General features: G+C 50.9%; 1 protein-coding gene across 1 annotated transcript; it reads right to left on the bottom strand.

Moving 5' to 3' along the window:
• Nucleotides 1–11,241: 11,241 nt before the first annotated feature.
• On the bottom strand, nucleotides 11,242–46,665 carry LOC134342212 (NACHT, LRR and PYD domains-containing protein 3-like). The gene is made up of 9 exons (XM_063040184.1): nucleotides 46,483–46,665; nucleotides 37,655–37,747; nucleotides 36,660–36,826; nucleotides 35,571–35,742; nucleotides 35,421–35,471; nucleotides 13,617–15,384; nucleotides 13,013–13,099; nucleotides 12,690–12,857; nucleotides 11,242–12,525 (listed from the first exon to the last, which is right to left on the bottom strand). The coding sequence occupies exons 1-9, from the start codon at nucleotides 46,529–46,531 to the stop codon at nucleotides 12,438–12,440; spliced, it is 2,643 nt and encodes an 880-aa protein (XP_062896254.1). The 5' UTR covers nucleotides 46,532–46,665; the 3' UTR covers nucleotides 11,242–12,437.
• Nucleotides 46,666–67,964: the final 21,299 nt, after the last annotated feature.

The following is a 67,964-nucleotide window of genomic DNA, read 5'->3' on the forward strand; positions in this document are numbered from 1 at the left end:
CTCCTGTCCTTCGACAGTCCCCACCGTTCACGGTGTGCGTCCGACCCTCGTACGCCGAGGTCCCCCTGTCCCTCGACACTCCCCACGGTTCACGGTACGTGTCCCACCCTCGTACCCCGAGTCCCCCTGTCCCTCGACACACCTCACCGTTCATGGTGCGTGTCCCACACTCGTACCCCGAGTCCCCCTGTCCCTCTACACTCCCCTCCTTTCATGGTGCGTGTCCGACCCTCGTACGCCGAGTTCCGCGGTCCCTCGAAACTCCCCACCGTTCTCGGTGCGTGTCCCACCCTCGTACCCCAAGGTCCCCCCGTCCCTCGACACTCTCCACCGTTCACGGTGCGTGTCCTACCCTCGTAACCCGAGTCCCCCGTCCCTCGACAATCCCCACCGTTCACGGTGCGTGTCCTACCCTCGTACCCCGAGTCCCCCTGTCCCTCGACACTTCCCGCCGTTCATGGTGCGTGTCCTACCCTCGTACCCCGAGTCCCCCGTCCCTCGACAATCCCCACCGTTCACGGTGCGTGTCCTACCCTCGTAACCCGAGTCCCCTATCCCTCGACACTCCCCACCGTTCACGGTGCGTGTGCCCCCCTCGTACCCCGAGTTCCCCCGTCCCTCTCACACGCCCCACCGTTCACAGTGCGTGTCCCACCCTCGTACCCCGAGGACCCCCTGTCCCTCGACACTCCCCACCGTTCACGGTGCGTGTCCCACCCTCGTACGCCGAGTCCCCCTGTCCCTCTACACTCCCCTCCTTTCATGGTGCGTGTCCGACCCTCGTACGCCGAGTTCCCCGGTCCCTCGAAACTCCCCACCGTTCTCGGTGCGTGTCCCACCCTCGTACCCCAAGGTCCCCCCGTCCCTCGACACTCTCCACCGTTCACGGTGCGTGTCCTACCCTCGTAACCCGAGTCCCCCGTCCCTCGACAATCCCCACCGTTCACGGTGCGTGTCCTACCCTCGTACCCCGAGTCCCCCTGTCCCTCGACACTTCCCGCCGTTCATGGTGCGTGTCCTACCCTCGTACCCCGAGTCCCCCGTCCCTCGACAATCCCCACCGTTCACGGTGCGTGTCCTACCCTCGTAACCCGAGTCCCCTATCCCTCGACACTCCCCACCGTTCACGGTGCGTGTGCCCCCCTCGTACCCCGAGTTCCCCCGTCCCTCTCACACGCCCCACCGTTCACAGTGCGTGTCCCACCCTCGTACCCCGAGGACCCCCTGTCCCTCGACACTCCCCACCGTTCACGGTGCGTGTCCCACCCTCGTACGCCGAGTACCCCCTGTCCATCGACACTCCCCACCGTTCACAGTTAGTGTCCCACCCTAGTACCCCGAGATTCCCCCGTCTCTCGACACTCCCCGCCGTTCACGGTGCGTGTACCACTTTCGTACCCCGAGGTTCCCCTGTCCCTCTACACTCCCCACCGTTCACGGTGCGTGTCCCAGCCTCGTACCCCAAGTCCCCACTGTCCCTCGACACTCCCCACCGTTCACGGTGCGTGTACCACTTTCGTACCCCGACGTCCCCCTGTCCCTCGACACTCCCCACCGTTCTCGGTGCGTGTCCCACCCTCGTACCCCGAGTCCCCTGTCCCTCGACACTCCCCACCGTTCACGGTGCGTGTCCTACCCTCGTACCCCGAGTCCCCCGTCCCTCGACAATCCCCACCGTTCACGGTGCGTGTCCTACCCTCGTAACCCGAGTTCCCCCGTCCCTCGACACTCTCCACCGCTCACGGTGCGTGTCCGACCCTCGTACCCGGAGGTTCCCCTGTCCCTCTACACTCCCCTCCGTTCACGGTGCGTGTACCACTTTCGTACCCCGAGGTCCCCCTGTCCCTCGACACTCCCCACCGTTCTCGGTGCGTGTCCCACCCTCGTACCCCGAGGTCCCCCCGTCCCTCGACACTCCCCACCGTTCACGGTGCGTGTACCACCCTCGTACCCCGAGGTCCCCCTGTCCCTTGACACTCCCCACCGTTCTCGGTGCGTGTCCCAGCCTCGTACCCCGAGTCCCCCCTGTCCCTCAACACTCCCCACCGTTCACGGTGCGTGTCCCACCCTCGTACCCCGAGTCCCCCCGTCCCTCGACACTCCCCACCGTTCACGTTGCGTGTACCACTTTCGTACCCCGAGGTCCCCCTGTCCCTCGACACTCCCCACCGTTCTCGGTGCGTGTCCCACCCTCGTACCCCGAGGTCCCCCCGTCCCTTGACACTCTCCACCGTTCACGGTGCGTGTACTACCCTCGTACCCCGAGTCCCCTGTCCCTCGACACTCCCCACCGTTCACGGTGCGTGTCCCACCCTCGTACCCCGAGTTCCCCCGTCCCTCTCACACGCCCCACCGTTCACAGTGCGTGTCCCACCCTCGTACCCCGAGGACCCCCCTGTCCCTCGACACTCCCCACCGTTCACGGTGCGTGTCCCACCCTCGTACGCCGAGTCCCCCCTGTCCCTGGACACTCCCCACCGTTCACAGTTAGTGTCCCACCCTCGTACCCCGAGATTCCCCCGTCTCTCGACACTCCCCGCCGTTCACGGTGCGCGTCCCACCCTCGAACCTCGAGTCCCCCCGTCCCTCGACACTCCCCACCGTTCACGGTGCGTGTCCTACCCTCGTACCCCGAGTCCCCTGTCCCTCGACACTCCCCACCGTTCACGGTCCGTGTCCCACCCTCGTACGCCGAGTCCCCACTGTCCCTCGACACTCCCCACCGTTCACAGTTAGTGTCCCACCCTCGTACCCCGAGATTCCCCCGTCTCTCGACACTCCCCGCCGTTCACGGTGCGCGTCCCACCCTCGAACCTCGAGTCCCCCCGTCCCTCGACACTCTCCACCGTTCACGGTGCGTGTCCTACCCTCGTACCCCGAGTCCCCTGTCCCTCGACACTCCCCACCGTTCACGGTCCGTGTCCCACCCTCGTACGCCGAGTCCCCACTGTCCCTCGACACTCCCCACCGTTCACAGTTAGTGTCCCACCCTCGTACCCCGAGATTCCCCCGTCTCTCGACACTCCCCGCCGTTCACGGTGCGCGTCCCACCCTCGTAACCCGAGTCCCCCCGTCCCTCGACACTCCCCACCGTACTCGGTGCGTGTCCCACCCTCGTACCCCGAGGTCCCCCCGTCCCTCGACACTCCCCACCGTTCTCGGTGCGTGTCCCACCCTCGTACCCCGAGGTCCCCCCCGTCCCTCGACACTCTCCACCGTTCACGGTGCGTGTCCTACCCTCGTACCCCGAGGTCCCCTATCCCTCGACAATCCCCACCGTTCACAGTTAGTGTCCCACCCTCGTACCCCGAGGTCCCCCTGTCCCTTGACACTCCCCACCGTTCTCGGTGCGTGTCCCAGCCTCGTACCCCGAGTCCCCCCTGTCCCTCAACACTCCCCACCGTTCACGGTGCGTGTCCCACCCTCGTACCCCGAGTCCCCCCGTCCCTCGACACTCCCCACCGTTCACGGTGCGTGTACCACTTTCGTACCCCGAGGTCCCCCTGTTCCTCGACACTCCCCACCGTTCTCGGTGCGTGTCCCACCCTCGTACCCCGAGGTCCCCCCGTCCCTCGACACTCTCCACCGTTCACGGTGCGTGTCCTACCCTCGTACCCCGAGTCCCCTGTCCCTCGACACTCCCCACCGTTCACGGTCCGTGTCCCACCCTCGTACGCCGAGTCCCCCCTGTCCCTCGACACTCCCCACCGTTCACAGTTAGTGTCCCACCCTCGTACCCCGAGATTCCCCTGTCTCTCGACACTCCCCGCCGTTCACGGTGCGCGTCCCACCCTCGAACCTCGAGTCCCCCCGTCCCTCGACACTCCCCACCGTTCACGGTGCGTGTCCCACCCTCGTAACCCGAGTCCCCCCGTCCCTCGACACTCCCCACCGTACTCGGTGCGTGTCCCACCCTCGTACCCCGAGGTCCCCCCGTCCCTCGACACTCCCCACCGTTCTCGGTGCGTGTCCCACCCTCGTACCCCGAGATCCCCCCCGTCCCTCGACACTCTCCACCGTTCACGGTGCGTGTCCTACCCTCGTACCCTGAGGTCCCCTATCCCTCGACAATCCCCACCGTTCACGGTGCGTGTCCCACCCTCGTAACCCGAGTCCCCTGTCCCTCGACACTCTCCGCCGTTGCTTTGTACCCGAATGACTTGCACTCTTTTAACGCTCTCTCCCGCCCCGCTCTCCCCCTCTAACCCTCTGTCTGTCTCTCTCTGTCCCCGCTCCCCACCCTCTCCCTCTCACCCACAACCCCCTTACCCGCTTCTCGTCACTCCTCTCCTCCCCTCCCTCACCCCTGCCCGCTCTCCCCTTGCGCTCCTCTCAACACACCCCCCACCCTCTCCTCTCCCCTCTCCCTCCGCTCTGTCTGTCTCTCTGCCCCGCAGTTCGGACAGATGGCCTCGGGGGTCTCCAGCGCTCTGCTAGGCCTCCTCATCCTGTTCACCGCCCGCTGGCGGCTGGGCTACGCCATGCTGGTGGGCGCCCCCTGGTGGACCGGAGTCATCGTGAGTGGGGGGTCCCCCCACCCCCTCGGTCAGAGGCGGGTCTGCGAGGAGGAGGGGGGCGGAGGGGGAGGTGGAGAGGCTGAGGGAAAGGGTAGGGAGAGGCGGCGAGGAGGGCAGGAGGGAGGGAGTCGGAGTTGTGAGTCTGATCCCTGTTTATTCAGTCTACAGTGGCTCGGATGCTGATCATGGCCGTTCGCCAGTCGCCGAACAAATCCACGGTGGGTTTACGGTTCCTGGTCTCCGGGTCCTCCCGCTCCTACACACCGGGAGCTTTACCGCACACGGTTCCCTTTCGTGTTCGTTCTCTCTCTCCCGCCATCTCTCCTTCCCCCTCTCTTTATCCCCCATCGCCGTGTCACGCTCCCCCTCTCTCTCTCTCCCGCTCTGGGTCTCCCTGTCTCCCCTCCATTTTCACTTCCCCTGTCTCTCCCCTATCTCTTTCCCACTTCTCTTTCTATCCCTGGGACGACCAACCCGCATCTCCCTTTCCACTCTCTCTCTCTCTCTCTCTCCCCCCCCTCACTCGCTGCCATCCTTTTCAACTTTTTCCCCTTCATCCTCGTCCCCGTCACTCGCCCCCTCCCTTTCCAGTTCTCTCTCCATCCGTCTCTCCTCCGCCCTTTCCCCCTCCCCTCTCTCCCTTTTCACTTTCTTCCCCCCCCCCTCGCTCGCACTCGCCCTTCTGCCTTTCCACTCTCCCTCTCTCTGTTAATCTCCACGCCCTTTCTCTCTCTCTGTCCCCAGCCCCTCTCCCTCTCTAATTTCTTTCTTCCCCTCCCTAGCTGTCCCTTCTCCCATCCCACCTCTCTCGCTCCCCCCTCTCTATCTCTCCCTTTCCTTTCCAACTGCTCTCCCCCCTCTCTTCCTCTCTCTCCCACTCCTCTCTTTCCACACTTCTCTCTGCTTCCACGTTCTCTCTCTCACTCGCCCCTCTACATTCCCACTGTCCCTCTGCCGTCCTCTCGGTCTGTGTCTCCTTGCTCTGTCTCCCTCTACGTCTCCCTTTCCACATTCTCCCTCTCTCTCGCTCTGTCTCCCCTTCTCCTTTTCCGCCCCTCTCTCTCCCTCTCCCTCTCTCTCTCCCCCTCCCTAGCCTCTCTCTCCCTCTCCCGCTCCCCTCTCTCCCTCCACCGTCTCCCGCTCCCCTCTCTCCCTCCCACTCTCTCTCCCACTCTTCCCCTCTCTCCCCTCACCCCTCTCATCCCATCCCCCTCTCGCCTCCCCCTCTCTCGCTCCTCCCTCTCATCCCATCCCCCTCCCTCCCCTCACATCCCATCCGCCTCTCTCCCTCTCCTCTCCCCGCTCTCCCTCCCCTATCTCCCTCCCCCTCCCCTCCCCCCTCTCCCCCCCCTCTCCCTACTCTTCCCCTCTCCCTCCTCCTCTCTCACCCCTCTCATCCCATCCCCCTCTCCCCTCTCTCCCATTCCCCTCCCTCCCCTCTCTCATCCCATCCCCCTCTCATCCCATCCCCCTCTCCCCTCTCTCCCATTCCCCTCCCTCCCCTCTCTCATCCCATCCCCCTCTCATCCCATCCCCCTCTCTCCCTCCCCCTCTCATCCCATCCCCCTCTCTCCCTCCCCTATCTCCCCGCTCTCTCTCCCTCCCCTATCTACTTCCCCCCTCCTCTCCCCCTCTCCCTCCCCCCTCTCTCCCTCTCCCTCTCCCCTCCCCCTCTCTTTCCCCTTTCATCCCATCCCCCCTCGCTCCCTCCCTCCCCTCTCTCATCCCATCCCCCTCTCATCCCATCCCCCTCTCTCCCTCCCCCTCTCTCCCCCTCTCATCCCCCTCTCTCCCTCCCCTCTCTCATCCCATTCCCCTCTCATCCCATCCCCCCTCCCTCCCCCCTTATGGCATCCCCCTCTCATCCCATCCCCCCTCCCTCCCCTCTCTCATCCCTCCACCTCTCTGTCCCCCCTCTCTGGCTTTATCCCTCTCTGTCCCTCCTCCCTTCATTCACACTCTCTCACCCCTCTCCATTTTCATCTTTCTCCCGCTCTCCATTCCAATTTCTCTATATCTCTCTCTCTCCCACCTTGTTCCTATCCGCTCCTCCTTTCGACTTCCTGCCTTCCTCTCGCCGCCCTCCTCCTTTCCAGTCTCTCTCTCTCCGTCCATCGCCCCCCCGCCGTCCGTTATCTCTCATTCCCATCACTGTCCCTCCCCACCCCGCGTCCCTCTGTCTGTTCTCAGTCTATCTCTCTCTCTGTCCCCCCCTCACACTCTCTCTCTCTCTCTCTCTCTTTCTCTCTGCGACAGACCATCGCCTGCCTGGTGGCGAATGTGATCTGCGCTCTCGCCTGCACTCCCGCCGTCATCCTGCACTCGCTGAACGTCCGGGTCTTCTCCTGTATCGGGTACTGCTACACCGGGTGCCGGATGGTGTGTGTTCCGCACGCCCCCCCCCCCCCAGCACACTGGTGAACCAGCCCTCATTCCCCCCTCAACCCCCGGAGATCCCCACTCGGCCTTCCTCCTCTCCCGCGACGCTTCCCTCCATCCCGGTAGCGCTCCCTCCCTCCACGCCAAGCTCCCTCAGAACCCTCCCTCCCCTCGGTTGTAGCGTCCCCTCCCCCAGCAGCTCCTTCCACAGACGGGCCACCCTCTGGGTGAAACAGTTTCCCCTCGGGGTCCCCTATTAAATCTCTAAAGCCTGCGCCCTCTGGTTCTCGATTCCCCGACCCTGGCGGAAACAGTCCGTGCTCATTCACCCCGTCTGTGTCCCTGGTAGTTTTACACATCCCTGTCAGGTCACCCCGACACTCCCGGGAATAAATTCCCAACCCGCCCGACCTCTCTCCGTAGCTCAGTCCCTCCAGTCCCGGCGACATCCCCGTAAATCCCCGGGGTCTCCGGTCTCCTGTTCCCGGTGTCCGGTCCGACGATGGCGGGGATGCCGAACGCCGCCTTCAGCGCCCCGTCTCCCCGTCACCCCACTTTCAGGGAACCGTCACCCAAAACCTGGTGTGTTCCGTGAAGAGAAAGCTACATTCCTGAGACAGGAGTTAACAGAGATTTCTCTCCACTCCCCCCCCCCCAACACTTGTAAACACATCTCCCTCTCCCACACTCCCCCTCTCTCCCCACCCAACGCGCTCCTTCCCTCTCCCCCGACTTTACCCCATTCCCCAAACAACTCTCCCCCTCCACCTTCTTACCGGCCATCTCTCCCTCTTCACTCCCCCCTCACTATCTCTTCCTCTGTCACCCCTCTCTTCCCCTCCCTCGGAACTACCCCCTCTTCTCTCTCACACTCTCAACTCTCCCCTTCTGTCCCGCACTCTATCTCTCCTCTCTGCTCACCTTTGTCTTTCACCCCACTTTCCCCCTCTCCGTCTCTCACCCCTCACTCCCCTCTCCCTCGTTCACCCCTCTCTGTCCCTCATCCCCCTCCGTCTCTCCCTCCTCTGTTCTCCACCTTCCTCTCCCTCCCTGTCCGACCTCTCTCATCTCCTGCCTCTCAAATTTCCCTCCCCCCTCTCTCCACCCTGTCTCTCACTACTCTCTCTCCCTCTCTCTCCCTTGTCTGACTCTCCCTCTATCAACTATTCTCTGCCTCCTCTCCTCTTTCTCCCCATCTCTCTCCCACCCAGCCCCTCTCTTCCTCACCCATCGCCCCCCAGTCTCTTCCTCCCCGTCTGGGTCTCCCACCTCCGCCTACCCCACAGTCCCGCTCCCAACCCTACCCTCTCTCCCCCTCTCCTGTTTCTCTCTTCCCTGACCCGAGCCCTTCTCTCTCTCTCTCTCTCTCTCTCTCACTCCATGTCTACCTCTCTCCCTCTGGCAGAGGTTTGTGAGCGGGGTGACGGTGATTTTGCTGGTGAACTGCCTGGTCTCCCTGGTGATGTCCATCCTCACGGCCATCGTCAACTGCGGGAACCTCCAGTGCTGCGTTACGAGTCGTCCTCTCCCACCCTCGGCATCCGGTCAATCCTGAAACACTCCGCTCTCTGTCCCCTCTATCACCGCCCGTCTCACCCTGCCTGGTGGCCATTTTGTGATGTTTACCATTGACAACCGCTCTCCCAGCATCGTAGAAATAGTCACAACCTTTTCCTCACCTCCCACTCGCTTCCCTCCCTGTTTATTCAATCTCAACTCCTCATCCCTCCTCTCCTCCCCCAACCCCACACCCAGCTCTCCCAACTCTCCATTTAACCTTCTGCAGACAGACACTCAGTGACCGGGTGTGACCCTCCCTCCCCTCCCTCCACCACTCAGTGAGTCAATCCCTCACCCTCACCATCCTGTCACCCTCCTTCCCATCCCATCTCTCGCAAACCCCTCCCCTCGCTTACCTCTCCCTGCCACCTCGATGTTGTTCAATTTACGCTGGATGGTGCCATTTTGCGATGCCAATTTTCGCCTCTCCTCATCGTCCTCTCTCTCTGTTAGCCAGTGAGTCTCTCCACTACTCACCCCGTCACTCCTGACACCCTCCCCTCGCCGTCCCCTTGTCCTTTCTCCCGCCATCCAACACATCCTGGGTGGTGAACATTTTCCGATGGGAAATTTTGCTCCCTCACCCGATCCCTTCCCTCCGTCGTTGAGTGAGTCTCTCCCCTCTCCCTCTGTTCAGACACTCAACTCTCCGTCCCATCAGCCCTGATCGCGTCTCGACCCCTCGCTCCCCCTTTCCCTTGTCCGCGCCCCCTTTCTTGCCATCCGTCTTATTTGCGAAGGATCGTAACCACCCACCCTTCCTCCACACTCCCCATCCTGTTCATGCCCACCCTGTCCTATCAGACCCCTCTCTCCTAGTCCTGCAACTTCCCCTCCCTTCCCATCCCATCAGAACCCCTCCCACCTCGTCCCATCACTTTCCCTCCTTCCTGGTCACATCACTCCCGCTCCCTTCCTGTCGTTTCACTCCTCCTCACCCCGACTCTATCTGATCCACATCACCACCAGTTTGTGACAGGAACTCTTGCCTCCCCTTTTCATCCCCTATTGACTTCGCCATGGTCACCGTCTCATCAGTCCACTCCTCATCCCATCACTCCTCTTCCTCCCAAACCCCTCACCCTCCTCCCCAAAACCCACGTGTATATGTGTATGTGTGAATATCTGAGATGTATACATTAGTTTATTCAATGACAAAATTATTATTAAAACATACATGCAATACCCAAGACTATATAAATCACAAATTAAAATACAGTTATTACAATCAATAACACACTCGATCCCGGGATTGCATCCACGGGCACCACATGTTCCTTCGCCATAGATTCTGTGAGCGACAGTGGCCATTGTAAGTCAGTGTCTCACTCCATCCCCGGCGGCCACATTAACCAAGGAACACACACAAGAATGCTGGTGAACGCAGCAGGCCAGGCAGCATCTATAGGAAGAGGTACAGTCGACGTTTCGGGCCGAGACCCTTCATCAGCACTAACTGAAAGAAGAGATAGTCAGAGATTGGAAAGTGGGAGGGGGAGGGGGAGATCCGAAATGATAGGAGAAGACAGGAGGGGGAGGGATGAGGCCAAGAGCTGGACAGGTGATTGGCAAAATGTATACAGAGATGGAGAAGGGGGAGGGTCATGGGACAGGCAGCCGAGGGAAAAAGAAAGGGGAGGTGAACCCACTATAGTGAGAGGCACAGAGGGAGAAAAAAGGGAGAGAAAAAATGAGGAAAAATAATAATGATAATAAATAATAAATAAGGGATGGGGTACAAAGCAGAGGCGGGGCATTAGCTGAAGTTAGAGAAGTCAATGTTCATGCCATCAGGTTGGAGGCTACCCAGACGGAATATAAGGTGTTGTTCCTCCAACCTGAGTGTGGCTTCATCTTTACAGTAGAGGAGGCCGTGGATAGACATGTCAGAATGAGAATGGGACGTGGAATTAAAATGTGTGGCCACTGGGAGATCCTGCTTTCTCTGGCGGACAGAGTGTAGGTGTTCAGCGAAGCGGTCTCCCAGTCTGCGTTGGGTCTCGCCAATATATAGAAGACCACATCGGGAGCACCGGACGCAGTATATTACCCCAGCCAACTCACAGGTGAAGTGTCGCCTCAGCTGGAAGGACTGTCTGGGGCCCTAAATGGTGGTGAGGGAGGAAGTGTAAGGGCATGTGTAGCACCTGTTCCACTTACAAGGATATGTGCTGGGTGGGAGATCGCTGGGAAGGGATGGGGGGGGACTGGGACGAATGGACAAGGGAGTTGCTGGGATTGTGTGATGGGACTGCATGGAGGGAGCTTCACGCTGTGTCTGACCCCGGGAGTGTGTGATGGGACGGTGTGGTGGGAGATTCACTCTATGTTTGACCCCGGGAGTGTGTGATGGGATGGTGTAGATGGAGCTTCACGCTGTGTCTGACCCCGGGAGTGTGTGATGGGACAGTCAGGGCCCGAGACATATTTATTTATTATTTCCCTTTTTTCTCCTTCTGTCCCTCTGACTATACCCCTTGCCCATCCTCTGGGTTTCCCCCTCCTCACCCTTTTCCTTCTCCCTGGGCCTCCTGTCCCATGATCCTCTCATATCCCTTTTGCCAATCACCAGTCCAGCTCTTGGCTCCATCCCTCCCCCTCCTGTCTTCTCCTATCATTTCGGATCTCTCCCTCCCCCTCCCCCTCCCACTTTCAAATCCCTTACTCACTGTTCCTTCAGTTAGTCCTGACGAAGGGTCTTGACCTGAAACGTCGACTGTACCTCTTCCTAGAGATGCTGCCTGGCCTGCTGCGTTCACCAGCAACTATTATGTGTGTTGCTTGAATTTCCAGCATCTGCAGAACTCCTCTTGTTTGCGTTTACAAAAACGCACCAGAGCCGTGTCCCAGATCGCTGCAGATCCAGGGTCACTGCCGAGGTATTTGTCAATTTTACATCATTATATCGGTCAGACTGCCGAATGCACCGTCCTCAGCAAAGGGAGCAAAACGATTCTCTCCCGGGATAATCCCACCCCGGGACACTGGTGTCCCAGACTCAGCCCCGGACTCCGGACTCTTCCGGTTTGTCTCACGTGGGAGGGTGATTCTCGCAAACGCTCACCTGGCGGAAGTAGGGCCGCTGGACAGGAGGCGAAAATACGTCACTGCGGGAGCCCAGCCAGTCCCGTTATAACCGTTGGGAATTACACCTGGAGCGCGGCCATTAAAGGTTAAGTTAAAGGGGAGGGTCTGAAACGTCGACTGTACCTCTTCCTAGAGATGCTGCCTGGCCTGCTGCATTCATCAGCAACTTTGATGTGTGTTGCTTATTATCAAAGTTCTTATTTGTCACAATATACTACCCCGAGATTCATTTTATTGCAGTCATTTACAGGACAATAAATCAATATAGCAGAATTTATGAAAAACTATACAAAAACAAAGACTAACCAACAAGCAATGTGCAAAGGAAGGGAAATTTGTGCAAATAAAATATTAAATAATAATGACATGAGTTGTAAATTCTTTGAAAGTGAGTCCGTAGGTTGTGGAATCAGTTCAGAGATGATGTGAGTGAAGTTATCCACTCCGGTCAGGAGTCACCCGTGTCTCAGAAAAAAAACCCGCCATCATCGGGCCCTTCCTGTCTGTGTAATTCCCCGGCATGAAACGTAAAAGTTACCGGTGAACGCAGCAGGCCAGCCAGCATTACGTACTCCCGGGATAATCCCAGCCCGGGACGCCGGTGTCCCAGACTGAGCCCCGGCCCCCGGGCTCTTCCTGTCCGTGTAATTCCCCGGGTTCTCGAACTCGCACATCCGGCGGAAGCAGCGCCGCTGGACAGGAGGTGGGAATACGTCACCACGGGAGACCAGCGAACGGCACGCAGCGCGAGCATGAAGCGAGTTCCGTTAAAACCGTTGAAAATTAAACCTGGCGCCTGGCCATTAAAGTTAAGGGCGGGAGTTAAAGGGGAGGGCGGGGAATCGGCCAAAATGTCGGCATCCCGCGGGCGGGGATGTTCACACATTCAGATGTTCACACAGACACTGTCAGTCCGGGTCTGGGTTCCTGCAGAGATCTCAGTTCCTTCTTCCCGGTCTTACTGAACTGATTGTACCCCAGCCTGAAACAGACGGGAGAATAAAGATGAAATAAACAGATTACACAACAGTGTCAGTAACAGGGGACTGGGGTCAATGTTTCAACAACACTCACAGACAAATATCACCAGAAAACCCGCGAATCCGCTGATATTTTATCACATTGAACATTAACACAAACACTCACCCGATCCACTCCAGACTCGGGAGGGTCAGTATGAGGCGGCGGAGAGCGGGGACAGATCGGTCTGTCAGCGAGTTTACTCCCAGGTTCAGCTCCGTCAGTGATGGGTTTGTACTGAGAGCGGAGACGAGATCCTCGGCACCAGAATCTGTGAGACCGACACCCGTCAGCCTGGAGATGAGAGAGAGTGAGGGTGAAGGACACAGAGAGACAGGAGACGGTACAAATCCCCAGTGTTTATCAGTAACACAATTACTGATCACATTAATGTTCAGTGTCAGACACCCAGTGACTGTAAACACAATCTCCCACAGTCTGGTACTTACCCCAGTTTCTGTATTTTACACTCCGGGTTCCTCAGAGCCGCAGACACCAGTTTCACTCCTGAATCTCCCAGTTTATTATAACTCAGCCTAAACACAAACAGACAAATTGATGAGCAAAGTGATTCAAACCGCGGGTCTGAAGGAATTTCTCTCACTCGGATATTTCAGGAAACATTAAACCCTTCAGTAAATCACTGATCGGAGTTCCCATCACTGTCAATGTCCCTCACTGCCCAGCTCCAGGGTATTCCCCGAATGTCAGTAATTTAGTCTGTCCGTGTGACCCTGTAAACTCCACATATTCTGTCCCATTCCCCGATGGTTAGAAAAGTGTTCCTGATGTGAGAGGGTCGGAAGGGGCAGGGGTGAAGGGGAGAAACTCCCACAGTGAGGAAGATTTGCGAATGGGGAAATGTCGGTGGGAGATGGTGGAAGAAAAAGGAGGAAGGGGGATGGGGAACAGAGATCCCACAGGAGGAAGGGGGATGGCATTTGTTACAAATCTTCAGAATCATATTTACTGCAGTTTTACCCAAATCCCTTTATGTTGAAACAACACAATGGGACAGTTTCACAGTTCAGAGTGAGAGATAAATCAAGTTACCCCAACTCCTGGCACTTGTACAGCCCGGGTCCCAGCCGCTGGATTCCTTCACACTGAATGTGGCAGTTCTCCAGGTCGAGGTGTTTTATTGTATCACAGAGTCCGATGACATGAGACAGGACCGCGCAGTCAATCGGGGTCAGTGTCATTCCACTGAATGAAAGTGTTTCCACAGATCCCAGTGCGGCCCGAGCCAGTCCACGATTCTGAGACTCAAACAGGTAGTGCAATGTGTTCAGGAGGCTCCTTTTACCAGCTTCACTCCATGTGTTTCCACTCTGGCGTTTAACCTCCTCCTTCACCCAGTCAATCACCCGGCAGGTTGTTTCATGAGGAAATGGACCCAGAAACTCCTCCAGGCCCCGAGCTGTCATTGGGGAGGAGAGACCAGCAACAAAACGGAGAAACACCTCAAACCGCCCATCCTTCACGCAGTGGGCTTCAGTGAGGAGTTTCATGATATCTCTGCCGTCTGGGATCAGGAATTGTGTGACTGCAGCGACAAACTCTTGGATAGTGAGGTGTGGGAATGTGTACACTACACATCGGGCAGAATCCTCTCTCTCCAAAAGCTCCATCAGGAACCCGGACAGGAACTGGGAAGGCTGCAGACTGTACTTCATCAAATCTCCACCTGTAAATACAATCTTCCTCTCGGACACTCCTCTGAAGGCCATCTGACCAACCCTGAGTAACACATCACGGGGGTTCTCAATCTCACGGCCGTGGTTTTTCAGGATGTTGTAAATATAGTAGGAGTACAGTTGGGTGATGGTCTTGGGAACTCGCTGCGGGTCCCTGACTCTTTGTGTGAAGAAGGGGCCCAGTGCCAGAGCGAGGATCCAGCAGTAGGAGGGGTTGTAGCTCATGGTGTACAGGATCTCGTTCTCCTTCACGTGTTTGAAAACAGCTTCTGCCACCGTCTGATCTTCAAAATGTCTGATGAAATATTCCTTCCGTTTCTTCCCAACAAATCCCAAGATTTCAGCCCAGACACTGATCTCTGCCTTTTCCAATAAACCTAACGCAGTGGGACGGGTGGTGACCAGCACTGAACACCCTGGGAGCAGCTTGCCCTGGATTAAACTGTACACAATGTCAGACACCTTGCACTTGAATTCAGAATCTGTGCATGTGGACCGAGGTTCTGTGTTTCTCTGACTGTCAGCAAAATCAATTTTGTCATTGAATTCATCCAAACCATCGAATATAAACAGCAATCCCTCTGGGTTCTTCCAAACCTCTCTCAGGGAATTCCCAAAGTAAGGATACTGATCCAGAATCAGTTCCCTCAGGTTTATTCTGCAGTTAATACTGTTTAAATCTCGGAATTTGAAACTGAAGACAAACTGGAACTGTTGGTATATTTTCCCCGTGGCCCAGTCATAAACAATCTTTTGTACCAGTGTTGTTTTCCCGATCCCCGGGACTCCGGCCACTGCTGCCGAACATCCCGAAGTTGATCGTGTGAAGAATCTTTTCATTTTGTCCCAAAATCTATGTGAGTAACTATTCTGAAACAGCTGAGCAATCCCGATTTTTTCCAGCTCTCGGCGGAGATGTTTCTCTCTCCACTCCTCGTGGTCTCTGCCTCTTGCCAGCAGCTCATGTTCCACCAGTGTCCGATCTCGAACAGTAGAAATGACCGTGAGCTCAGCGTATCGATCAACCAGCTGGAAAACCTTCACCTTCTCCCTCATCAGGATCGTGTTGACTCTCAGTGTTTCCGTTTGTGTCCGCAGAGTCTCCTTGTGCTTCTGTCGAACATCTTCCATGGGAACAGACAGTGGACAAACTGTTAGATGCCTCATCTCAGAACTCAGTATGTAGATACACAAGAGTTAGCTCAAAGCTATTGCATTAATTGGATTCATCAATGAATGCCCGTAAAGTAAAGTAAATTCCATTGACAGACCCCTGACTGGACAGAGAGGCCTGGTCCAGATAAACACCAGATCATCACATTTCACAATTAACTGTGCTGTGAAGGTGAGTATTTCCCTGGTAGTTTACTGACCCCCGACTGTCGCGTACTGGACAAACTCCCTCTACTGTCACAGCTGTCATTTTTTCCTGTGGAAGAAACTTTTAGTCCCCAGTGTTGATGTGGTGTATGGAGATGGAGAAAAGGGTAGTGGGCATTCTGTGAAAGGAACAGGTCGGGGAATCACAGCTCCCCCTCCCTCTCACCGTCACCCTGTCAGGGGTGTGTGGGGTCTCACAGTGTGTCAGAACCATGCCAGGAGTGTGTGTGTGGTCTCACAGACTGTCAGGATCCTGTCACTTGTGCGTGGGGTCTCACAGTCTGTCAGGACTGTGTTAATAGTGTGTGGGGTCTCACAGGGTGTCAGGACCCTGTCAGGGGAGCGTGGGATCTCACAGTGTGTCAGGTCCCTGTCAGGGTTGTGTGGGTTTTCACAGTGTTTCAGGACACTCTCAGGGATGTGTGGTGTTTCAGGACCCTCTCAGGGATGTGTGGCGTCTCACACTGTGTCAGGACCCTGTCAGGGGAGCGTGGGATCTCACAGTGTGTCAGGTCCCTGTCAGGGTTGTGTGGGTTTTCACAGTGTGTCAGGACACTGTCAGGGGTGTGTGATGTTTCACAGTGTGTCAGGACCCTCTCAGGGGTGTGTGGGATCTGACAGTGTGTCAGGACCGTGTCAATGGTGTTTGGAGTCCCACAGTATGACACGACATTGTCAGGGGTGTGTTCAGTCTCACAGTGTGTCAGGACCCTCTCAGGGGTGTGTGGTGTTTCAGGACCCTCTCAGGGATGTGTGGTGTCTCACAGTGTGTCAGGACCCTGTGAAGGTTTGTGGGATCTCACAGAGTTTCAGTACCCTGTCAGGGGTGTGTTTGGTCTCACAGTCTGTCAGGTCGCTGTCAGGGGTGTGTGGCGTCTCACAGTCTGTCAGGACCATGTCAGGGCTATGTGGTGTCTCACAGTGTGTCAGGACCGTGTCAATGGTGTTTGCAGTCCCACAATATGACACGACATTGTCAGGGGTGTGTTCGGTCTCACAGTATGTCAGGAGCCTCTCGGGTGTGTGGGGTCTCACAGTGTGTCACGACCCTGTCAGGGATGTGTGGTGTCTCACAGTGTGTCAGGACCGTGTCAATGGTGTTTTGAGTCTCACAGTATGACACGACTTTGTAAGGTGTGTGTTCAGTCTCACAGTGTTTCAGATGTCTGTGGAGTTTCACAGTGTGGCTGGTCCCTGTCAGGGGTGTGTGGGATCTGACAGTGTGTCAGGACCATGTCAAGGATGTTTGGAGTCCTACAGTATGACACGACATTGTCAGGGGTGTGTTCGGTCTCACAGTATGTCAGGACCCTGTCAGGGGTGTGTGGTGTTTCACAGTGTGTCACGACCCTGTCAGGGGTGTGTGTGGTCTCACAGTGTGTCACGACCCTGTCAGGGGTGTGTTCGGTCTCACAGTATGTCAGGACCCTGTCAGGGGTGTGTGGTGTCTCACAGTGTGTCACGACCCTGTCAGGGGTGTGTGGTGTTTCACAGTGTGTCACGACCCTGTCAGGGGTGTGTTCGGTCTCACAGTATGTCAGGACCCTGTCAGGGGTGTGTGGTGTCTCACAGTGTGTCACGACCCTGTCAGGGGTGTGTGTGGTCTCACAGTGTTTCAGGACCCTCTCAGGGATGTGTGGCGTCTCACAGTGTGTCGGGACCATCTCAGGGGTGTGTGGGATGTGACAGTGTGTCAGGACCCTGTCAGGGGTGTGTGGGCTCTCACAGTGTGTCAGGTCGCTGTCAGGGGTGTGTGTGGTCTCACAGTGTGTCAGGACCCTGTCAGGGGTGTGTGGTGTGTCACAGTGTGACAGGAACCTATCAGGCATGTGTGATGCTTCACAGTACTTCAGGACACTGCCAGGTGTGTGTCGGGTCTCATGGTTTGTCAGGACCCTGTCAGGGGTATGTGGCGTCTCACAGTGTGTCAGGACCATGTCAATGGTGTTTGGAGTCTCACAGTATGACACGACTTTGTCAGGTGTGTGTTTGGTCTCACAGTATGTCAGGTCGCTGTCAGGGGTGTGTGGGGTCTCACAATGTGTCAGGTCCCTGTCAGGTGTCTGTGGTGTTTCACAGTGTGTCAGGACCCTGTCCGGGAGTGTGTGAGATCTCACAGCGTGTCAGGTCCCTCTCCAGGGTGTGTGGGGTCTGACAGTGTGTCAGGACCCTGTCAGGGGTGTGTGGTGATTTACAGTGTTTCAGGACCCTCTCAGGGATGTGTTGGGTAACACAGTGAGTCAGGACCCTGGGAGGGGTTTGTGGTATCCCACAACGTGTCAGGACCCTGTCAGGGGTGTGTAGGGTCTCACAGTATGTCAGGTTGCTGTTTCAGGACCCTGCCAGATGTGTGTGGGGTCTCACAGTGAGTCAGGACCCTGTCAGGGGTCAGTTGTGTCTCAGAATGTGTCAGGTCCCTGTCCGGGGTGTGTGGGGTCTCACAGTGTGACAGGAGATTGTCAGGGGTGTGTTGGGTTTCACAGTGTTTCAGGACCCTGTCAGGTGTGTGTGGGGTCTCATAGTGTGTCAGGACACTGTGAGTGGTTTGTGGGGTCTCACAGTATGTCAGGACCCTGTAACGTGTATGTGGTGTCCCACAGTGTGTCAGGACCGTGTCAATGGTGTTTGGAGTCTCACAGTATTGTCAGGGGTGTGTTCAGTCTCACAGTGTTTCAGGACCCTGCCAGATGTCTGTGGAGTTTCACAGTGTGTCTGGTCCCTTTCAGGGGTGTGTGGGGTCTCACAGTGTCTCAGGAACCTGCCAGGGGTGTGTGGAGTGTCACAGTGTGTCAGGACCCTGTCAGGGGTCAGTTCTGTCTCAGAATGTGTCAGGTCCCTGTCTGGGCTGTGTGGGATCTCACAGTGTGCCAGGACCCTGTCCGGGGTGTGTGGGGTCTCCCAGTGTCTCAGGACCCTGTCAGGGGTGTGTGGTGTTTTACAGTGTGTCAGGACCCTCTCAGGGATGTGTGGCGTCTTACAGTGTGTCAGGACCCTCTCAGCGGTGTGCGGGATCTCACAGTGTGTCAAGACCCTCTCAGCGGTGTGCGGGGTCTCACAGTATGTCAGGACCCTGTCAGGGGTGTGTGGTCTCACAGTGTGTCAGGTGCCTGCCGTGGGTGTGTGGTGTCTCGCAGTGTGACAAGACCCTGTCAGAGGTGTGTGGGGTCTCGCAGAGTGTAAGGAGCCTGTCAGGGGTGTGTGGGGTCTCACTCTGTGTCAGGATCTTGTCAGGGCTGTTTGGGGTCTCACAGTGTGTCAGGATCTTGTCAGTGATTTGTGGGGTCTCACAGTGTGCCAGGACCCTGTCCGGCGTCTGTGTGGGTTCTCACAGTGTGTCAGGACCCTGTCAGTGGTTTCTGGGGTCTCACAGTGTGTCAGGATCCTGCTGGTGTGTGTGGGTTCTCACAGTGTGTCACGACACTGTCAGGAGTGTGTGGCGTCTCACATGTGTGTCAGGATCCTGCAGGTGTGTGTGGGGTCTGACAGTGTGTCACAACACTGTCTTGAGTGTGTGGGGTCTCACAGTGTGTCACAACACTGTCAGGAGCGTGTGGGGTCTCACAGTGTGTCAGGACCCTCTCAGCGGTGTGCGGGGTCTCACAGTATGTCAGGTCGCTGTCAGTGGTGTGTATGGTCTCACAGTGTGTCAGGACCCTGTCAGTGGTGTGTGGTCTCACAGTGTGTCAGGTGCCTGCCGGGGGTGTGTGGTGTCTCGCAGTGTGACAAGACCCTGTCAGAGGTGTGTGGGGTCTCGCAGAGTGTAAGGAGCCTGTCAGGGGTGTGTGCGGTCTCACTCTGTGTCAGGATCTTGTCAGGGCTGTTTGGGGTCTCACAGTGTGTCAGGATCTTGTCAGTGATTTGTGGGGTCTCACAGTGTGCCAGGACCCTGTCAGGCGTGTGTGTGGGTTCTCACAGTGTGTCAGGACCCTGTCAGTGGTTTCTGGGGTCTCACAGTGAGTCAGGATCCTGCAGGTGTGTGTGGGTTCTCACAGTGTTTCACGACACTGTCAGGAGTGTGTGGCGTCTCACATGTGTGTCAGGATCCTGCAGGTGTGTGTGGGGTCTGACAGTGTGTCACAACACTGTCTTGAGTGTGTGGGGTCTCACAGTGTGTTACAACACTGTCAGGAGCGTGTGGGGTCTCACAGTGTGTCAGGACCCTGTCAGGGGTGTGTGGGGTCTCACAGTGTGTCAGGACTCTGTCAGGGGTGTGTGGGGTCTCACAATGTGTCAGGACACTGCCGGGTGTGTGTGGGGTCTCACAGTGCGTCAGGACCCTGTCAGGAGTGCGTGGGGTCTCACAGTGTGTCAGGACCCTGTCAGGGGTGTGTGGGGTCTCACAATGTGTCAGGATCCCAACTGAGTTGTGTGGGGTTGCACGGTGTGTCAGGGAACAGTCAGGTGTGTGTGGGGTCGCACAGTTTGTCACGGTCCTGCCATGGTTGTGTGGGGTCTCACGGTCTGTCAGGATCCTGCCAGGGTTTTGCGGGTTCTCAGTGTATCAGTACCCTGTCAGGGGTGTGCGGGTTCTCAGTGTGTCAGGACCCTGCCAGGGGTGTGTGGGGTCTCACCATGTGTCAGGACCCTGCCAGGGGTGTGTGGGGTCTTGCCGTGTGTCAGGACGCTGTCAGTGGTGTGTGGCGTCTCAGAGTTTGTGAGGACACTGTCAGGGACTTTTGGGGTCTCACAGTCTATCAGGATCTGTCAAGTGTGTGTGGGGTCTCACAGTGTGTCAGGACCTTGTCAGGGGTGTGTGGGGACTCACTGTGTGTCAAGACCCTGCCAGGGGTGTGGGGAGTCTCACACTGTGTCAGGGTCCTGTTGGGGGTGTGTGGGGTCTCACACTGTGTTAGGATCTTGTCAGTGGTTTGTGGGGTCTCACAATGTGTCATGACCTCAACTGGGTTGTGCGGGATCTCACAGTGTGTCACGGTCCTGTCGGGGTTGTTTAGGGTCACACAGTGTGTCAGGACCCTGTGTGGTTTTTGGGGTCTCACAGTGTGTCAGGTCCCCGTCAGGGGTGTGTGGGGTCCCACAGTGTGTCAGGACCCTTTTAGCGGGGTTTGCGGGTTCTCTCAGTGTGTCAGGATCTTGTCAGGGGTGTGTGGGGTCTCACAGTGTGTCAGGACCCTCCCAGGGGTGTGTTGGGTGTCACAGTGTGTCAGGACCCTGTCAGGTGCGTGGGGGGGTCTCACAGTGTCTCAGGATTTTGTCAGGGGTGTATGGCGTCTGGTAACATGTCAGGACCCTATCCGGTGCGTGTCGGGGTTTTAGAGTGTCTCCTTTCCCTCTCATGTGTGTGTGGGGTCTCACAGTGTGTCAGGAAACGGTCAGGTGTGTGTGTGTGGGGTCTCACTCTGTGTCAGGACCCTGTCATGGGTGTGTGGGGTCTCACTCTGTATCAGGATCTTGTCTGGGGTGTTTGGGGTCCAACGGTGTGTCAGGACCCTGTCAGCTGTGTGTGGAGTTTCACAGTGTGTCAGGACCCTGTCAGGTGTGTGTGGAGTTTCACAGTGTGTCAGGACCCTGTCAGGTGTGTGCGGAGTCTCACAGTCTGTCAGGACTCTGTCAGGGGTTTGTGGGGTTTCACAATGTGTCAGGATCCCAACTCAGTTGTGTGGGGTTGCACAGTGTGTCAGGGGACAGTCAGGTGCGTGTGGGGTCTCACAGTGTGTCATGGTCCTGCCATGGTTGTGTGGCGTCTCACAGTCTGTCAGGGTCCTACCAGGGTTTTGCGAGTTCTCACAGTGTGTCAGTACCCTGTCAGGGGTGAGTGGGTCTCTCAGTGTGTCAGGACCCTACCAGGTGTGTGTGTGATGTCCCAATGTGTCAGGACCCTGTCAGGGGTGTGCGCGGTCTCACCATGTGTCAGGAACCTGTCAGTTGTGTGTGGGGTCTCACAGTGTGAAAGGACCCTACCAGGGGTGTGTGGGGTCTCATAGTGTGTATCTGGACCCTGTCAGGGGTGTGTGGGGTTTCACACCGTCTCAGGATTTTGTCAGGGGTGTGTGGCATCCCGCAATGTGTCAGGACCCTATCCGGTGCGTGTGGGGATCTTAGAGTGTGTCCTGTCCCTCTCATGTGTGTGCAGTGTCTCACGGTGTGTAAGGAGCCTGTCCGGGGTGTGTAGGGTCACACTCTGTGTCAGGATCTTGTCAGGGGTGGTTCGGATCTCACAGTGTGTCAGGACCCTGCCAGATGTGTGTGGAATCTCACAGTGTGTCACGGTCCTGTCAGGGGTGTGTGGGGTCTCACAGTGTGTCAGAACCTCAACTGGGTTGTGTGGAATCTCACAGTGTGTCACGGTCCTGTCAGGGGTGTTTGGGGTCTCACAGTGTGTCAGGACCCTGTCAGGGGTGTGGGGACTCTCACAGTGTCTCAGGATTTTGTCAGGGGTGTATGGCGTCTGGTAATATGTCAGGACCCTATCCGGTGCGTGTCGGGGTCTTAGAGTGTGTCCTTTCCCTCTCGTGTGTGTGGGGTCTCACAGTGTGTCAGGAAACTGTCAGGTGTGTGTGGGGTCTCACTCTGTGTCAGGATGCTGTCAGGGGTGTGTGGGGTCTCAAAGTGTGTCAGGACCCTGTCATGGCTGTGTGGGGTCTCTCTCTGTGTCAGGATCTTGTCAGGGGTGTTTGGGGTCCAACGGTGTGTCAGGACCCTGCCGGGGGTGTGTGGGGTCTCGCAGTGTGTCAGGACGCTGTCAGTGGTGTGTCGCGTCTCACAGTTTGTGAGGACACTGTCAGGGATTTTTGGGATCTCACAGTCTATCACGATCTGTCAAGTGTGTGTGGGGTCTCACAGTGTGTCAGGACCTTGTCAGGGGTGTGTGGGGACTCACTGTTTATCTGGACCCTGCCAGGGGTGTGTGGGGTCTCACACTGTCTCAGGATTTTGTCAAGGGTGTGTGGCGTCTCGCAATGTGTCAGGACCCTATCCGGTGCGTGTGGGGGTCTTAGAGTGTGTCCTGTCCCTCTCATGTGTGTGCAGTGTCTCACGGTATGTAAGGAGCCTGTCCAGGGTGTGTGGGGTCTCACTCTGTGTCAGGATCTTGTCGGGTGTTTCGGATCTCACAGTGTGTCAGAACCCTGCCAGAGGTGTATGGGGTATCACAGTGTGTCAGGACCCTGTCAGGGGTGTGTGGGGTCTCACATTGTGTCAGGACCCTGTCAGGGGTGTGTGGGGTCTGACAGTGTGTCAGGACCCTGTCAGGGATGTGTGGGGTCTCATAGTGAGTCAGGATCTTGTGAGGGGTGTGTGGGGTCTCACAGTGTGTCAGGACCCTGTCAGTGGTTTCTGGGGTCTCACAGTGTTTCATGACACTGTCAGGAGTGTGTAGGGTCTTATACTGTGTTAGAATCTTGTCAGGTGTGTGTGGGGTCTCACAGTGTCAGAATCTTGACAGGTGCGTGTGGGGTCTCACTGTGTGTCAGGACCCTGTCAGTTGTTTGTGGGGTATCTTAGTATTTCAGGATCCCTCCAGGGGTTGTGTGGGGTCTCACACTGTGTCAGGATCCCAACTGAGTTGTGTGGGGTTGCACAGTGTGTCAGGGGACAGTCAGGTGTGTGTGGGGTCTCACAGTGTGTCACAGTCTTGTCATGGTTGTGTGGGGTCTCACGGTCTGTCAGGGTCCTGCCAGGGTTTTGCGGGTTCTCACAGTGTGTCAGGACCCGGCCATGGTTGTGTGGGGTCTCACAGTTTGTGAGGACCCTGACATGGGTGTGTGGGGTCTCACTCTGTGTCAGGATCTTGTCAGGGGTGTTTGGGGTCTCACAGTGAGTCAGGAACTTGTGAGGGGTGTGTGGGGTCTCACAGTGTGCAAGGACCCTGTCAGGGGTGTGTGTGGGGTCTCACCGTGAGTCAGGACCCTGCCAGGGATGTGTGGGGCCTCACTCTGTGTCAGGATCTTGTCAGGGGTGTTTGGGGTCTCACAGTGTGTCAAGACCCTGCCAGAGGTGTGTGGGGTTGCACAGTGTGTCAGGGGACAGTCAGGTGTGTGTGGGGTCTCACAGTGTGTCACGGTCTTGCCATGGTTGTGTGGGGTCTCACGGTCTGTCAGGGTCCTGCCAGGGTTTTGCGGGTTCTCACAGTTTGTGAGGACCCTGACATGGGTGTGTGGGGTCTCACTCTGTGTCAGGATCTTGTCAGGGGTGTTTGGGGTCTCACAGTGAGTCAGGATCTTGTGAGGGGTGTATGGGGTCTCACAGTGTGCAAGGACCCTGTCAGGGGTGTGTGGGGCCTCACTCTGTGTCAGGATCTTGTCAGGGGTGTGTGGGGTCTCACAGTGTGTCAAGACCCTGCCAGAGGTGTGTGGGGTTTCACAGTGTGTCAGGGAACAGTCAGGTGTGTGTGGGGTCTCACAGTCTGTCAGGGTCCTGCCAGGGTTTTGCGGGTTCTCTCAGTGTGTCAGGATCTTGTCAGGGGTGTGTGGGGTCTCATAGTGTGTCAGGAACCTGTCAGGGGTGTGTGGGGTCTCACAGTTTGTCAGGAACCTGTCAGTGGTTTGTGGGGTCTCACAGTGTGTCAGGGTCTCACAGTATGTCAGGACCCTGCCAGGGGTGTGTGGTGTCTCACACTGTCTCAGGATTTTGTCAGGGGTGTGTGGCGTCTCGAAATGTGTCAGGACCCTATCCGGTGCGTGTGGGGGTCTTAGAGTGTGTCCTGTTCCTCTCGTGTGTGCAGTGTCTCACAGTGTGTCAGGACCCTGTCAGAGGTGTGTAGGGTCTCACACTGTGTCAGGATCTTGTCAGGGGTGTTTCGGATCTCACAGTGTGTCAGGACCCTGCCAGACGTGTGTGGGGTGTCACAGTGTGGCAGGACCCTGTCAGGGATGTGAGGTTTCACAATCTGTCAGGACTCTGTCAGGGATGTGTGGGGTCTCACAATGTGTCAGGACCCTATCAGGTGTGTGTGGGCTCTCACAGTGTGTCAGGACCCTCTCAGGGGTATGTGGTGTCTGACTGTGTGTCAAGACCCTGTCATTGGTTTGTGGGGTCTCACAGTGTGTCAGGATCTTGTGAGTGGTGTGTGCAGTCTCACAGTGTGTCAGGATGCTGTCAGTGGTTTCTGGGGTCTCACAGTGTGTCAGGATCCTGCAGGTGTGTGGGGTCTCACAGTGTCTCACAACACTGCCAGGAGTGTGTGGGGTCTCACACTGTGTCAGGACCCTGCCAGGCGTGTGTGGAGTCTCACAGTGTGTCAGGACCCTGTCAGGGGTGTGTGGGGTCTCACAGTGTGTCAGGATCTTGTCAGGGGTGTTTGGGGTCTCACAGGGTGTCTGGACCCTGTCAGGTGATTGTGGGGTCTAACACTGTGTCAGGACCCTATCAGGGGTATGTGGGGTCTGACAGTGTGTCAAGACCCTGTCATTGGTTTGTGGGGTCTCACAGTGTGTCAGGACCCTGTTAGAGGGGTTTGCGGGTTCTCTCAGTGTGTCAGGATCTTGTCAGGGGTGTGCGGGGTCTCATAGTGTGTCCGGACCCTGTCAGGTGTGTGTGAGGTCTCACAGTGTGTCAAGACCCTGCCAGGGGTGTGGGGGGTCTCACAGTGTCTCAGGATTTTGTCAGGTGTGTGTGGGGTTTCACAGTGTGTCAGGAACCTTTCAGGTGTGTGTGGGGTGTTACTCTGTGTCAGGATCCTGTCAGGGGTGTGTGGGGTCTCACAGTGTGTCAGGATCTTGTCAGGGGTGTGTGGGGTCTCACGATGTGTCAGGACCCTGTCAGGGGTGTGTGGGGTCTCACACTGTGTCAGTAACCTGTCAGGGGTATGTGAGGTTTCGCACGGTGTCAGGACCCTGTCAGGGATATGTGCAGTATGACAGTGTTTCAAGACCCTGTCAGTGGTTTGTGGGGTCTCGCAGTGTGTTAGGGTCTCACAGTATGTCAGGAGCCTAATTACGACCTATGGAGTCTCACAGTGCGTCAGGACCCTTGCCAGGGGTGTGTGGGGTCTCACACCATCTGAGAATTTTGTCAGGGGTGTGTGGCGTCTCGCAATATGTCAGGACCCTATCCGGTGCATGTGGGGGTCTTAGAGTGTGTCCTCTCCCTCTCATGTGTATGTGGTGTCTCACAGTGTGTAAGGAGCCTGCCAGGGATGTGTGGGGTCTAACTCTGTGTCAGGATCTTGTCAGGAGTGTTTGGGGTCTCACAGTGTGTCAGGACCCTGCCAGAGGTGTGTGGGGTCTCGCAGAGTGTAAGGAGCCTGTCAGGGGTGTGTGGGGTCTGACAGTGTGTCAGGACTCTGTCAGGGATGTGAGGTCTTACAATCTGTCAGGACCCTCTCAAGGCTGTGTGCAGTCTCACAGTGTGTCGGGACCCTGTCAGTGGTGTGTGGTCTCACAGTCTGTCAAGACCCTGTTGAGGATGTGTGGGGTCTCACAGTGCGCCTGGACCTTGTCAGGGGTGTGTGTGGGGTCTCCCAATGAGTCAGGATCTTGTGAGGGGTGTGTGGGGTCTCACAATCTGTCAGGACCCTGCCGGCTCCTTACACGCTAGGTTGTGCATTGAGTTAGCAACTTGGCCTTGCAAAAAACAGACACAATTGCTTATCAGGGGTGTTTGGGGTGTCAGGGATGTGAGGTCTTACAATCTGTCAGGACCCTGTCAAGGCTGTGTGCAGTCTCACTGTGTGTCAGGACCCTGTCTGGGTTGTGCGAGGTCTCACAGTGCGCCAGGACCCTGTCAGGGGTGTGTGTGGGGTCTCCCAATGAGTCAGGATCTTGTGAGGGGTGTGTGGGGTCTCACTGTGTGTCAGGACCCTGTCAGTGGTTTCTGGGGTCTCACAGTGAGTCAGGATCCTGCAGGTGTGTGTGGGGTCTCACAGTGTGTCACAACACTGTCAGGAGTGTGTGGGGTCTCACAGTGTGTCACAACACTGTCAGGAGTGTGTGGGGTCTCACAGTGTGTCACAACACTGTCAGTGGTGTGTGGGATCTCACAGTGTCTCAGGATTTTGTCAGGGGTGTATGGCGTCTGGTAACATGTCAGGACCCTATCCGGTGCCTGTCGGGGTATTGGAGTGTGTCCTCTCCGTCTCATGTGTGTGTGGGTTCTCACAGTGTGTCAGGAATCTGTCAGTGGTGTCTGGGGTCTCACAGTGTGTCAGGATGCTGTCACAGGTTTGTGGGGTCTCTCAGTATTTCAGGATCCCTCCAGGGGTTGTGTGCGGTCTCACACTGTGTCAGGAACCCATAAGGTGTGTTTGGGGTCTCATAGTGTGTCAGGGCCCTTTCTGTGGTGTGTAGGGTCCAAAAAGTGCGTCGGTGTGTGTGGGAGCTCACAGTTTGTCAGGACCCTGTCAGGGGTGTGTGGGTCTCACAGTGTGTCAGGATCTTGTCAGGGGTGTGTGGTGTCTAACTGTGTCAGAACCCAGTCAGGGCTGTGTGGAGTCTCACAGTGTGTCAGGACCCTGTCAGTGGTTTCTGGGGTCTCACAGTGAGTCAGGATCCTGCAGGTGTGTGTGGGGTCTCACAGTGTGTCACAACACTGTCAGGAGTGTGTGGGGTCTCACAGTGTGTCACAACACTGTCAGTGGTGTGTGGGATCTCACAGTGTCTCAGGATTTTGTCAGGGGTGTATGGCGTCTGGTAACATGTCAGGACCCTATCCGGTGCCTGTCGGGGTATTGGAGTGTGTCCTCTCCGTCTCATGTGTGTGTGGGTTCTCACAGTGTGTCAGGAATCTGTCAGTGGTGTCTGGGGTCTCACAGTGTGTCAGGATGCTGTCACAGGTTTGTGGGGTCTCTCAGTATTTCAGGATCCCTCCAGGGGTTGTGTGCGGTCTCACACTGTGTCAGGAACCCATAAGGTGTGTTTGGGGTCTCATAGTGTGTCAGGGCCCTTTCTGTGGTGTGTAGGGTCCAAAAAGTGCGTCGGTGTGTGTGGGAGCTCACAGTTTGTCAGGACCCTGTCAGGGGTGTGTGGGTCTCACAGTGTGTCAGGATCTTGTCAGGGGTGTGTGGTGTCTAACAGTGTCAGAACCCAGTCAGGGCTGTGTGGAGTCTCACAGTGTGTCAGGACTCTATCAGGGGTCTGTTGGGTATCAAAGTGTGTCAGGACCCTGTCAGGGGTGTGTTGGGTCTCAAAATGTGTCAGGACCCTGTCAGTGCTGTGTGGGCTCTCACAGTGCTTCAGGATCCTGTCAGGGGTGTTTGGGGTCTCACTGAGTGTCGGGACCCTTTCAGTGGTGTGTAGGATCTGACAGTGCGTTGGGGTGTGTGGGAGCTCAGAGTTTGTCAGGACCAAGTCAGGGGTGTATTTAGTCTCGCAGTGTGTCAGGATCCTGTCAGTTGTGTGTGGGGTATCGCACTGTGTCAGGACGCTGTCAGTGGTGTGTGGCGTCTCACAGTTTGTGAGGACCCTGTTAGGGATTTTCGGGATCTCACAGTCCATCAGGATTTGTCAAGTGTGTGGGGGGTCTCACAGTGTGTCAGGACCATGTCAGGGGTGCATGGGGACTCAATGTGTATCCGGACCCTCTCAGGGGTGTGTGGGGATCTCTCACTGTGTCAAGACCCTGCCAGGTGTGTGGGGAGTCTCACACTGTGTCACGGTCCTGTCGGGGGTGTTTGGGGTCTCACAGTGTGTCAGGACCCTGTCAGTGGTTTGTGGGGTCTCACAGTGTGTCAGGTCCCCGTCAGGGGTGTGTGGGGTCTCACAGTGTGTCAGGACCCTGTTAACATAGAAACATAGAGAATAGGTGCAGGAGTAGGCCATTCGGCCCTTCGAGCCTGCCCTGCCATTTAATATGATCATGGCTGATCATCCAACTCAGAACCCGGCACCAGCCTTCCCTCCATACCCGCTGATCCCCGTAGACACAAGGGCCATATCTAACTCCCTCTTAAATATAGCCAATGAACCGGCCTCAACTGTTTCCTGTGGCAGAGAATTCCACAGATTCACCACTCTCTGTGTGAAGAAGTTTTTCCTAATCTCAGTCCTAAAAGGCTTCCCCTTTATCCTCAAACTGTGACCCTTCGTTCTGGACTTCCCCAACATCGGGAACAATCTTCCTTCATCTAGCCTGTCCAATCCCTTTAGGATTTTATACGTTTCAATCAGATCCCCCCTCAATCTTCTAAATTCCAATGATTACAAGCCCAGTTCATCCAGTCTTTCTTCATATGAAAGTCCTGCCATCCCAGGAATCAATCTGGTGAACCTTCTTTGTACTCCCTCTATTGCAAGGATGTCTTTCCTCAGATTAGGGGAACAAAACTGCACACAATACTCCAGGTGTGGTCTCACCAAGCTTTGTACAACTGCAGTAGTACCTCCCTGCTCCTGTACTCGAATCCTCTCGCTATAAATGCCAGCATACCATTCGCCTTTTTCACCGCCTGCTGTACCTGCATGCCCACTTTCAATGACTGGTGTATAATGACACCCAGGTCTCGTTGCACCTCCCCTTTTCCTAATTGGCCACCATTCAGATAATAATCTGTTTTCCTATTTTTGCCACCAAAGTGGATAACTTCACATTTATCCACATTAAATTGCATCTGCCATGAATTTGCCCACTCACCCAACCTATCCAAGTCACTCTGCATCCTCTTAGCATCCTCCTCACAGCTAACACTGCCACCCACCTTCGTGTCATCCGCAAACTTGGAGATGCAAGTCATTAATATATATATTAAACAACTGGGGTCCCAGCACTGAGCCTTGCGGTACCCCACTAGTCACTGCCTGCCATTCTGAAAAGGTCCCGTTTATTCCCACTCTTTGCTTCCTGTCTGCTATCCAATTCTCTATCCACATCAATACCTTATCCCCAATACCGTGTGCTTTAAGTTTGCACACTAATCTCCTGTGTGGGACCTTGTCAAAAGCCTTTTGAAAATCCAAATATACCACATCCACTGGTTCTCCCCTATACACTCTACTAGTTACATCCACAAAAAATTCTATGAGATTCGTCAGACATGATTTTCCTTTCACAAATCCATGCTGACTTTGTCCGATCATTTCACCGCTTTCCAAATGTGCTGTTATCACATCTTTGATAACTGACTCCAGCAGTTATCCCCACCACCGACGTTAGGCTAACCGGTCTATAATTCCCTGGTTTCTCTCTCCCTCCTTTTTTAAAAAGTGGGGTTACATTAGCCACCCTCCAATCCTCAGGAACTAGTCCAGAATGTAACGAGTTTTGAAAAATTATCACTAATGCATCCACTATTTCTTGGGCTACTTCCTTAAGCACTCTGGGATGCAGACCATCTGGCCCTGGGGATGTATCTGCCTTTAATCCCTTCAATTTACCTAACACCACTTCCCTACTAACATGTATTTCGCTCAGTTCCTCCATCTCACTGGACCCTCTGTCCCCTACTATTTCTGGAAGATTATTTATGTCCTCCTTAGTGAAGACAGAACCAAAGTAATTATTCAATTGGTCTGCCATGTCCTTGCTCCCCATAATCAATTCACCTGTTTCCGTCTGTAGGGGACCTACATTTGTCTTTACCAGTCTTTTCCTTTTTACATATCTATAAAAGCTTTTCCAGTCAGTTTTTATGTTCCCTGCCAGTTTTCTCTCAAATCTTTTTTTCCCCTTCCTAATTAAGCCCTTTGTCCTCCTCTGCTGAACTCTGAATTTCTCCCAGTCCTCAGGTGAGCCACTTTTTCTGGCTAATTTGTATGCTTCTTCTTTGGAATTGATACTATCCCTAATTTCTCTTGCCAGCCACGGGTACACTACCTTCCTTGATTTATTCTTTTGCCAAACTGGGATGAACAATTGTTGTAGTTCATCCATGCAACCTTTAAATGCTTGCCATTGCATATCCACCGTCAATCCTTTAAGTGTCATTTGCCAGTCTATCTTAGCTAATTCACGACTCATACCTTCAAAGTTACCCCTCTTTAAGTTCAGAACCTTTGTTTCTGAATTAACTATGTCACTCCATCTTAATGAAGAATTCCACCATATTATGGTCACTCTTACCCAAGGGGCCTCTCATGACAAGATTGCTAATTAACCCTTCCTTATTGCTCAAAACCCAGTCTAGAATAGCCTGCTCTCTAGTTGGTTCCTCGACATGTTGGTTCAAAAAACCATCCCGCATACATTCCAAGAAATCCTCTTCCTCAGCACCTTTACCAATTTGGTTCACCCAATCTACATGTAGATTGAAGTCACCCATTATAACTGCTGTTCCTTTATTGCACACATTTCAAATTTCCTGTTTAATACCATCTCCGACCTCACTACTACTGTTAGGTGGCCTGTACACAACTCCCACCAGCGTTTTCTGCCCCTTAGTGTTATGCAGCTCTACCCATATCGATTCCACATCTTCCCGGCTTATGTCCTTCCTTTCTATTGCGTTAATCTCATCTTTAGCCAGCAACGCCACCCCACCTCCTTTTCTTTCATGTCTATCCCTCCTGAATATTGAATATCCCTGAACGTTGAGCTCCCATCCTTGGTCACCCTGGAGCCATGTCTCTGTGATCCCAACTCTGTGTGTCAGCACCCTGTCAGGGGTGTTTGGGGTCTCACAGTGTGTCAAGACCATGTTAGGGGTGTGTGTGGTCTCACAGTGTTTCAGGATCCTGTCAGGGGCGTGTGGGGTCTTACTGAGTGTCAGGACCCTTTCAGTGGTGTGTAGGGTCTCACAGTACGTCATGATGTGTGGGAGCTCACAGTTTGTCAGGACCAAGTCAGGAGTGTGTTTAGTCTCAAAGTGAGTCAGGAATCTGCCAGAGTTGTGTGGGATCTCGCAGTGTGTCAGGGGTGTGTGGGGTCTCACAGTTTGTCAGGTCTCTGTCATGGGTGTATTGAGTCTCAAAGTGTGTCAGAACCCTGTCAGGGGTGTGTGGGGTCTCACGGTTTGTCAGGACCCTGTCAGGGATTTTTGTGGATCTCACATTCTGTCAGGACCTGTCAGGAGTGTGTGCGATCTCAGTCTGTCTGAACACTGCCAGGGGTGTGTGGGGTCTCGCAGTGTGTCAGGACCCTGTCAGGGGTCTGTGGGATCTCACTGTGTGTCAGGACCCTGTATGGGGTGGGTAGGGACTCACAGTCTGTCAGGACCCTGTCAGCGGTGTGTTTGGTCTCACAGTGTGTTAGGAAACTGCCAGGGGTGTGTCGGGTCTCACAGTGTGTCAGGAACCTGTCAGGAGTGTGTGGGGTCTCACAGTTTGTCAGAACACTGTCAGGGGTGTGTGAGGGGTCTCACAGTGCGTCAGGACCTGTCAGTGGTGTATGGGGTTTCACAGTGTGTCAGGACCCTGAAAGGGGTGTGTAGGGTCTGACAGTGTGTCAGGATTCTGTCAGGGGTGTGTAGGATCTCACAATGTGTCAGGGCCCTGTTTGGGGTGTGTGGGGTCTCACTGTGTGTCAGGACCCTGTATGGGGTAGGTTGGGACTCACAGTCTGTCAGGACCTGTCAGGGATAAGTGGGGACGCACAGTGTGTCAAGATCCTGTCAGGGGTGTGTTGAGTCTCACTGAGTGTCAGGGCCCTGTCAGGGGTGTGTGGGAGCTCACAGTTTGTCAGTACCACATCAGGGGTCTGTTTAGTCTCAAGGAGCATCAGGAATCTGCCAGGTGTGTGTGGGGTCATGCAGTGTGTCAGGATCCTGTCATGGGTGTGTGGGGTTTCACAGTGTGTAAAGTATCTGTCAGGGGTGTATGGGGACTCGCAGTGTGTCAGAACCCTGTCAGTGAGCTGTGGCGTCTCACAGTTTGTCAGGACCCTGTCAGGGATTTGTGTGGATCTCACAGTGTGTCAGGACCTGTCAGGGGTATGTGGGGTCTCACATTTTGTCCGAACACTGCCAGGGCTGTGTGGGGTCTCACAGTGTGTCAGGACCCTTCCAGAGGTGTGTGGCGTCTCACTGTGTGTCCGGACCCTGTCAGGGGTGTGTGGGGTCTCAGTGTGTCAGGGGTGTGTTTCGTCTCACAGTGTGTCAGGACCCTGTCAGGGCTGTGCAGGTCTCACCGTGTGTCAGGACCCTGTCAGTGGTCTGTGGGGTCTCCCCGTGCATCAGGACCCCGCCAGGTGTGTGTGGGGTCTCACAGTGTGTCCGGACCCTGTCAGGGATGTGTGGGGTCTCACAGTTTGTCACGACACTCTCAGGTGTGTGTTGGGTCTCAAAGTGTGTCAGTACCTTGTCAGGAGTGTGTGGGGTCTCACAGTGTGTCAGGAACCTGTCAGTTGTGTGTGGGGTCTCACAGTGTGTCACGACACTCTCAGGTATGTGTTGGGTCTCAAAGTGTGTCAGTACCTTGTCAGGGGTGTCTGGGGTCTCACAGTGTGTCAGGACACAGTCATTCATGTGTGGCATCTCTGAGTGTGTCAGGACCCTGCCAGGGGTGTGTGGGGTCTCACAGTGTGTCAGGACCCTGCCAGGGGTGTGTGGGGTCTCGCAGTGTGTCAGTACGCTGTCAGTGTTGTGTGGCGTCTCACAGTTTGTGAGGACACTGTCAGGGATTTTTGGGATCTCACTGTCTATCAGGATCTGTCAAGTGTGTGTGGGGTCTCACAGTGTGTCAGGACCTTGTCAGGGGTGTGTGGGGTCTCACAGTGTGTCAAGACCCTGCCAGGGGTGTGGGGAGTCTCACACTGTGTCAGGGTCCTGTTAGGGGTGTGTGGGGTCTCACACTGTGTTAGGATCTTGTCAGTGGTTTGTGGGGTCTCACAGTGTGTCAGGACCCCAACTGGGTTGTGTGCGATCTCACAGTGTGTCACGGTCCTGTCCGGGGTGTTTGGGGTCTCACAGTGTGTCAGCACCCTGTCAGGGGGATTTGGGGTCTCACAGAGTGTTAGACTCTCTCAAGTGTCTGTGAGGTTTCACAGTGTGTCGGGACTCTGTCAGGTGTGTGTTGGGTCTCAAAGTGTGTCAGGACCCTGTCAGGGGTGTGTAAGATCCCATAGTGTGTCAGGAGCCTGTCACTGGTGTATTTGGTCTCACAGGGTGTCAGTTCCCTGTCAGTGGTCTGTAGGATCTCACCGTGTGTCAGGACCCTGCCAGGTGTGTGTGTGGTTTCACAGTGTGTCAGGACCTTGTCAGTGGTGTGTGGGGTCTCGCAGTGTGTCAGGACCCTGTCAGGGGTGTGTGGAATGTCACAGCGTGTCAGGACCATGTTAGGGGTGTGTGGGATCCCACAGTGTGTCAGGAGCCTGTCCGTGGTGTACTTGGTCTCACAGGGTGTCAGTACCCTGTCAGTGGTCTAGGGTCTCACCGTGTGTCAGGACCCTGCCAGGTGTGTGTGGGGTTTCACAGTGTGTCAGGACCTTGTCAGTGGTGTGTGTTATCTCATACTGTGTCAGGACCCTGTCAGGGGTGTGTGGTCTCCCCATTCAATGTATTCTGTGAAAATATGAAGAGCAGGAAAACATTGATTGTTGAAAAATATACTTTAGATAATGTTGCAGTTGTAGAAATAATGTTCTTCAATAATCAGGGAGAGAATCTGTTTCATGTTCAGAAATAAATGTGGGAATTTCATTGCCGTGACTGTTCCCTCCGCAAACAGCGTGAAGAACGGTGAAGAACAGGTTTGCAGGGAAATTGTAGAGAGTTACTAAAGCCTTCGTGCAGGGAAAGGTGGGGTTTTGATTGTCTGAATGTGGACTGGAAAAGCATTAACACAGCTGACAGCAAGGTGATGAGTTTGAAACCTTTCTCTGGTACCATTTAAAAATTAACATCTTTGGAACTTGTTCTTGGAAATGAGACAGGCTGCATGAGGGTTGTGGCCAAGATTCTTTATGTTTCTGTTCAAGGGCTCTGAGTAATCAGTTAAAACATGGGCTACTGTAAGATTAATAATTTTTACGATATCTGTCTTTCCTTCGCTCTCTCCACTGTTAAATGTGGCATTGTGTGATCTAACTCAGTCTGTGATGATGAAGCCTGACAATCTCTTGAGCCCATGCACTGCCCCGGGCTCCATATTTACAGACACAATGTGCTTACGGATGTAGTGAGTTTCTTATCCAGACGGTCGCAATTTAATTAATTGCAATATTATTTATAGATATTTTCAGTCTTTTCCACATTTCTTGCCGCGATCGCACAACCCTCGGTTTCTCTGCCCTAATTCCCATCTCTCACCCTTCCACAGTGTCCATCACACGACACAGACACACATGAATTTCAGCTTCTGTGGACTGAGCTGAGGATTTTGTCCCCCAATCTCACCCTCACTGACACTGTCTCCTGATGGAATTCCCAGGATTATTGAGTGGGAAATTAAACTGGATAACTGTAGCAGTGTTTGCACTAAGGGAGTGCAGATGTGAACAGAGTGGGGTTCATATGCTGCTTTGGTGTTGAACAGGGCGGTTTGGGTGTTACCTGATTTTCTCATTAAATTGTCATTGTAACTCTGTGTCGAGAATTTCAATGGTCTCCCGGTTCTAAAAATGATGACCTGTAGGATCTGAGGGAGTTTAGAAAAGTGATTTAGGATGAGGGCTGTTCCGGGGGTTGGGTGGTTGTAGGGAAATGATTTCACCTTTCGGAGTAAGACATTTCCCATAGTTTCGCTCCTCAGATTGCCCTCTTCTCCATTCTGACCCCGGTGGAGGGATCTGCAGTTGCAGGACCCAGAAAGGTGTGATCCCTTTCAGCAAACTCACCAACTCTCTGAGTTGTTACTCATGCTGTCCTGTGAAAACTCTCCTCCAGCAAACATTTTTCCATGTGTCTCACTGTGCGCTGTGTCACAGTGGAACATTTACCTGATCAAATCCCCGTGGCTCAACAACGACATGACCCTACACAACATCAGCCAGTGATGGTAACAGCGGTTTCTTCACTTACCTTTCAGCCCTCTGGGAATCTCCGGGACGGGTCGCTGGACCGGAACACAACCTGTCCGGATTTAAACAATTTGACACATTTCAATTCCTCAGATTACAAGTATGTAATGTTTGAATCCAAAAATTAAATTAATCTCTGATATTATCTCACCATGTTCCTGAATTTCTTTCAGTATTTTGTCCAACTTTGGGATACAATTCCGCATTTTCACAAAGGTTTCCCACATCACCCTCCGGGCGCAGGAGCCTTTCTCCATCACCAGGCTCAGGAGGAGTTTAGAACTGTCCGCCCGCTCTCCCTTATCAGCGAGATCAGAGATTTTCTGTGAAGAGTAACAGTGAACATATTGGGGACTGACAGATTCACACAGAGAATGAGAAGTAAATGATGTGCTCTGTAACGGGATCACACTGAGCAGTCACCCGGACGGGTGCTGATCCTGTCTGGACATGGACTGTACATTCTGAGTGCAGAGCACACGGAGGGACATTCACCGTGAACCTGGTCCACCAGTCAATGAGATCCTGGCTGGTCTGTGACCGCTTCATTGACGTGGCTCCAAATCGATAAATAATTCCTCACCAGATTTAACGATGGAAACAGAAATCAGAAAAATAGTATCGCAGATAAAAAGAGAACAGGAGAGTTTTTATAACAGTGAGCAGTTGCAGAGAAGATGCAGAAAAGGATGATGTGATTCATCTGCTCAGTCCGCCAGTGTCCAACATAACAACGGACTACCGGCTGACATCTAATTCCTTTCCTTTGCCTTTTCCAGTGGATGTTTATTCAGTGATTACACATTACAACATGGCAGTATTCCCCGATTCACACTGTTTGCAGTTACAGATTGTAACACAATCATCTCCACCCGGAACAGAACACACTCCAGCTCCTGTGGCACCCACTGATGATGTCCTGGTTCTCACTGACATCCTGTTGTCACGCTGCACGGTCTTCCCAAACCGAAACCTCCCATCATATTTCCATTTAATACTGTGAGCTCACACAACTGTTACCTGCTCAACTCACTCCGAACACTGAGCAGCCACCCACCAGTCCGCGGGGTCTTTTCACCCCTTTCTATCACTCGTTCAGATTCACATCTTTGAGATTGTATGTACAGTATTTATTCCCCAGTTTTTATTTTATCTAATTTAATACCCGATGAGTCAGAGTTCCGACACCCATCAGTCCTGTGATGTGTGAAAATTCAAACCCATTCTCCCTCCCGCTCACCCGATGTTCCTCTCCACTGAACTGATTCTCGGCCGTTAACGCCAGGCTCACTCCGTGCACTCCTCCTTCCATCGCCTGCTCCAGCCTGTCCCGGTAGAAATCCGTCAGCTGCAGCAGCTGGGAATCATTCCAGCTTGCCAGGAGCTCGGTGATCACTGAGATCGGACCTGTGAAGGAAAATGGTGAAGATTAAAGATATTACCGACCCCATGTTCAGAGGCAACTTTCTCTCTGGAACCTAAAGATGGTTCGCTGGGTCACTAAACAGTCCGAGACAGATGTTTCAATGTTTTAATGTCTCTGGGAATATACCACTGTCTTTGGAAAGGACTCAGCTTATTCCTGAGAATATAATAACCATCAGCAACTCTCTCCTGGTACTGCCCATCACCACCGCTTTGCTCTGGGTCACTGTCTGCCTGCCTGGTCAAACCCTTCCTCAGCAAATCTCTGGGATATCTCACACAATGCTGGAGGTGCTCAGCAGGTCAGGCAGCATCTATGGAGGAGAATAAACAATCAACGTTTAGGGCCAAGGCCCTTCATTAGACTGGAAATGAAGGAATAGAAATTCCTAGATATTGCCACATTACTTTCTATTCCTTGTGGTCCTGATCTGAAACATTAACTGTTAATTCCTCTCCATGGATTTCCCTCGGGATCTCATCTTATCATGGATGCTGCCTGACCTGCTGAGTTCCACCAGTACTTTGTGTGTCTTTGTGTTGCTCAAAACTTTCAGCATCTGCACAATGTCTTGTGCTCTGGAATACCTCACTGTTTGAATGTGCATCACAGTCTGCTTAGAGGAGCAGAAAAGCAGACAGTGATTGTGCTCCTTCCACGTGTGACTGTGTTCCCCAGAGATGTTAACTCTCTGTGACTCATCTCTCTGCTCAGATTTTCACAAATATTTTGTGAATTGTTGATATTGAATTAAACTCAGACACAGAGTCAAGGAAATATTTAAAAAATAAAGTAACTCGCTAGCATACCCGTGTCCTTTCCTGATCTTGACATCACTGGAACTTTTCCCCTGCCCACTCCTTGAGCCATTTTGAGGACAGTTGTGGTCAGATTTTGATGCTCTGTAACAAACAAAGTTAACAGTAGGGTCAGACATTAATTGGCGTGTTTTGTTTTTAAACAGAGGCAAACACTTCCAAACATCTTGGGCCCGTCCACTGAAGCCTCCACCTGCACCCATCCACCCACGGTCATACAATGTCCATTTCCACTCTCTCCATGGATTGTACACTGGGCCAGGATTCTCCAGGGTATCTACTTGCTATATTGCAGGCAAATCCCTTTCAGGAACCAATCTTGTGTCCCGGACCGGGAGTGATGTGTCAATGGAATGGCAGGGCAGATTGAGTAGACAGCGCCCACTGCTTTGGTCTTCCTACCACTGGTGACGTTGTGGTGAATAATGGACAACTGTTACAGCAGTGTGGGCTGAAACATTTCTGCTGATGATGAGACTTCTAATCCTCGCGTCACTGGATTATACAGAGTTCTCAGTCACACCTGATTCTCACCGTCTCATTTCAGTTTAACATCGCCCAGCATTGACACCGATGGCAATATATGATTTGAGTCTACAGAGAAACACTGACATGCTGAACAATAAAGTCTCACCCATAGCATCACGACATCTTGTCCTGAACCTCTATAGTTTTTTTTTTCTGGCAGGACCTCATTATTAGCACGAAAACTCAGTCAAGATTTCTTTGAGCATATCACCTGGTTATTACCAGATAGTTAGTTACATGGCACCTTGTTAAACACAATGTCGACACGCCATACATCCAACAATAGCCAGTTAGGGAAAATAGTTAATATAAATAAAATAAAATGCTGGAATTATTCAACAAGACAGAGAGTATGTTAATATTTCAGGTGGAAGACCCTATATCGGAGCTGAGCCTGTGTGTAGGAGCCATGTACCTGTTCTCTATCTGCATTGTATTCTGTGTTGTGTATTTATGATGCTTTTTTTATGGTAACTAGTCGCATCAGTGGGGGTGTGGTAAACGCTAAGGGAATCAGTTACATATTTGTGCTTTGTTCCATGCAATACACAGCTGGGGACTGACAGATGTCATATCTTTTGTTATTATCCTCTCAAATACGATGAACTTACACTTGGGTAAACTTCAGTTTCATCGATTCATGATTGTATGTTTGCTGATTGTTAATGAAGGATCAGATACATATCACTGATTTTTGCAACAATCATTATTGGTGTTGAGGGCATGTCATGCAAGTATAACAAATCTGTGGTGGTGTCGCCAGCAATGGCAAATTAGCTTGGTTAAATTCTACCGTTACGTTCTCAACAGATCTTTCTCAACCTGCCGATCATTTAAATATTCTGAGATACTCAGTATTTTGCTTCAGTATTCACCAGTGAAAGGGACCTTGGCAATTGTGGGGATGACTTACAGCGAACTGAAATGCATGAGTGTATGGACTTTAAGAAAGTGCCCGTGCTGGATCTTTTTAGAGGTATTAAGTTAGATAAGTCGCCGGGACTGAATGAGATATACGTCATTGTACTGTAGTAGGAGTAGAGGGAGGAAATTGCTAAGCCTCTGATGATGATCTTCACATCATCAGTTAGGTGGGGAGAAGTACCAGAGGATTGGAAGGTTGCAAATGTTGCTCTCTTGTTCAGGAAAGGGAATAGAGATAACTCAGGAAATTATAGACTAGTGAGTCTTACTTCAGTGGTGGGCATGTTTTGGAGAAGATCCTGAGAGGCAGGGTTTATGAGCATTTGTAGAGACAATCTGATTAGGGATAGTCAACGTGGCCTTGCTGAGGGCAGGTCATGCCTTATGATCCCGATTGAATTCTTTGAGGACGTAACAAAGCACATTGATGAAGGTAGAGCAGTGGAAGTACTGTATATGGATTTCAGTTAGAGGTTAGCTAAGGTTCCCCATGGAAAGCTCATACAGAAAATAATGAGGTATGGGATCCAAGGAGACATTGCTTTGTGGATCCAGAATTGGCAAGCCCACAGAAGGCAAAGGGCAGTTGTAGATGGTTCGTATTCTGCATGGATAATGGTGACTGATAGTGTTCCTTTGGGATCTATTCTGGGACCTCTTCTATTTGTGATTTTTACAAATGACCTGTATGAGGAAGTTGAAGGATGGGTTAGTAAGTTTGCTGATGACACAGAAGTTGGGAGTGTTGCAGATCATCTGCAGTGTTGTCAGATGCTATAGTGCAACATCGATAGGATGCAGAACTGGGCACAGAAGTGGCAGATGGAGTTCAATACTGATAAGTGTGAAATGTTTCATTTCAGTAGGTCAAATTTGAAGACAGAATATAATATTAATAGTAAGACTCTTGGCAATGTGGAGGATCAGTGAGATCTTGAGGTCTGTGTTGATAGAACACGCAAAGCCGCTGCACACGTTGACAGTGTTGTTAAGAAAGCATATGGTGTGTTGGCATTCATCAACCATGGGATTGAGTTCAAGAGCGTGAGGTAATGTTACAGCTATATGAGAGACCTTGATTAGACTCCACTTGGGAGAACTGTGTTCAGTTCTGGTCACCTCACTACAGGAAACAATATGGATGCTATAGAGAGAGTGAAGAGGAGATTTACAAGGATGTTGTCTGGATTGGGGAGCATGCCTGATGAGAATAGGTTGAGTGAACTCAGCCTTTTCTCCTTGAAGTGATGGAGGATGAGAGGTGACCTCACAGAGGTGTACAAGATGAGAGGCATTGGTTGTGCCTATAGCCAGAGGCTTTTTCCCAGGGTTGAAATGTCTAACAAGTGGGAACATAGTATTAAGGCAGCGGTCCCCAACTATAGGGCCACAAAACGTGCTACCCGGCCATGAGGAAACGATATGATTTGGCGATATGGGTCAGCTACACCTTTCCTCATTCCCTGTCACGCCCACTGTTGAGCTTGAATGCACGCGAGGTCATTACGCATGTGAGGTCATTACCCACGTGTCATCCATGTCAGCATGGGAAGGAGATCAACTCCTCGAACTTGCAAATGATGGCGGGCTAAAAAGTTATGTTTGACATAACATCTCTGCTGGCATTCTGGATCAAAGTCAAGGTTAAGTATCCAGAGATAGCCATGAAAGCACTGAAAATGTTGCTTCCATTTCCAACATATCTCTGCAATGAATGTAACGAAAACTAAATCGCGGAATAGACTGGACAGAAGGAACCCCCTTCGAGTATTGCTGTCAATGGGACCATCTTGTTGCAGGGAAACAAGCCCAGGGCTCCCACTGATTCAGCGATATTGGTGTGTTGCAATGATTTTATATGTTCATACAGGGAAAATATGTGCTGTGTGTTTAACATCCAAATGTTACTTAGAATGTTATGATGCAATTGACTTATAATTGACTTATCACTATATTTATGCAAGGAAAATATGTGCTGTGTGTTTAATATTAAATTTGTTAGATAAACCCTTTTAGAAACGAAATTGAGTGTATTAGCCACATCACATATATTCCGGTTGCATTAACACACCCCGCACCCCCCCCCCCGAACAGAATCACCAAAAACAATTTGGAGGAAAAAAAAAATCGGCACGTACACGCAAGCGCACTGGTGCCCACGCAAGGTTTCATGGTTATGGTAGTCCTGGTAGTCTTTCTTGGGGGAAACACAACATATTTGATGGCTACTCTTGTCCGTTGGCAACCCTACCCCACCCCCCGCCACCGGTCGGCTGGTCCGCAGTGCAAAAAAAGGTTGGGGACCCCTGTATTAAGGTGCTTGGAAGTAGTTACAAGGAGGATGTCAGGGGTATGTTTTTCACACAGAGAGAGTGGTGAGTGCGTGGAATGCACTGGCAGTGACGGTGGTAGAGGCGGATACAACGGGGTCTTTTAAGAGACTGTTAGATAGGTACATGGAGCTTATAAAAATAAAGGGCTATGCTGCAGGGAAATTCTCGTCATTTTCTGTAACAGGTTACATGGTCGGCACAACATTGTGTGCAGAAGGGCCTGTAACGTTCTGTAGATTTCTATGTTCTGCGTTCTTTACATTTTACCTACCAAGGTGCCAAGATGATCATCACTAATCAAATCTCACCGAGTTTTCTCAGGTCCTGTTGAATTTGTTGCCAAGTGAGCAAGTACGGTAGGGTACAGGTACAGAGAAACACTGACGTGTAGCAACATCACAGGCAAGTACATTCAGATAACACACAGAACAGCAATTATACAATTCTGTGTCACGAACAATAATAAAATACAGTCTGCCAGTGTTTGCCCACCAGAGTGGTGAATATCTCTGCTCGCCAGCACTGTGGGCTCAGACATTTCCATAGACGAGCCCCTCATGTCCCTTCCCCACTGTCAATGGACTCCTTCCCCCATCCTGCTTCTTGATCCCCCACTGGGACAAACAACCTCTCAGACTCCATCCTATCCAACCCCTCACACCATATTTGTCCTCTCAGTTAATTCCCTCTCCCTCTTCCTTCTGCTGGGATCCCTCCCTCCCTGGAGAGCCAGCATCAAGCTGATGGGCCGAGCAGTCTCCTTCTACCTCTTAGCGATACATCAGACTCTGGCTGCAGGAGGCACCTCACAAACACCCCCATCGGAGGGAAATGGAAATAATCCAGAAAGTGGGACATTTCCTTTGAGGTTTGTTCCACTTTGATGTGGAGCTCGGAGCGGAGCAGAGCAGGAGCAGGAGACAGGATTAGCGGGAGCAATGTCCGCTCGGTTGGTTCGCCTCCGCTATTGGGTGTAACCAGTGATTGACATCGCTTCTCACCAATGCGAAGAGTGTACCTCCTCTGTTGACAGTGGGCTGGGGTGGGTGGGTCAGGTAATCGTAACCTTAGCCGGTAAAGTTCAACCGTCTCAGCGGCAGTAAGTGCACACGTGACGTTAGACCCCGGTCTGGGGAACCCACACTGACATAAGGCATGTGGGGGCACAGAGTGATGCCAGATCCCGGAGTGGGGAAACCACAACTGACATCAGGGTGCACAGTGACGTCACATGTGGGTGAGAACTTGTTTTCAAAAGCTGTTCAATGGACGTTTTTAATGATTTCAGAGGGACAATGAAAGAAACTTATCAGGTTTCATCACTGAATCCAGTGTTGTGTGAGGCAAAGTCCCCGGCTATGTGCCCGGCTTTGCCGAGTTGTTAATGGAGTGGGCAGTGTGGCCTTTTTCTTGAGTTGGGTCACAAAACCCCTAATGTTTCAAGGGAGGACTTTCCAGGGTGATTTGGTCTGGGGTGGGTCAGTCAGTGCAGTATCCTAATGTTTACAAATTTCATAAACAATGGTTTTACTGATGTAAACCAGAATTGGCAACAGTGTAAACACAGACTCGTATCAGCTAACAGAAAACCTCTCATCCCTGCAGTCTTTGTCTCCAGACAAACTAACACTCTGACACTGTGGACCACAGATACACCTTCCTCTAAGTCAGTGTATCATTCAAACAGCTGATCGCTGAGAAGAACGATATTTGTTGGTCATTGAAGTTTGCCTAGATTTGGTTGGATGGAATTGATGTGGAGTTCAGGGATGTCACATTGAAAGGACAGGTCAGCCAAACTCTCTCTATTGTCCATCCGACCTCCGGAGGTGGCACAGGGACCTCCTGCAAAGTGCAACACAGTGGCGACTCCAGCTGATGCCAGTGATTCTCCTGCTCAGGCGGCGGTGAGGAAGGGGCTATTCACGGGTTTGCATAAATTGAGCGTCGGCTGCAGTGGAAGTGGGCCAGGACTGAGCCGGACTCGAGGCCAGTGCCTAGTGATGTTCCCCATGGTTACATCTATTGTTTCTTGTCATCTATATCAATAACCTAGTTGTCATCTATATCTAGTTGTCATCTATTGTTACTTGTCATCTATATCAACACAGTGCCGACTCCAGCTGATGCCAGTGATTCTCCTGTTCAGGCAGCAGTGAGGAAGGGGCTGGTCCTGGATTTGTGTAAATCAGGCTTTAGTTACAATAGAAAAAGGCTGGGACTGAGCCGGATGGCTAGAGAGTCCAGGATGTCTGGTCTTGCAGCTCTGGTTTTAGTTTTGTGCCCGAGCCAAGACTGTGGGATCAGTTAGTTGTGGTTCCCCAGGCTGGGAGGGAGGCTGTGGGTGATGTGGATCAGTCTATATGTGTGGGTGTGGGGTAAATGGTGGAAACGGTGTGGGGCCATTGGCAGGGTGGGGGGAGGTTGGGGATGTGGGGCCATTGGCGGGGTGGAGGGAGGTTGGGGGAGGATGGGTCCCAGGACAAATTATGTTGTAAACAAGGGAGGAGTTGGTCCTTTGAATTGAACAGGATATGTGACCTTTCAGGAAGCAACAGTTCTCGTTTCACATTAATTACTGACTAATCTTCCTGTTAACATTGTGTTTGTGACAGAGCCACAGAGCCTGGGAACAGCTGAATGCCAGGAAGCAGAGGGTGACGGTGAGAGCTGTTCCTTGGACTCGAGGCCAGTGCCTAGTGATGTTCCCCAGGGTTACACCTACTGTTACTTGTCATCTATATCAATCATTTGGTTGGGAATGTATAGGGTATAGATAGTAAGCTTGAACAAGGAACATAGAAATCTACAGCATATTACAGGCCCTTCAGCCACAATGTTCTGCCGACCATGTAACCTACTCTAGAAACTATCTAGGATTACCCAACCGCATAACACTATTTTTCTAAGCTCCATGTACCTATCTAAGAGTCTCTTAAAATACCCTATTGTATCTGCCTCCACTACCGTCACCAATAATGCATTCCACACCCACCACTCTGTGTGGAAAAACTCCCCTGACGTCCCCCCTCTACCAGCTTCCAAGCACCTTAAAACTATGCCCCCTCATGTCAGTCATTTCAGCCCTGGGAAAAAGCCTTTTGCTATCCACATGATCAATGCACCTCTTATACACCTCTATCAGGTCCCCTCTCATTCTCTGTCACTCCAAGGAGAAAAAGCCAAGCAAGTTTGCAGCAAGTAAGCTCAAAGAATTACTTTTTTTTGGAAAGATATTAAGTATTAACTCTCCCCTTTGTTTCCACCTCCCAACTCAGAAGTGACCAAAAGCTACTTCACAAGATCCAAGACCTTGAAATGCGCAAACACTGAGGGAATGTGAGTGACTTCAAAGAGCTGGGATACTGACAGCACTCCTCAGATTACAATCATTGCTTCCAAATGAACTCCAGCAACAAACACCTGATTCCAGACCAGAAATATTCACTCAACACCTCATAAGCCCAAGCAGCTCGATCCCTGGGTCCATTTTACCTTGGTCAAAGTCTGTGATAGGGTCACACAGCTGAATGTGCCACTTACCGACCCCAGAATCCTCGCACATCATCCCCACATCAGGGATTTCCCCACAACCAATGTCCAGCAACCCGGGACTTCTGATTCATTGTGGAAGAAGGAACATTCTGCCCCATCTACAGAAGTACTGACCTGATCAAATCCCAAAAAATGACAGTTCCATATGCCTAGAGTCTATATCCCAGGATAACAGGCCGTGCACCAATTTTCGCAGGACTCCCTTGTTTCCAGTAACATGCTGCAGTGTCTTGGCCATTCAGAGTTCAAAAACTAACACTCCTGCATCAACCTGTGGCTGAATGGGAACCTGATAATCCTCTGACTGGACCAGACATTGGGATGGAAAACCTGTACGTAGGTCACCAGCAGGCATGGATACGTTTCACATTGTCTCCAGCAGTTAAACTGAACACATTTTATCATTACTGTATTGCTAAATGAGATTTTGCCCAGCACAATAAGCCATCACCTTTCCTGCAAGCTTTACATTTCAAATTGAAATTAAATGCTGGAAACTCAGTACATCAGATTGGATCTGTGGAAGACCCAGTATCAGAACTGACGTTGCCCGATCCGCTGAAAATTTCCAGCATTTTCTCTTTCTACAGTATATTGACTGACTGCAAGATGCTTGTGACGGCCTGAATAAAGTTACACAAATGTAAGTCCCACATTAATTAGCTTCCTCTTCATTTCATCACAGGGTTAATACAGTCGATACAGTCAATGCTCACAACATCCTCCCCACCCCACTATCAGTGTGTTACATCTGCTCCCGAGGCCACTAACTCTCAATGATGGGAAGTGACCAGAGAGCGATAAAAATGTGTACCACTCCCTGCTGATCCCATGGGCTGTTTCGGGCCTCTCCAAAAATGACCAAAACAGGAAATAATAGACTCAACTTTAAATGTGGAGAGTCTCCGTCTGACAAAGATTAACACAGCAGCCATTTGGTAACTTTGAAACTAAAACTGTGGTGACTGTCTTTATCCTTCCTCATTCTACATTAAATAAATCCTCTGGTAATTCCAGGTACCAAACACTGATTTCAGAAATAACTCAGTGAGGCAAAGTACTTCACAATGAAGGCAATGGTAGAAGAGATATTGTTGATATGTAATCATTGGTGGGATACAGGCTGGACAGTGATTGAACAAGATGGGCAGGGATTGAGCAGATAGAGCCAGGTGGGAGAAGGGATCAAGGACGATCACTGATGGTCCTCCAGCAATACACAGATACTGAATTAACAGTACATACTACTATGAACTAAAATGACAAAGATAGAACAACAGGAACTTTGGCATTGACCCTTCTCCCCTGACCAATTTTTATCAACACACCATGGAAAGTACCCCAAGGTTCGGGGTGAAGGTCTCACAACCCGGACCGACCCCGGCAGGTTCTGTCCAGGAAGCGGGGTGAGACCGCGAGTTCGGGGAAGCAAACGGGACTCACTGCCCAGCATCGGTCGGGACCGGACTCAGTACTCACCGCATGGATCTTGTCGGACTCGCTCGGCAGATAATGATCCGTCCCCCATCCCCGGCTCCCCGCCCGAGGGGGCGAGGACCCTGACCCTCCCCTGATCCCGATCCCGATCCCGATCCGGATCCCGCGGACGATCCGCCGCTCCGGACCCGCTTCGACAAAGACGGGGGAAAAGAAATCACAGCCGATCCCGGGACTCTGAGCATGCGCAATCTGCTTATTGCGTCATCAGAGCGGGGCGCGGGGCCTCTGAGACAAACCCGCAGATGCTGCCGATCTGCGTTAAAACGGGATCACGTGATGATGGAGGGTCTCCCACGTGACCCGGTGACGTCTCCTCGCCCCTCACACGCTGCCCGACCCATCGGTCGCATTTCACACTTTATTTCACATTTACAGCTCTCCCATCTCAGACGCAAGTTTCTGCCCGATCCGCATCTCCTCGATCATTGAATTAATTTCCACCATCTGCAGCCCCGTGTTGCCCCAAACACTCACCTCCCACCCCCGTCACTATTTCCACCTTCCCACCTCCCCCTCACCTGAATCCACCTCTCACTCCCCAGCTCTTGCCCCATCCCCACCCCTCACCTCTTTTCTCTGACTATTTCCCGTCCACTCCCAGTCCAGAGGGAGGGTCTCGGCCCGAAATGTTGACGGTCCATTTCCCTCCACAGATGCTGCCCGACCCACTGAGTTCCTCCGGCAGTTTGTTCTTTGGTCTGTATGACCCGTGTTAGTGTGGGGAGCGGGATTTTACACCATATTCCAGGTACAGTCTCAACAAAACACAAATAATTGTCACTTTGCCCGGACCATTGGCCCCGCTTGCAGGGCAACAGTCTGCCGGTGTTTGCCCCCCAATGTGGTGAATCCCTCTGCTCGCCACCACCGTGGGCTCAGACATTTCCACAGATGAGCCCCTCCTGTCCCCACCGGGACAAACATCCTGTCCGCCCCCTCTCTCACCGTCTTCATCCTTTCAATAAAATCCCCCTCTCCCTCCCCGGGGAACCGGCATCAAACCGACGGGCCGAGCGGTCTCCTCCTACCTCTCAGCGACACATCAGACTCCGGCCGCAGGAGACGCTTCACAAACGCCCCAACTTCCCTCGGAGGGAAATGGAAATAATCAGAAAGCGGACATTTACTTTGGGATTTGTTCCGCTTTGACTCGGGAGACAAATTCAGCGGGGTAACGCCCTCTCGGTTGGTCCGCTTCCACTATTGGTTGTAACCGGTGATTGACATCGGTTCGCACCAATGGGAATAGGGCATCTCCTGAATCCTCTTTTGACAGCGGTGGGGGAGGGGCTGGTCACGTGATTAGTAGCCCAGCCGTTAAACCGATAAAGCTCGAGCTCACCAGCGCGTGGGTGACGTAACATACCGCGCACGTGAGGGCAGATCTAACTGTGGGGAGTCCATGTGTGACGTCAGGCGCGTGGGTGCGCCTGTGTGACGTCACCTGTGGGGGAGTGCTGGTATTTAAAAACACCTGAATGGACGTTTCTGATGATTTCAGTGGGACAACAACATTAATCCCGGGTTTCATCACTGAATCCAGTGTTGTGAGATGTAAAGTCCCCCGTTATGTGTCCGGCTGTGCCGTGTTGTTGGTGGAGTGGGCAGCCTGGTGTTTGTCTCCATTCGGGTCACAACACCAGAATTGCCAGCGGGGTCCACACACAGTGTATTAGTCAACAGAAAACCTCCCGTCCCTGCAGTCTCTGTCTCCTGGTAAACTCAACACCCTGACAATGTGGACCATAGACACCCCTTCCTCTCAGAGTCAGGGAATCACTCAGACAGCTGATCGCTGAGAGGAATTATATTTATTGGTCATTAAAGTTCACCCAGATTCGTGTGGACGGATTTGATGTGGAGTTCGGGGTGTCACAGTGAAAGGGCCGGACGGCCGAACTCTCTCCGTTGTCCAAACATCCTTCCAGGTGAGGCGACACTTCACCTGTGAATCTTCCGGGGTCGCCCGTTGTGTCCGCTGCTCCCGATGCGGCCGCCTCGACACTGGTGACACCAGATCCTCCGCAGTTGTGCGGGGTCGGGTTGTTTTTTTTGGGGGGGGTTCCCATTTGTGCGGGAGGGGTGGGTTTTGGGGGCTGATGATCGGCATGCCGTTCTTTTTGATGTGGGGGTTGGGGTGGGAGTTTGATTTTTCTCTCTGAACGACTTTAATGTTCTTTCTTTGTTTCGTGGCTCTTTGGAGAAGTAAAAAATAACAGAGTTGTTCATGGATATCTGCTTTGATAATAAATTAACTTTTGAACTATCTGCTTCAAGCGGGACTTTCCGGTGTCCAAACATTTTCATTCCTGTTCCCATTCCCGTTCTGACGTGCCAACCCATCGCCTCCTCTTGTGCTAGGTTGAAGCCACCCTCAGGGTCCAGGATCAGCACCTTATATTCCGTCTGAGTACCCCCTCCCCAACCCGATGGCATGAATATCGATTTCTCCTTCCGGTGAACAAATCTCTCCATCACCCCTCCCTCCCACTCCTTCTCTTCCTCTCTGATTTTTCACGTCCTCTCACCTGCTGACCACTTCTCTCTGGGTCCACTGCTCCATCCCTTTCTCCTATTCTCCACTCTTCTCTCCTCTTAGATTCTATTTTCTCCAGCTCTTCAGCTTTCCCACCTCCCTGGCTTCACCGATCACATTCCAGCGAGACATTTCCTCGCCCGCCCCGATCTTATTCAGATATTTCCGTCATTTCATTTCAGTCCTGAAGGAGGGTTTAACTGGAAACGTCGACTGTTGACTCTTTTCGATAGATGCTGCCCGGCCTGCTGAGTTCCGCCAGCATTTTGTTTGTGTTGCTTTGGATTTCCAGCGTCTGCAGACTTTGTCGTGTTTGTGATTTACCTCTCCGTTGTCCTTCCCGCCTCCGGCCACTGGTGGTGCGGCGGCGAAACTCCTGCTAAACGCAGGCGCGTTGCCGATGTTCTTCCAATACGGGCAGCGGTGAGTTGGGCCTGATCCTGGGTTAGTGTGAATCGGGGGCCAATGGATCGGGAAAGTGCCTGGCCCGAGTTCTGCCGGACCACTGGAGCAGGGGTGCAGTGCCAATTATTTAGGTGCCGGTGCTGTACGACCGGTGATTGCTAAGTTCGTGGCCTCCCTCTTAAACAGAGCCAATGAACTGGCCTCAACTGTTTCCTGTGGCAGAGAATTCCACAGATTCACCACTCTCTGTGTGAAGAAGTTTTTCCTAATCTCGGTCCTAAAAGGCTTCCCATTTATCCTTAAACAGTGACCCCTCGTTCTGGACTTCCCCAACATCGGGAACAATCTTTCTGCATCTAGCCTGTCCAATCCCTTTAGGATTTTATACGTTTCAATAAGATCCCCCCCCCCCCCCCAATCTTCTAAATTCCAGACAGTATAAGCCTAGTCGATCCAGTCTTTCATCATATGAAAGTCCTGCCATCCCAGGAATCAATCTGGTGAACCTTCTTTGTACTCCCTCTATGGCAAGAATGTCTTTCCTCAGATTAGGGGACCAAAACTGCAGACAATACTCCAGGTGTGGTCTCACCAAGGCCTTGTACAACTGCAGTAGTACCTCCCTGCTCCTGTACTCGAATCCTCTTGCTATAAATGCCAGCATACCATTTGCCGTATTCACCGCCTGCTGTACTTGCATGCCCACTTTCAATGACTGGTGTATAATGACACCCAGGTCTCGGTGCACCTCCCCTTTTCTTAATTGGCCATCGTTCAGATAACCTCACATTTATCTACATTAAATTGCATCTGTCATGAATTTGCTCACTCATCTAACCTATCCAAGTCAACCTGCATCCTCTTAGCATCCTCCTCACAGCTAACACTGCCGCCCAGCTTCACGTCATCCACAATCTTGGAGATGCTGCATTTAATTCCCTCGTCTAAGTCATTAATATATATTGTAAACAACTGGGGTCCCAGCACTGAGCCTTGCGGTACCCCACTAGTCACTGCCTGCCATTCTGAAAAGGTCCCGTTTATTCCCACTCCTTGCTTCCTGTCTGCCAACCAATTCTCAATCCACATCAATACCATACCCCCAGTATCATGTGCTTTAAGTTTGCACACTAATCTCCTGTGTGGGACCTTGTCAAAAGCCTTTTGAAAATCCAAATATACCAAACATGGCCTAGAACACAATGACTTTTTTAGGTACCTTCAAGTACGAAACTATGTTAACCAGAGTTGTAGATATACAGACCTATCAACAGTAGAATTAGAATTTTTCAAGATCCTGAATTCGGCTTGCAGTTCAATACCTAGTAATCAGTTTCTCGATTATATAATGTACTCTCCCATGCTAAAAATGTAAACACATTGTATATTAAAGAGAAGTGGGAGAAAGAAGCGGGGTTAGTACTTTCAGAGGAGACTTGGGGGAAAATATGCAGCTTTCAGTGGTCCTCAACTAATTCTTTGACTTGGAGAGAACATAGTTGGAAAAATATTATAAGATAATTCAAGACCCCATATCAGGAAAAATATGGAGATACAAACGTGACGTGTTGGAGAAGTTGCGGATCCAAGGAGGCAAATCATTTTCATATTTTCTGGGATTTCCCTAAATTAAGTATATATTGGGAAAGTATTCACAGAACATTAGTTAAGGTACTTAAGACCCAGATACCTCTGAACTTTGAGACGCTGTATTTGGGGCATGTATTGTTTTTTGAACAGAAGGAAGATATAAAGTTGCTGCAGGCCCTCTTAGCGGCAAGTAGGAAATCAATCACTAGAAAGAGGCTAAATCCAATACCACCTACATTAGAAGATTGGCATGAAATTATCTTGGAAATATTTAAAATGGAAAAGTTGACCTACTCCCTGAGAATTCAAAAAGAAAATTTTTATCAAATCTGGAATAAATGGATTGAATATATAACCCCAATGTGAGCAGACTTTAGATGACTCTCCTAATGATTTATACTGCTCTTCTCATCAATATAGTAATATTGCTAACGTGAGCACCCTTAGTCTAAATGTTTACTGTTTTTGTTTTTGTTTTTATTTTGGAAAGGTATAAAAAATGATAAAAATTAAGTAAATAAGTACATAGGGATTGGATAATTATGTCTGGGGGCAGGAACAAGCATGAACAAGTTAGGATATAACACCTACAATGGTTGTTACATAGGCTTACATACAACATTTTGGACCAGAAGAAATGGTCCAGAAGGGATTTATGGAAACTATTGTTACTATGTTTCTTAACAACTAATACCATTACTTAGCCCAATAGATTAGAATTACTACTGTACATAATTATCTATTTAAGTGTCTAATTTCCTTTTATATCATCTCAATGTGTACTTAAGAATGTATAAATAATTATAGTTTTATACATATAAAAAATGGAAAAGGATATGCGTGGAAAAAGTACATGATACTTGTGAATTCCTTACCAAATAAAAATTAAAAATTAAAAAAAAGAAAATCCAAATATACCACATCACTGTTTCTCCCCTATCCACTCTACTAGTTACATTTTCAAAAAATTCTATGAGATTCGTCAGACATGATTTTCCTTTCACAAATCCATGCTGACGTTGTCCGATGATTTCACCACTTTCCAAATGTACTGTTATCACGTTGTTTGCTTAGAAGCCAGAGGGTTGTAAGTGAGAAAATTTTACTTTTGTATTAGCAAGTTCTATGTCAATGCATCGGATGACGAGTGAAGTCGAATGTTGAAAGGACTGGATAGAGAGGTTCTGGAGGGCTATAGTATCTGGTTATCTCAATGCCATAAATACAACTTAAATATACAAACGATAGGTTTGCTCCCCGGCTTGAGATTCTAAGTTGGAGAATGGCGTTTTATTCACAAAGTCCTCATAGCCCACAGTGACTGTGCACTGATCCCAGCAATGGAACCCGCCACTGCAGCCCCACAGTGAACAGTGTACTGATTGCAAAGTTACGAAATTGCATGTGAACAGCCTCCCTCCCCCAACTCCACTGTTTCTGTGTCACCAGCAGACTGGGACATCTCACATCTTGCTCCCTCCGCCAAGCCATTAAACTGTGAACAACTGTGGTCAGGGACTGATCTCTGGGATACTCCAAACGCTACCTCCTTCTGGTCTGAAAATGACCCACTCAACCAACCACACACTACCGGCAGGTTATCGATTTCCAACAAGAAAGCCTAATCACCTACTCCTGAAGGTCAATACCATTGCTGACTCTGAGTTTACCACCAGGAGGGAGATAATAATCAGAAAGTCTCCAGTCGCAGCCGTGTAAATAAAATGTGATCTCAGTGGGTGTGTGGCGCATGCTCCGAATGCGAAGGAGACAGACAAACTGAGCCAAGTCACAGACTGATGAAGGGGAGGAATGATCCATTTTGATACAGAGAGGGAAGCAGAGAGTTTGATATTGTGCCTGATCCCGGAACTGTAGACAGTTAGAAGAAGTCTTGTTCCTCCAAATTGTTTTGAGCTGTGACAGTGTTTTTATCAGAAGTGTGACGAAAGAGGGTTACAAAAAGTACACATAGATTAAGATGTTAACTGTCCTGTGCTATCACCAGTGGGATCAACAGTTGATCTGCCACCTGTCTTCAGGAGAAAGAGAGATAAATAAGACAATGGAGCAGCATTTGGAAATGTTAATGAAGAGACGAGAGAGTTTAACGGAAGGACACACCGGTCTGGGTATTTGTCAAGATCGGCTCCTTTTTGAACCCTGAACTGTTTGAAGTGTGATGGACAGGCGATACCCCAGCAGGGGGATAAAAAGGGACAGGTTCGCTAAGGCAAGACACACACGACACCACGAGGTAAGGAGACCCTGGAAGCGGTGCGCCTCCTGCAAGTCGGTGGGAGTTTTGGAGGGCTGGTCGCGGGACCAAGCCATAGACGCACAGGGTGGAAAGGTACGATCGGCGGGAACCTGCTGTGTATCCGCCCTTGCCTGGGTGCCAGGTTTACTGCAGAGGATCGACCGTATCTGAAGGAGGGGTCACAGTCGGTGACCTCAGAAGACAGAACAAAGGGCTCAGCCGAAAGCTGACTGCGAGGAATATCGAAGGTCTCTGTGGAAGCCGTTTTGAATATTCATTCGCTTTCGCTCTCTCTCTCCTTCCCCCGCCCCCCTGTCCACCGGCTAGGCAGTGATTACTGTGAACTGAACTGAACTCAATTGAACTGAACTTTTCGTCACTTTGAAACTGGTCATTTACCCCTAGACGACGATAGAGCTTGATTGATCCTATTATCCTAGTTCTGTGTACATGTGTGTGTTTATCATTGCTGAACTATTATCCTTTTGATTAGAGTACTGTGTTGCTTATTTCCTTAATAAAACTTTCTTAGTTCCAGTAATCCAGACTCCAATTGAGTGATCCATTTCTGCTGGTTTGGCAACCCAGTTACGGGGTACGTAGCATAAGGCACCATAGAGACTGAAATTACCTGAGTTGAAATGTTGTCTTTCACCCACTGACGTGCTTTGTAAACTTTTAACAGGTAGAAAAGGCAAAGGATTTGTGTATGGGAAACTCAAACACAACAGCACGTTAGTCCCGCTGTATCTGTCAGTTCACCGGCGCTTGAATGCCGCCGATCCTTGAATGTGGAGACGGAGATGCTGGAGAAGACAGCGCCCCACTCGCTACAAGGAGAGCCCGGTCACGTGTCCATGTCCGTGATCTGATTGGATACATTGCCATGACGTTATAGCAGTGTGACGTCATTCACCGGCTCTCATTTTGGAAGGGATTCAGTGGGACATCCCAGATACGCCAACAGCTTCTCACTGGGAAGCGGCCGTTCACCTGCTCCGTGTGTGCGAAGGGACTCATTCAGTTAACCCACCTTGTGATGCTCCGGTGAGTTCACAATAAATAGAGGCCACATTTCTGTCCGGAGTGAGTAAAGAGTTTTACTCAATCATCCCAGCTGCTGCAACACCAGCAACTTCACATCAGGGAGGAAGTTCAAATCCGCTCCGTGTTAAATGTTTAACCATCACGGTGACTGCAGGCAGCTGCAGGTTGATGAGGGACCGTTACTGTCAGAACCTGCAGTTCTTGTGGCTGCTCATCGCACCCAGGACTGAACCCTGGTCACTGAGCATTGGAGGAGTCTGTTCTGCTGATAAATAGCCTGAAAGTCGACTGATGTTTAATGTTGTGGATCTGTGAAAGATAAATCGGTTCTGTATCAAATCCCGTGTCTCAGGTACTTACTGTCTTTACCACACTCACAATGTACACTAGAGAGGCCACTCGGCCCATCTGGTCCCTGCCTACGTTTCTGTTCCATATCAGTATTTTAAAATCCATCCCTACCGTTCCCCTCTCACTCTCCCTGTGATGACAGGTTGCAGCTAGTCACCACTCCGTGGGATAGCAGACTTGCCTTGAATTTCATAGAATCATAGAAATCAATAGCACAGTACAGGCTGTTCGGCCCACAGTGTTGTGCCGACCACGTAACCTACTCTCGAAACAGCCTAGAATTACCGTCGCACATAGCCCTCTATTTTTCTAAGCTTCACGTACCTATCTATTCTCTTTAAAGACTCAATTGCATCCGCCTCCACCACCATCACCGGCAGTGCATTCCATACACCCACCGCTCTTTATGGAAACGCACTCCCTCTGACATCTGTCTTGCAACTACTTCCAAACACCTTAACACTACGCCATCTAGTGTTAGCCATTTCAGTCCTGGGAAAAAGCCTCTGGCTATTCCACGACCAATGCCTCTCATCATTTTATGCACCTGTCTGAATTCCCTGCATGATTTTCTCCAGTTTGAATCAGATGATGAGCTCACTGTGGCTTGGACATTCCCTGGGGCTCTGGACTAAGGGGGTTAAATTCCTTCTCCACTGCTCTTTTCAACATTTTGTGTCATTTTCAGTAATTACAAAGACAGCTGGGTTGTTGCAATGCGCCTCTGAAGTCTGACAGCAGACTAGCGAGTGAATGTTCGATGGAGCAGAGTCAGAAACTAGAGTTGGCATCCTGAGTCAGGGCTTTGGGGCTCCAAAAGGAAATGGGGCCTATCATTTACAAGGACGACGAGGAAGTGAATCGGACCGGCAGGATGTGGCTACAAATGAAAGATCAGAAACATTTGGAAGCCAGTTGACCGAAAAAAATGTGGTTAAATTCTGCAAATTACTGCTGGAAATCAACAGAACAGACAGCAAATGTGGAGAGGAATAAATAGACAACGATTAGGCCGAGCTCCTTCAGAATGTCTAGACTCCTCTGCTTAGTTGCTGCCTGGACTGCAGAGTTGCTCCAGCATTTTGTGTGTGTGCGTCTCTGTATTTCCAGTAACAGCAGAACCTCTTGTATTTCATATCTACATTTGTAATGGATTGTACTTTGGCATTAGATACACGTCGATATTGAGTATATTGTTTATGGGAGCCGCTTTCTGCGTTAGAACAGTTGCTGAGTATTCTATATACACAAAAAAACTGAGGGGGACATGGAACTAGTGCTTGCAGAAACTATAAATGGCACCGGGATTACCCATAAGGCCCTGCGTTACAAATTTCGCCGGCGCGGAATCATCGATCATATGCGCAGGCGTCAGGGTTGATGACGCCGGCGAATATCACGCATGCGCGCAGTACACAAAGGCCTCGGCATCACGGCTGCGGGAGCGGCCGCAGGTAAGCGAGAATCTCGGGTAGTTGCTGTGACTCCGGACTCCGTGACCCGCAATCCCGGGACAGTCCTGCTCTCTTCCCTCTCTCTCAGCCCCACCATCCGTACACGGGCCCCGGGGAGCTTCCGGCTGATGAGGGAATGGGAACCGATGGATCTCTCAGACAGAGCTGAGCTCCAGCTGTCTAAATGCAAGGATCGGGAACTCGGAGAAAGGGAACAAAATCTTTTACATCAGCTGTTGAGAAAATCACCTTTGTTCTGCCTCCAGTCACAAACAAGAGAAAATCTGCAGATGCTGGAAATCCAAGCAACACACACAAATTGCTGGAGGAACTCAGCATTAGTACTCTTTTCCATAGATGCTGCCTGGCCTGCTGAGTTCCTCCAGCATTTTGTGTGTGTGTTGCTTGTTTTACATCCTCTTGTTGTCGACCTTTCTACCCGTGAGGTCTTTTTTTTATTTTTAAAAATTTTCTACAAACTACAGCGTAGAAGAAAAAAAAATCAATAGTGTAAATAGAAGCATCATTGCAATACAGACAAAAATAACAATAATACATATCTTGATATTGAAAATAAAAAATTAGAAAGGAAAGCTCCCAACCCACCCATGATCCAACTCCAAGCCAACCATTATATTATAAGTATAAATGTTTAAAAGGACATTTGAGATAAACTTCTATCACCCCAGAACTATATATTGTAGTAAAAAAAGAGAAATGAATGATTAAATAAAGCAGCCTACTACCTAGTCAAAGAATCAAAGAAAGCTGGAAATGCAGGATCTGACTATCAAGGGAAGAAAAAAAATACACTTGTCAATCCAGGTGAGAATTATGAAAATATTCAAGAAAAGGTCCCCACACCTTATGGAACTTTATGTCTGAATTGAAAAGTGAATAGTAAATCTTTTCAAGATCTGAACAAGACGTAATACCTCTGAGCCATTGAACATGGGTAGGGGGAAGTACATCTCTCCACTTAAGGAGGACTGCACGTGTTGCTAAAAGAGAGACAAAAGACAATGTTCGTCATTTAGCCAGGATCAAATGTTTGTCAGAGTCTCGAGAAATACCGAAAAGAGTGATCAAAGGATCAGGTTTCCAAATGACAGGGACATGTTTTGACCTATTCTCTCTGGGTACATAATGATATCTAACACCTTTGCCCTGGGCAACAAGTAGCTTTCACATCAGAAATGTGCCAGACTCCAATGAGACAGACTACTGCCCTTCCCTTCATATTCATTGGCATTGCCATCACTGAGTTCACCACCGTCAGTCACCCGGGAGAGGGCTCAGGGGAAATGTTCATGTACAATACAGAAACTAGTGTTACCTGTGTGTATTGTGGTGATGTAAAAGTTACTGGAGAATTTACAAGTGGGAAGAAGTGGAGTGATATTTGGAAATCTGAGTTTTTAAAGCGTAATTTAGCAAGCAAATAACATATGGACAATGTGCAAAAGCTCTGGCGAGAAAATCCTTCATCACCCGTTACAGGCCTGCAACATAGGTTGTGTGAGAGTGCAGATGAACTCGTTTGAAGCCAGAGGAGATCAAAGTTCTTACTGACAGTGATTTGTTAGCTGTTGAAATGAATACCTCTCTATAGAAAATTCATGATGCAGATGTTGCCACTGTGTAAAAAAAATGCACGGTACAAGCTTTATGTGCACACTCGTCATTACAAATTAGAGGGGAAATTGGTGGGAGGGTGAGGAGACCTCCAGTGTCCCTGATGCCCTCACCTATAAGATGTGCATCCAGCTGCAGCTTGTAACCCCGCACTTTAAGGAGTTGGATCTTGAAATGGATGATTTCCAGATCATCCAGGAGTTGGAGGGGGTGATAGATATGACATGAATAGAGGTGAGTTACACCCTAGGTGTAGGACACAGGAAACTGGGTGAGAGTCAGGAAGGGGAATGAGGTTAAATGGCCATCGCAGAGTAATCTTGTGTCCATCCCACACAACAACAGGTGGGTCCACTTTAGAAACTGTTGGGGGGATTACTGACAGAGGAAAGTCAAAGGGGTGAGAGGGGATTCGTTAGTGAGGGGAACAGAACAAGAGGGGACTAATATCCCAGTGGTGAGGCTCGCTAGTGCTAGTGTGGGGAGAGGGTGATGTGGTTAAAATAAGTTGTAGGGGGAATGGGAGCCAGACTGACAGAACAGATAGTGGGGAGGGTGAATTGAATTGAATTGACTTTATTACATACATCCTTCATATACATGAGGAGTAGAAGTCTATACGCTACGTCTCTGACTAAATCAGCAATGTGTAATTTATAGTAATTTATAATAAACAGTTTGTACATAGGACAGTCAGTATAACATAGAAATACAATTGTATCAGCATGAATTAATCAGTCTGATGGCCTGGTGGAAGATGATGTCCCGGAGCCTGTTGGTCCTTTTGCTGTGGTACCGTTTCCTGGATGGTAGCAGCAGGAACAGTTTGTGGTTGTGGTGATTTGGGTCCCCAATATCCTTTGGGCCCTTTTTACACACCTGTCTCTGTAAATGTCCTGAATAGTGGGAAGTTCACATCTCCAGATGCCCTGGGCTGTCCGCACCACTCTCTGCAGGATCCTGCGATTAAGGGAAGTACAGTTCCCATACCCGGCAGTGATGCAGCCAGTCAGGATGCTCTCAGTTGTGTGCCTGTAGAAAGTTCTTAGGATTTGGGGCCCCGTCCCAAACTTCTTCAACCATCTGAGGTGAAAGAGGTGCTACTGTGTTTTTTTCACTACACAGCCAGTATGTACAGACCATGTGAGATCCTCGGTAATGTTTATGCCGAGGAACTTAAAGCTGTTCACCCTCTCAACCCCAGATCCATTGATGTCAACAGGGGTTAGCCTGTCTCCGTTCCTCCTGTCATCCACAATCAGCTCCTTTGTTTTTGTGACAATGAGCGAGGGTTTGTTTTCTTGACACCAGTCAGATGTTGTTCAGACCTCAGACAGAGTCAGCAATCAAATGGTTGAGCATGGAGCGATGAATGTGCTGAGCTGTGTATATCACAATGCAAGAAGCATCGTAGGAAAGCCAGATGAGCTCAGGACAGGGAATTATGATATTGTAGCCATTATTGGGACTTGGTTGCACCCAACAGTCTGAGGGATTTAGAGGAACAAATTTGTAGAGAGATTGCAGACCATGCCAAGAAACAAAGGTGTGATTTTAACTTTCCATATATTGAATGGGACTCCCATACTGTAAAAGATGTCGAGGGGTAGAGGTTGCCAAATGTGCCCTTAATCAGTTCGGAGAATTCCCGACATAGAAGTGTGCAATGAGCTATTAGGAAATGATCCAGGGCTGATGACCAAAATTAGTGATCATAATGCCATGAGATTCAAAGTAAATATGGCAAAAGGGAGGTCTGCACTACGGGTTGAGATTCTAAATTGGAGAAAGGTCAATTTTGATGGTATCAGAAAGGATCTGACAAGTGTGGTTTGGGACAGGCTGTTTTCTGGCAAAGGAGTACTTGGTAAGTGGGAGTTCTTCAGAAGTAAAGTTTTGAGGGTGTAGAGTTTGTATGTGCCTATCAAAATAAAAGTTGAAAGGTAACTGATGCAGGGAACCTTGGTTTTCAAGAGATATTGAGGCCCCGGATATTTTGTTCCTCTGAATGTCTCAGACTGTTGGGTGCTACCAAGACTACAATATCATAATTCCACGCCCTGAGCTCATCTGACTTTTTTTTTAGTCATCTTCTGTTGCTTTCTAAAAGCTTCCCAATAGATTTTGCTCTTTTGTTTGCCCTCTCTTTGCTTTTTATGTTGGCTTTGGCTTCTCATTTCATCCACAGTTGTGTCCTCCTGCCTTTCCAATGCTTCCACTTCTTTGGGATGTATCGATCACTCAGCTCCCGAATTGCTCCCAGAAACTCCAGCCATTGCTGCTCCATCATCATTCCTACCTTTTCCTTCCAGACCAGTTTGTCCAGCTTCTCTGTCATAGAAACATGGAGAAGTTCAGCACAGAAACAGGCTATTTGGCCCATCTAGTCAATGCTGAAAAAAACATTTAATCTGTCTAATGCAACTTCCTGCACTGCGACCATCGCCCTCCATACCCCTACCATCCAGGCTCCCATCCAGACGACTTTTACATGGTGAAAACGAGCTCATATTCACCACTTGTGCATTCCATACTCTCATGACCATTTCAGTAAAGAGCTTTTCCAAATGTTTCCGATAAATTTTATCCTTCCCCACTTACCCATGACTTCTGGTTGTTATCCCACCCAACCTCAGTGGAAAAAGCTGCTCTCATTTCCCCTATCTATACCCTCAAAATTCTGTATACTTCTTTCACATCCTCAAAGCAATGTGTACTTTCCTTGTTTATGTTTAGAGACTTTTTTAGATGTATAAGATGATGAGGGGCATTGATCGTGTGGCCAGCCAGAGGTTTTTTCCCAGGGCTGAAATGGCTAACACGAGGGGGCATAGTTTTAGGTGCTTGGAAATAGATACCGAGGGGATGTCAGGGGTAAGTTTTTTACACAGAGAGTGGTGGGTGCGTGGAATGCACTGCCGGCTATTTGTGTGAGAGTGTTCCAGTTACTGTGGGGCCAGGAACCCATGCAGCTCAGTGGGAACAGGGAATAATACCAATGGAGAGAGTCAAACTGAGTCAGGTCACAGATTGGAGATGGCAGAAATGCCCCATTTTCTATAGAGACAGGAAGAGCATCAGAGAATTTGATGGTCATTCCAGATCCCAGCTCTGTGCCCAGTTAGAAGATGATTTCTCTCTCCAACTTGGGTTGAACTTCACTGTAATAGTGTGATGTGAGAATACACTTTAACAACTCAAGTGACCTCATCTGAAAGGTTTTCCAACACTGATTGATGGATTTTGTAAATCTTTTTACAGGTTAAAAATGACAAGGAATTTGTCTACTGGAATCTCGAACAGAACACGCCAGTTTTGCTGTCTCTGTCCAGATATTTAATAGTCATAGTCATACTTTATTGATCCCGGGGGAAAATGGTTTTCGTTACAGTTGCACCATACAGTGGAAGAAGTGAAACAAGGCATCCACTCAATCATCCCTCCTGCTCAGACGATGGGGAGTGATTCTCTGGATCATCAGACCGATTGGCGGGCCCGTCATTTTACACAGGGGGGAATCCATTCATCTGATCATACAGTGGGAATGAATTCAATCGGTCATCTCAACTGAAGGTACGTCATCAAGTTCACACTGGGACAAGGCCATTCACCTGTTCTGTGTGTGAGAAGGGATTCAGTCGGTCTTTCCATCTGTGGACACACCAGTCAGTTCACCCTGGGCAGGGGCTGGTTGTCTGCTGAACTTGTTGGGAAGAATTCACTCGATCATCTGACCTAATGTCTCACCAGCGAGTTCACACCGGGGAGCAGCCGTTCACCTGCTCGGACTGCGGGAAGGGATTCACTCGCTCATCTAAATTGAAGGTACATCAGCGAGTTCACACTGGAGAGAGGCCATTCATCTGCTCGGAATGTGGGAAAGGATTCACTCAATCATACCATCTGCTGACACACCAGCGAGTTCACACTGGGGAGAGACCGTTCACCTGCTCAGACTGCGGGAAGGGATTCACTTGCTCATCTAAACTGAAGGTACATCAGCGAGTTCACACTGGGGAGAGGCCATTCATCTGCTCAGACTGTGGGAAGGGATTCACTTGGTCAACCGATCTGCTGACACACCAGTCAGTTCACTCTGGGGAGAGACCATTCACCTGCTCAGACTGCGGGAAGGGATTCACTTGCTCATCTCAACTGAAGGTGCATCAGCGAGTTCACACTGGGGAGAGGCCATTCACCTGCTCAGATTGTGGGAAGGGATTCACTTGCTCATTTAAACTGAAGGTACATCAGCGAGTTCACACTGGGGAGAGGCCATTCAGCTGCTCAGATTGTGGGAAGGGATTCACTTGCTCATCTAAACTGAAGGTACATCAGCGAGTTCACACTGGGGAGAGGCCGTTCACCTGCTCAGTCTGTGGGAAGGGATTCACATGCTCATCTCAACTGAAGGTGCATCAGAGAGTTCACACTGGGGAGAGGCCGTTCACCTGCTCAGAATGTGGAAGGGGATTCACTGTGTCATCCGAACTGCTAATACACAAGTCAGTTCACACTGAGGAGAGGCCGTTCACCTGCTCAGTCTGTGGGAAAGAATTCACTTGCTCATCTCAACTGAAGGTGCATCAGCGAGTTCACACTGGAGAGAGGCCGTTCACCTGCTCAGACTGTGGGAAGGGATTCACTACATCATCCCAACTGAAAGTACATCAGCGAGTTCACACTGGGGAGAGGCCGTTCACCTGCTCAGACTGTGGGAACGGATTCACTCAGTCATCTCATCTGAAGGTGCATCAGAGAGTTCACACTGGGGAGAGGCCATTCACCTGCTCAGACTGTGGGAAGGGATTCACTCGGTCATCTAAACTGAAGTTACATCAACGACTTCACACTGGGGAGAGGCCGTTCACCTGCTCTGTCTGTGGGAAGGGATTCACTACATCATCTGAACTCAAAGTACATCAGCGAGTTCACACTGGGGAGAGGCCGTTCACCTGCTCAGAATGTGGAAGGGGATTCACTCGGTCATCCCAACTGCTGGTACACAAGTCAGTTCACACTGGGGAGAGGCCGTTCACCTGCTCAGAATGTGGAAGGGGATTCACTGTGTCATCCGAACTGCTAATACACAAGTCAGTTCACACTGAGGAGAGGCCGTTCACCTGCTCAGTCTGTGGGAAAGGATTCACTTGCTCATCTCAACTGAAGGTGCATCAGCGAGTTCACACTGGAGAGAGGCCGTTCACCTGCTCAGACTGTGGGAAGGGATTCACTACATCATCCCAACTGAAAGTACATCAGCGAGTTCACACTGGGGAGAGGCCATTCACCTGTTCAGATTGTGGGAAGGGATTCACTTGCTCATCTAAACTGCAGGTACATCAGCGAGTTCACACTGGAGAGAGGCCGTTCACTTGCTCAGTCTGTGGGAAGGGATTCACTCAGTCATCTCAACTGAAGGTACATCAGAGAGTTCACACTGGGGAGAGGCCGTTCACCTGCTCAGACTGCGGGAAGGGATTCCCTCGGTCATCCAGCCTACTGGTACACATGTCAGTTCACACTGGGGAGAAGCCGTTCACCTGTTCAGACTGTGGGAAGGGATTCACTCAGTCATCCAGCCTACTGGTACACATGTCAGTTCACACTGGGGAGTGGCCATTCACCTGTTCAGACTGCGGGAAGGGATTCACTCAGTCATCTCAACTGAAAGTACATCAGCGAGTTCACACTGGGGAGAGGCCATTCACCTGTTCAGACTGCGGGAAGGGATTCCTTCGGTCATCCAGCCTACTGGTACACATGTCAGTTCACACTGGGGAGAAGCCGTTCACCTGTTCAGACTGTGGGAAAGGATTCACTCAGTCATCCAGCCTACTGGTACACATGTCAGTTCACACTGGGGAGTGGCCATTCACCTGTTCAGACTGCGGGAAGGGATTCAGTCGGTCATCTCAACTGAAAGTACATCAGCGAGTTCACACTGGGGAGAGGCCATTCACCTGTTCAGACTGTGGGAAGGGATTCACTCAGTCATCTCAACTGAAAGTACATCAGCGAGTTCACACTGGGGAGAGGCCATTCACCTGTTCAGACTGTGGGAAGGGATTCACTCGGTCATCTCAACTGAAAGAACATCAGCGAGTTCACACCGGGGAGAGGCCATTCACCTGCTCAGACTGTGGGAAGGGATTCACACAGTCATCTCATCTGATGGTACATCAGAGAGTTCACACTGGGGAGAGGCCGTTCACCTGCTCTGTGTGTGGGGAGGGATTCACTCAGTCATCTGAACTGAAGGTACATCAGCGAGTTCACACTGGGGAGAGGCCGTTCACCTGCTCAGACTGTGGGAAGGGATTCACTTGCTCATTCCACCTACAGAGACATCAGCGTGTTCACACTGGGGAGAGGCCATTCAACTGCTCAGAGTGTGGGAAAGGATTCACACAGTCATCTCATCTGAAGTTACATCAGCGTGTTCACACTGGGGAGAGGCCGTTCACCTGCTCAGACTGTGGGAAGGGATTCACTACATCATCCCAACTGAAAGTACATCAGCGAGTTCACACTGGGGAGAGGCCATTCACCTGCTCAGACTGTGGGAAGGGATTCACTTGGTCATCTCAACTGCAGAGACACCAGCAAGTTCACAATGGGTAGAGGCTGATCACCTGCTCAGACTCTGGGAAGAGATTCTGTCAGCCATATCAACCAAATGTGCATCATTGAGTTCACACTGGGGAGAGGTTGTTCACCTGCTGTGAATGTGGGAAGCGATTCACTCAGTCATCTAACCTTATCTAACTCGCGCTTCGGCTGGCAGCGTAATATAGGGGGTGATAGTCCCCCAGCCCGGCCCAACTTCAGAAATCTCGTTTGGGTGGATGCTGCATGATGTGTCCCCGGTTACAAATCAGTACCCTGTGTGACGGGGTCCTGAATTACCCCTATGAACTGTGCTCGATTACCCCTATTAACTGTGCTTTTGAAAAGAGAGAGAGAGAGAGTTATTTAACATCGATAGCTTGTTTTGAAAGAGAGAGAGACAAAGACTAACTGTGGGACTGTCACTTTAAGGCACAAGAAAGAACTCGTTAACTTTAGGCATTCTGCTGAGTTGGAGAAAGCACCGAGCAGCTCGTAAGTTGCAATTGTAACCGAAGGCGGTATTATTTAATGGACACTTGATGTCATATTTTTGGCAGGTTGTTGACACTTTCTTCAAGGATTTTTGCCTGCTTGGATTTCTTTCACAGGGAGAGAATGGAAGAGTTATTTGAATGATAGTTGACGCTCAGCACGGGAAGATAAAATAGGTCAGATGATAGACCTCAGACACATGTTTGGACACTGAATGAGCATTGTTGTGCCCGCAGGTAAAGTGGGTTTTGGAGGATCGATCCATCGCTCTTGCAGTGGAAAGAGGAAAAGGGTTGACTCGTGGGGAGTTGTCCATGTGTCCACCCTTGCCTGAGGGATAGCTCCACCACAGAAAACCAGTCCCCTTTGTTAAAGTCACAGTCGGTGACTTTTAAAGGATTTCAAAGGACAACGAGAAGATCAATGGCATCAGCTCACCTGAAGACTCAAATCTCTGTCTCCCTCTCTCTCCATCACTACTCAACTCAATACCACGAACTGAACTGAACTGAACTTTACTTATCATCGTAAGACTGTATCTTTTTACCCCTAGACTTGAAGAAGCTTGGTTTTTTATACATATATATTCCACACTTACTTTTATGTAATCATTACTAACCTGTTTGATTTATCTACATTTATATTATTGTATTGCGTAGTTACTAATAAATATTATTAGTTTATAGCAATACTGGACTTCAAAGTGTTTTCCATCTCTGCTGGTTCTTTCTTCCCGTCACGGGCTACATATACAAAATTGGGGCTCGTCCGGGATATGAACCCTGGACCTCTTACAAAATTGGGGCCTGCATCAGTGTTATGAACAAAATTGGTTGGGAGGCTTGTTTGAATTGATTGGGGAAAATCCCGTTTGATTTGGTTGTGTGGAAATGCAGCAGAAATGGATGTTAGTATTGAGGATGAGCTTCAGCTTCTGTTGGAAAAATTAAGAATGGAGCATGAATTGAAATTAAAACGGCTTGAGAGAGGCTAGAAAGGCAGCAAGATGTAGACAAGAGGCAGCAAGACAGAGCGAAGGGTAGGAAAACAGAGAGAAGAGGCAGAAAGACAGAGACAGCCGAGATGGAGATATGGCAATGTGAAGATCAGGTGGCAGACGACAAGCAGAAGCGGTTCAAGCTGGAAAAGATAGGGAAGTTGCAGCAAAGAGGTTTAGTGTTGGACCCTGATGATTTTTACAGCTCGGAAGGGCTTGTTTTGTGTGATGAATTGAAAAGTTGTGTTCTTGATGATGTAAGGGCATACCCTGATGCAGAGGATGCCGCTACCCTGCAGGGGTTTGATAAGAAAGCAGACAAAGAAGTTTTAACCCACGAGGTTGAGTTTACTCCCAAAAAGAATTTGCCAGAGAATAGCTGGGAGGTTCGGGGTGACCTTGAATTTGAAACTGGGACAAATGATGACAGCCCAGAAGAGGCAGCTGTCCCGATTTAATGTGTTCAGGTTGTGGAAGTACCTGTGAATTCACAGGGTTCTGAACCTTATGTTAAAGCTCAGTTAAAATCTGAGGTGCCTGACTTGGTTGAAAAGGAATGCAGGTTTTGTGTGTCAGATGATCTTGGTTCAGTGAATAAGGGGTTAACCTTGGTACTGGTGGAATGTGAGGATTCTCAGTTACTTGTATTAGACCGTGGTTTAAAGGCTGGTGAAGAAGTGGGTTCTGGTGAGGTCAGTGTTGCTGAAAATAATGGGAAAAGTGCTGTTCCTGGACTTTTGGATAAAGTGCTGGAAAAGTTTGGATTGGTTGCGCGACCTTTGACCCTGCTTGCGGGACAAAGGCCTGCCGAGCAAGGATGTGCTACTCTGTGGAATTTTGTTTGGACACTTCAGCACCTGCAAGCTAATTCAGTGTAATATTATGGAGATAAGTCGGAGAAATTTGATGAACGGATTGTTTGGTCTCTTCCATAATGTATACATGGTTCCCATAAGCCTGATGATGGTGCTGAGTTTAGTAAACAATGGAGACATGTTGACAGCTCTCCACGATAAGAGTGTTTCAGCAATTCAGATGATGAGCAGAGCTGCTGTTGAGGCCTACGGTAGGAAAACCAGAGGTTTAAATTATAATGATGTATCACAGACTTTTCTACCTTCCAGATTTCGGCAGGACTTTGAGAGTAAGGTGTATGGGAAAGACTTGTCTTTATTGAGGAAGGTATTTACAGAGATCAGAAGGGAGATTCTGGAATGGTGGCTTTAAAGGAGATAGCTCTCATAGGAGAAGAGGTTCAGAGAGAGTCAGTGGGATATTACCATAAAGATGGGGTGTTGATGAGGAGGTGGAGACCAGCCACTGTGCCTGCAAGTCACGTGATGGTTCTGAAAGTTTACAGGGCTGAAATTTTAAACATGGCTTACAGTGTGCCTTTCGGTGGGCCTCATGGAGTGAGAAAGACAGTGAACAGGATTATGAAGGAATTTTACTGGCCTAGTTCAAGGAAGGATGTTGTGAATTTTTACAGGATTTGCCATACCTGTCATGTGGAGGGGAAATCTAATCAGGTTATTCAGGTAACACTACTTAAACCGGTATCTGCTTTTAGTGAATCTTTTTCCTGGGGTCATAGTGGATTGTGTAGGCCCATTGCAAAAGACTGCAGCTGGTCATCAGTATGTGTTAACAATTATGTGTGCTGTGTCTAGGTCCCCTGAAGTAGTGTATTTTGAAAACACCCTGGCCAAGACTGTGGTAACAGCATTCAGTAAGTTTTTCCCACTGGTAGGTCTGCCCAAAGAAATTCAATTTGATTTAAAAAGGGTTGTAGGTTTACTTTGAGAGCATTCCAGGGGATAGCTGCAGAATTAGAAGCTAAGCACATGGTGTCATCTACAGATGTAAGAGTCCAAGGGAGCCTTGGAACGGCTCCACTCAGCTCTTAAGACCATGATTAAAACACATTGTGTGAGAAATGGGAAAAATTGGGATGAAGGGGTTCCCCTCCTCTTATTTATTGTTGGAGATTCGATTCAGAAGGCTTTGGAGGGTAGTTTGTTGAAACCTGTATTCAGTTACAGGCCAAAAGGACGTTTGACCCTTCTCAGAGAACTATGGTCT

The sequence above is a fragment of the Mobula hypostoma genome, unplaced genomic scaffold, assembly GCF_963921235.1.
Source record: "Mobula hypostoma unplaced genomic scaffold, sMobHyp1.1 scaffold_88, whole genome shotgun sequence".
NCBI lineage: Eukaryota > Metazoa > Chordata > Chondrichthyes > Myliobatiformes > Myliobatidae > Mobula > Mobula hypostoma.

What these genes read in the sequence shown, in the direction of transcription:
- LOC134342212 (XM_063040184.1), bottom strand. Translation starts at nt 46,531, where the DNA reads ATGGGGGACGGATCATTATCTGCCGAGCGAGTCCGACAAGATCCATGC. An exon ending in TACAAGTGCCAGGAGTTGGG is followed by an intron (nt 13,100 to 13,616) that starts GTAACTTGATTT and finishes GTTTGTGTTTAG; the next exon opens with GCTGAGTTATAATAAACTGG. An exon ending in TGTAAAATACAGAAACTGGG is followed by an intron (nt 12,858 to 13,012) that starts GTAAGTACCAGA and finishes TCTCATCTCCAG; the next exon opens with GCTGACGGGTGTCGGTCTCA.